Below are 68,683 nucleotides of genomic sequence, written 5' to 3'. Positions count from 1 at the left end.
AACAACTTCCATACTAGTTTCTTTTCTTGTTTCTGTAATAAAATACACAGACAAGAGGCACTTAAGGGACAAAAGGATTTATTCTGGCTCATAGTTCAGGGCCATAGTCCATCACAGAAGGGAGATCAAGGCAGCAGAGACTTGAGGTGAGCAAAGGGTTAATGCATGCCTGCCAGTGCACAGCTCTGGTTGTCCACTTATACAGCCCAGGACTCACCCACAATAAAGATGGGTCTTCCCACATAGATAGTGGGATCTAGTTGGGCTCCCACACACATGCTCTGAGACCCATCCTCCCAGGTGATTCTAGATTGTATCAAGAATCTAGACACAATTGTGACAACATTAGCCTGAGCTTGTAATCATATCTCTGTGGTTCATCCATGTGGTTCTGTGCAACAAACATTTATTTGTTCTCACTGCAGGTCACAAGTCTGTTGCGTGATGGGCTATGATTTATAGATGCACTCTGGTGATGGACAAGACAGTAGATGTGTTTCAAGTGTTTGGCTGCTAGACCAGAGTGGCTGTGAGCATTCTAGTATGTCTTCTCATGGATATAAATATGTTTCTATTGAGTGTGTATCTAGGGGGAGAACTGATGGGTAACACGGTGTGGGTGGGTTTAGCTTCTGAAGTTCAAGGTGTAGTGGTTTCAGGCTCCTGAATTTATACCTCTGTGTCCTTTTTGTAGAGAAAACGTGCCAGCTCCCCTCCTTCCTATCCCTCTCATCTGCCTCTCTCCTCTGATTCTTGCTTGTATTTTATGAGGGTTATTTATAACATCTTGTAAATTCTCTTTGCTTTCTGCCTGTATCCTGGTCCTTAGAACCACAGAACTTGCCAGAAACTTGGACATCTCAGGCTCATCCTCCAACCTGAGTCTTAATCATTTTTTTCAAGCCTGGGACTCACTGGGTACAGCAGGCTGGCCTCACACTCACAGAGGTCTTGCCTGCCTCTGTCCCCTTTCTGCTGAGACTGAAGCTGTGAGCCACCATGCCCAGCTTACGAACCATTGCTTTCAAAGACTCCTTTCTTCCATCATGCAGGCACAAAATGATAGCTCCCATCTTAAAAGGAATAAGAGAGAGTTTGTTCTGGAGCCATTGTGAGTGACATGGTCAGGTGACCCCAAATTCCATGTTCCAGAGTGGAAGCAGTTTCATGAACTTTTTATAGTTTTACAGAACAAAGCAAGTAATAAATTAAGGCAAATTTAATACACATCAGTATGTATATCAGAAAGACAGGTGCAGCAAGATGAGGGAAGCTTCTCTATAGGCCTACAATGCTATCTGATGACATTCTTAGCTTTTGGGTTTATGCAAGCTAGTAGTCTGCTAAGTGAATAGCTTTAAAAGGATTTTTATCTATTAGTCATAAGATGTTAGTTCAGACACTGAGGCGGGCAGAGAATGGCTGTTCCAGATGGCTAGAACTAGCCCAAGAAGGTAACTAGCTTTTTGGATTTCAATATTCCAATCTCTCCCCAGTATTGAGATTCTAATCAGCCAATTGTTCTCTGCAGAAACAGCTTCTTTCCAGGTGTTTTTGTTCACAATCAGCATATATTAATATTAATTGTACAAAGTAATGGGTTTCATTGGGACATTTTCATGCATGTGTGTGACTTGGTTGTACTCACCCCCTCTTGCCCTCCTCACTCATACCATGCACTAGGTTTCTATATTTTCTTTTTTATTAATATTTTATTTACATACTAACCCCAGTTCCCCTCCCTCCCCTTCTTCTGCCCCCATCCTGAAATCACACACAGCCTTGTGGCCAGGGTCAGCAGAGCTCTAAGGAAGGGATAAACCAACAATCCTTCGTTTCTCCTTAGCTCCTGAAAGTATAGCATGCTGAGTGCAGGGCAGTTCTCTGATTGATCTTGGATTGACCTAGTTGTTGCCCCTTTCTAGCCGATAGTCCCCAAAATGTCGAATGTGCTGGCAGCACAGAGTCCTGTGATCTGGAGGGTCTTCTTGGAATTACCCGAGCTCTGTTCCAGTACCCTGGAATCAAGGTGCCCTCTAGTGCTTTGGTCATGCAAGTCATGGCCAAGGCTAAAATGCTGCTCTCTGGCGTCCCTGTTGAACTGGAAGTAAAATGCTGTTCTCCAAAGTCCCTGTTGGACTGTTTTAAGTGGAACATACACAAACAAGATTATGTCTTTCCTGGGCCATTTTCCAGAGCCTTGGGGGAAGGGCTAGCAAATAGACTCTACACTTCTGTTGTCCCTTGGTGCCTGTCTGTAAGCACGGAACCCACTTTATGTATTCTTTGATTGTAGAGTATTCTACCTCACTGGACTCAAGTTAGGAACCAGCACAAAGTATACCTGTTTTATAGAAATTACTCATAATAAAAATACGTGATGAATAATCTATGGGAGTGCACAGTGTTGCACCTCCATTCAGGTAAAGAAATAAAACATTCCCAGTATGGCTCTTTGAGTTCCCCTCTGTTTCTGTGCTGAAACACTCTGACAAAAAGTAACTTAGCCAGGAGGGAGTGGAGTTCATTGGACTTACACTTTCAGGTCACAGCCCCTCATTAAAGGAAGTTAGGGCAGGAACCAGAAGCAGAAACCATGGAAAGATGCTGCTTTCTGCTCTGTCACTGGCCACTCACAGACTTGTGCTTATCTGCATATACAAGCAAGGACCACCTGCCTAGGGATGGTACTGCCCACAGTGCACCAATCATATCAATCAAGTAATTCAATTCTATCAAGACAGTACTCTAAGACATCCCCATGGATTAATCAGTTAGGGTATTCACCTGAGATGCCTGCCATCCTACCCAGGTGATTTTAAGCTGTGTCAAAGTGACAGTTAACAACTGCCAAAGCCCATTTCGTGAACTTCCGTAACAGAACCCCATAGAGTGTATCTTGGTGTACAGCTCTCAAAGCTGGAAAGACAGACCAGGTGCCAGGATCTGTTCAGACTCTGGTGCCGCCTCGTGTCACTTCAATTCACGGTGGAAATTTGAAGGGGGGCATGTGTGTGAGAGAAGAAGCTCATGAGAGGTGGGCTTGCTTTAGAACAGCCACATATCATGGGAGCTGGACTCACATAAGAAATGGTCCATTCATGAGGGCCATTCCCCTAGCTCACTAAGTTCTGAGGCAACCTGCCCTTCCCAAGTATCCTGCTATCCTCCCAATCAATTGTAGCAAATTCAGCCCTAATCACACACAGTCTTGTGGCCAGGGTCAGGGGAGCTCTAAGGAAGGGATAAAGAAGGTAGATGGAGAAGGAGGGGACTTGGTCTACACAGTCATGAGGAAATCATCCAGGCTGGATGCAGACCTTCCAGTGTGGTTTTCAGGTGCACCAGACCATAACCCTCCATCCATTGCTCCGTAAGCCTAATGAACTCTTTGGTTCCCCAGAGTGAGCTTTGACAGGATTGGTTTGTCTTGGGGGCTTTAGAAGGAGGGCATCGTTTACATCTTTCTAGGGGAGGGGTTTTAGCAACAAATCCCAGTACCTAGGTTTTGAGGACACAAGGGTCCAGCTCATGAGTGTTGATAGACTTCTCAAACACAAATGCCCCTATTGTCCCCAAAGGACTGAACCCTAATACTATTGTTTTTTATTTGTTTGCTGGTCTTGGAATTTTCATATTTGGAACAACAGCAGCATGTATTTTTTGAGCGTGGCTTCTCTCTTAAGGATAAATAATGAGAGGATTAGAGTCAGCCATATTGAGTATGACTGTAGTTTGTATATTAAATTGCCTGCATGTATGTGTGTGCACCAAGCCTGCTACCTGCAGGGGCCAGAGAGAATGTCAGATTCCCTGGAACTGGAAGTTACAGATGGTTGTGAGATGTCGTGTGGGTGCTGAGGATAGAAGCTCAGTCCTTTGAAAGAATAGCCAGTGCTCTTAACCACTGAGTCATCATTCCTCCAGCTCCGGTTCATTCATTTTTGCATATACTTGTTTTCTTTAGGTGGTGCTGATATAGAAGAAACACAGAGTAATAGAATTGATGTTATAAAGGACTTACTTTGCTTAGGAAATGTTAAATCATACAAGTGGAATTTAGTTAAAGAATCTTTGCCTGAAGCTGCCAACTTCTGCTGCGTACAGTGGCTGGAACATGGTCTCCTTGTTCAATTACGTCTTAACCAACTTTCTGTTTTTGATGGTTTCCTTCACTGCTTAAGCTTGGCTGTCTTGAAACTGGATCTGTAGACCATGAGGGCTTCAAACTCAGAGATCTGCCAGCCCCTGCCTTCCCAGTGCTAGGATTAAAGTTGTGCATCATCAAACCCTGCCTTAAGTTTTTCTTTAATTCCTTTTCACAAGTTGGAAACTTAGCTGAGTGGGATATTGCCCTGAGGTTACCACCCCCTTTATTCCATTTCTCAATCTGTTTATCTCCTTGAACACAAGACTTGAACAAAAGATATTCCACTTTCTGGTGCTCCTCTGCTCCTCAAATTGTACATTTTCTGTTTTTCCTTGCTCAGATTGCACCTTTCCATTGTAAATCTATAAAAGAGTGACCAGTAATAATCACACAACAGAGTTAATATTAGGCTATTTTGAGATTTTCTCTGCCAATGGAATAAAAAAATCCTCTTCACTTTAGGCTCAGGTAGACTTTTCACAAAAGAGCAAAAAGCAGCCACATTGTTCACCAAACTATCATAAGAATGATCTCTAGAAAGCATACTAACATTTTCTCCTCTGAAACCTCTTGAGCCAGGCCCCTACAGTTCATCAAATCACATTCAGCACCACTGTCTTCCATGCTTCTACTAGTATGGCCCGTTAAGCAGTACTTAAAGTATGCCACTGATTTGCTAACCCAAAATACCAAAGTCCAAATTCCTCCAAACAAAAACATGGTCAGGCCTATCACATCGATACCCTAGTCCCTGGTAATAACTTCTATCTTAGTTAGGGTTTCTATTGCTGTGAAGAGACACCATGACCACAGTAACTCATAAAGGAAAACATTTAATTGGGGCTGCTTATAGTACAGAGGTTCAGCTCATTGTCATCATAGTGGACATAGCAGTATGCAGGCAGACACAGTGCTGGAGAAAGAGCTGAGGATTCTTACATCTTGACCCACAGGCAACAAGAAGTGGTCTGAGACAATAGGTGTGGCTTGAGCATATGAGACCTCAAAATCCACCCCTAAAGTGACACACTTCCTCCGACAAGGCTGTACCTACTCCAACAAAGGCACACCTTATATTGCTACTCCCTATGAGCTTATGGGAGCCTATTACATTTGTTACTACCACTTTTGAATTATGATATGGCTATAAGCCTTTGGGGACCAGAGAGTGGAATATGGTGGTTTGAAAGAAAATGGCCCCCAAAGGGAGTGGAACTATTAGGAGATGTGGCCTTCTTGGAGGATGTGTGTTATTATGGGGCAGGATTTGAGGTCTCTTTTTCTCAAGCTTCACACTTAGTATGACAATCAGTTGACTTTTTGTTGCCTGCAAGATATAGGACACTTGGGTATTTCTCTAGCACCACATCTGCCTGCATGCTGCCAAGTTCCTTGCTATGACAGACTGAACCTCTGAACTGGAGGCATGCCACCACATTGAAATGTTCCCATTATAAGAGTTGCCATGATCATGGTGTCTCTTCACAGCAATAAAAAAAAAACTAAGACAGAGATCGTTAAAATAGGCCCTAATTCAGCAACAGAGATTAGGATGTAGACAAACAGGAAAGATGGCCGAAGACACAGGAGAGTAATGCCCATTTGTAAACCAAGGAGAAAGGTCTTTAGAAGAAAATGAACCATCAATATCTTGAGCTTGTCTTTCTAGTCTGTGAGTTGTAAGGAAATAAATTTCTGTTGCTTACCTTGGCCAGCCTGTCTGTTATTTATTGATTTGCTTGTTTATTTATGGAGGCCCTCACAAATGAACCCGTGTTTGGCTATGCAACTTTAGACAAGTGAATGGAGTGGAAGTGGGCATGTACTAACAGTCCTTGCATGTTCCACTTATGTTTCTGCATTTCTGCAGTCACCATGACAACATTCTTGGGTTAGGCTGGGAGGCATTTGGAACAGAGCCAAGTCACTCTAGTCGTACTGGACACCAGCCAGGCTTGGTTTAGGTCACTGAACAGTTAGCCCTGAGACACATAAACCTAGCCAAGGTCAGAAGAGCCACCTCAATGGGACCAGCTGACTACAGAAGAGTGAGCATTCAGTGTCATTTCTTAATGACTGAGATCTTGTGTTTGGCTGCGACACAGCAAGCATCTTGGTGCTAACAGAAGGTAGTGGCCAGCCTCAGAAGAGGGAGAGGGAGTATGGGGTTGGGGAGGGATGAGGTTTCAGGAGTCTACTTATTTCCTAGGAGGTGGAGTTGAAAGATTAGCTCAAGAGGACACCTGAGAGCCATTGCCATGAAACCAGGCCCTGAATAGTCAATAGAGTGGAGAGAGGCTCAGAGAATCAGAAATGTGGCCCTGTGACTCCTTGTCAGGGTCATAGTCACCCTCTGGGAGTCACCTTGCTGCCTCACAGTTACACACGTGGATGAGTCATGGCTGCTGGACCTGCCTGGTCTCACTTTGTTTAAAAATCTTTGCTTGCTGAAAGCAGGACAGTCAACATCAGAAGTGGGTTCAGATTCTTCAGGCTGTCCCTGGACTTTTCATTAATTACACATGGGGCTCCTGAACCAGGGTAGAGTAAGGCACCAAGATGCTTGCTGTGTCGCAGCCAAACACAAGATCTCAGTCATTAAGAAATGACACTGAATGCTCACTCTTCTGTAGTCAGCTGGTCCAGGGAAGTTGGTGCCTTGTGATATACTAGAGAATTGTTCAGTAAATATTCAGTCATGTGCCTCTTCCCTTGGATCAGAGTGTACTTTCCTGTCCCATCGATTGTTAGGTTGGCCATGTGACTTGTTTTGGCTAAAGGAATGTGCACAGATTTCATGTGACTTAAGGCCTCCTTCCCGAGGCAGGCAGCAGGAGCTAATAATGGGTACCCTTGGTTTTGGCTTCCTGCATAATTACCACTTGCCATGAGAAGTACATGCTCTAGCTGATGGTTCAAGGAGAATATGAAAAAAATGGGAATAGATCTAAACCCATGAAAACCTTGAGCCAAACCTGGGCCTTGAAGACATAGGCAAGATAAGAAATGCATACAGTTGTAATCTGTGTGTGTGGTGGTAGGCTAGTTCACAGCATAGTTATGATAATAGCTGATAGACACAACTTTCTTTGTGAGAGTCATCAGCTCCAGAAGGGAATTTCTGGCCACGGGTAATAGACTGGGAAGTCACTCAGGGTGTTAGTGTGGCCTCACTCCAACAATGGACCTGGAAGGACCAGGCCACAGGTTGGACCCTTAGAAGAGGCATTTCATGGCATAAGGAGTATGTTGCTACGGACTCTGTTTTGCAGCCAATGAACACTCTTAATTCTGTTGTACTCCTACAAGAAAGACCTACTCTCCTCTTGAAGAATGTCCTAAAATTTCATCCAGCCACTCACTCTCCATCAGATGAAACAGTGGGAAAACTACAATTTTACTCTGTTCTTTTAGTCACCAAACCTACAGGCTGACTAGATAACCTGGTGAGCGTGAGGTCCTTGTGGACATAGGAAATCCCTGGAGGGGATCAGGAGAGTGGCAGGTTTTGGTTCATTGCTTGGAGATTTAGAGAGTCACTTGTGGGAGGCAGGATGGTGGTTGACAGTTTGGTGGTCGAGCAGACTCTCGGAGTTAAGGGTGGTGGCCGGTCTGTGGAGTGGAGAGACATCAAGTCCCTGGCCAGTGGTGCCTTTGATGCATAGGGCTAATTCTGGCAAGGGCCTATGACACTTCAAGTTGGCCTTCACAGTATGCTAATGCTTGACTGATAGTCTGTTTTTCACACCTGTTTCGAAATTTTCATCCTCATCTTAATTCCTTGTTAGTCTTTTAAAGGGAAGTGTCTTAGTAAGCACTTCACAGGATGCTACTTTAAGTTGGGAATGTCTTTAATCAAAACCAAATCAACCAAACACAAAGACTTCCCCAAGGGTAGAAGGGCTCCTAGCAGGGCTAATCGGTAGCTGGGGAGGGGTATGTGAGACACCTGGGAAGTGGGCCTCATCTCTGTAACACCTCCAGAGCCACCCTTTCACTCCCTGTGCCTGAACTGCCTGGCAAAGTCATCCTCAATTCTTGACTGTTACAATTGCCACAGTATATGGCATTCTTGGTGACCTTTGGACATGCCAGACATCCTACCAAGTCATGACTTTTGGCACCAGCTGTCTCCTCTGCCTGCAATGCTTCCTTTCAGTGACGTGCTCAGCTCACTTCCTTAATGTCTTCAGGACTTTTCTCACACATCACCATCTGCTGAGAACTTCCCCATGTTCTGGGGTGTAATGGCCCCATCCCTACCACTTCCTCTTTGTGCATTTTTATGTAACCTACCACAGGTTTTGCTTAGTTTATTACATATCCCCTATATATTGTAAAACAAGAATTCCATGGAGGCTGAAGTTTTTGGTTTTCTTCTTGTAAATTGTTTTTATTCTCGCCTACCTGACATATGGTAGGTGCTTAGTAAATATCAAATGTGTGAATTATTCAGTGACCTCACCTAGTTGTTTGCTGTTGGTTAGAGAATACTGGCTGCTTGAAGGGTGTCAGGAGGAAGTATATTCCCCCTGTGTGGGTAGAATTCACAACAAACACAAACTTGTCCACCAGGGTGACCACGAGATGTTCCCTGAGAGTTTAGAAATAAAATCTTGTCTTTTGGGTATTCCACTCTGAAATGGAACCATGATAGGTGACTTTAGAGACCAACACAGTGAACTTAAAGGCATGGAACAAGAGGAAAGAGTTGGGAAGGAAACACAAATCGACTCAGAAAAGACTTAACATCACCTTCAGCTGGAGAGGGGTAGAGGAGGACGCATTATGGAAGACAGACAGGAGTGCATCAAGGAAGATGGGGAGAAATGTAACATGGAAACAGGCAGGATGTACGAGGAGGTAGCTCACTGGTCCAGGTCCAGAACCTCCGTCCCTGCCTTCAAGCTTACCAAGTTGCGTTCAGGCCACATCTAGGCCTCTCATCAAGTTCATTTACAGTCATTAGGACATTGACTTGTGTGATAGTCTTACAAGACTTACTTGTATAAGTCTCCAAAAGGTTGGAGCTTACAAACTTCACTTCCCAATGAGTGTGGTGAACTGTGCCAGCCTAGGTCACCAGACCTGCTTCCTGTAGTTCTAACATTGAGATCTGGCACCTTGGCACAGGTGGCTGCTTAGTTTCCGATTTTCTCAGGTCTCTTTCTAAATTCTGCTTTTAGCCAATCTTAGAAAACATCCTTGAGGCAGATGCATTCCAGAATAACTCCTTTGTCACAGGAACTGGTGATGGGGACTAACTCTTAGTTTATGCAATCTGAAGATGAAATAACCCATCACTATGCACAATGATGTACACCAATAAAAAGGCTAAATAGCTGGATACTAGCTTGAAATGTGTTGTAGACAACCAGGGCTGCCTGCCTGATATTTTCTGAGGCTTCTTGCTTGCCAGAACCCTGTTCTGGTCCAGGTAGTTCTACCAGGAAGCAATCAATGATTCCTTTATGTTATCCTAAGATCGAGGTCAGTAAGCTTTTCCTGTAAGGTCAAAGGAATAAATTTAGGTTTTGTGAACCAAGAGGCAAAATTGAAGATATTAGATGGAATGTTCACACATTACCATAAAACATTATTTTTTGACTTCCATTTTTAGTTTTTGGGTGTGTGGTGGTTTGAATGAAAATGGTCCCCACAGGCTCATATGGAGTAGCACTATTAGGAGGCGTGGCTTCTTTGGAGGAAGTGTGTCACCAGGGATAGGCTTTGATGTTTCAGAAGCTGCAGCCAGACTCAGTGGCTTGCACTCTCTTCCTGCTACCTATGGATTTAGTTGTAGAACTCTCAGCTACCTCTCCAGCTCCATGTCTATCTATGTTCTACCATGGTTCTCGCCATGATGATAATGGACTAAACCTCTGAACTACAAGCCAGCCCCAAAGAAATGGTTTCCTTCATAAGAGTCACTGTACCCCTTGAATGTGGGTGTCAGTGATGAGACCTTGGAAATCTATGGGGCCTCTTGTAGTGGATCTGTACTTATCGATACCATAGGAATGGACTTTAGGAGCCCAGCCCATCCCACATGGAGGGATACTCCCTGAGCCTAGACACAAGGGGGTTGGCCTAGGCCCTTATCCCAAAGACTATGACAGACTTTGAATATCCCCTATGGAAGGCCTCACTCTTCCTGGGGAACAGAAAGGGTATAGGATGGGTAGGGCATTAGTTGGGGGGGGTCAGGGGAGGAGGGGAGGGAGAGGGACCTGGGACTGACATGTAAAATAATTTTCTTTCTAATAAAACAACAACAGCAACAAAAAAAGAGTCATTGCAGTCATGATGTCTCTTCATAGAAGTAAAAACCCTAAGACAGAATAGTACTAAATGAGACGGAAGGTTGAATTTGCCTGGCAGAATTTTGGGGCCCTTTCCAAAACTAATCCCACCCAGCTTCCCAGTCTTTCATGCAAGAGTCCACCTCCGGCCATTGAGGGCATGTTGAGATTGTAGGGCAGGTGTGGTTCTGTGCCAGTTAGTGATGGATGACTGGAGGCAGGTGCTAGCTGCAGCTGCAGTTCAGAGTCTCTCGTTCTCAACCTCGAACAACATGCCATTGGTCACAGAGCACCAAAGAGGAAAAACCCTCAATGAAGAGCGTGAAACAGACAGTACAAGCGTGGGGCTTCTGGCAACTCATTTACCTTGTATCTTGTCAGCTGAGAAAAATAATGCCTTGGATGGTGCAGGTAACCATCAGTGTCTTTAGTGCTCATGGTCTCCTCAGCTGGTCCAATGTGCTAAGGTGTCAGTTATTATCCCCCCCTCCACCCACTTTCTGAGTTCCTCCCTTCTCCCTGCTGGGGCACAGATGGCATTTGTCCTCTGTGACCATTCTACTCCCATCTGCCTCACCTGCTGTTAGATTTGACCCCAAATTAGCCAATCTGTGAGCTGGCCATGATCTCTCTGGCTTGGCTCAAAGGCTGAGTGGGACCAATCTGATTGATTCCCAGGTAAAGGAGCTAACAGATGACATGATGGTTCAGTGGGAAAATGTGCTTGCTGCATGAGCCTCGGGACCCGAGTTCGATTCCTGAAACTCATGAAAGAGATGGAAGGAGACACCAACTCCAAAAAATTATCCTCCGTATACACATATACACACACGTGAACACACACACACACACACACACACACACACACACACACACACACACCAGTAAAAATTCATCTGGTAGAGGTGTGATATGAAAAGAACAGGAAAGGAACTATGACACTTTTTTTGGTTTCTGGTAAGGTGGGAAGGAGTGAACACAAACACCCTGGTGGAGCCAATTAGCGGTGAAAGAAAGCTGTGCAAATAGGGCAGCCCAAGTGTTGGCAATGCTTGTTTACTTCCATCCCCTTTCTTTGAAAGCTCAGCTTGTGTGGCTCCATTTCCTGGACTCCTTCTTGATAAACCCTACCCGCTGATATTGGGGATTGGATCTAGGGTCTTATGCATGAGAGGCAAGTACTCTACTGCTGCCATTCCACTGAGCTGCTGGTCTCATGTCTCCATTGCAAACACATTGTGCAGTTATCCCGTGGGCCCTTTCAGGCCAGAGTCATTTTAGAATGTAGGTCTCTGTCCTGGTCAGCATTCTCCTAGTTTCCTTGTTCTTAAGGTACAGGTCTGGATGGAGGAAGGGAAGACAGGAAGCCCAGACTACTGGAGAACAGCACACAGAGCGCCTTTCTCTAAAGGCCTACCCCCCAGTGCCACCTGCACCCACATGGTTCTCTGTGAGCTATTCTGGGCAGAGCGGCTGAGGACTCATTTAGCCTTTTCAAGCATCTGGATTTGTGCTTCTCTGGAGCCACAAGAAGCAAAGTGGAAGGGGGGGGGGGGCAACTACAAAAAAACATCCTTCCAAGTGGACAGACGGTGACCGTGTAGTCAGTCCCCTGGGGGTATAAAAGGATAGAAATAGAATCAAGGTCAAGAGGGCTCTGAGGAGTTGTAACTGTGATACAAGGAAAGATGATGGAGATTTTAGACTCTCCCCATGACCTGTCAGCAACAGGAACAGGAGGAACCCAAGAGCTGCTTGATGATAGGGGCCTGAAGGGGGAGGAAGGCAGGTGGAGGAGCATTGGCTACAATAGAAGTACAGGGCATATCTTCGTTTGGGGACATGAGGACTCTCATCCCACTGGATGCAGGCTGGATGTGAGTGACCTGAGAGACTACAGGATGCTTGGAGCTTGCTCAGAGCTGGGAATCTGTGAAGGAGATCGTGGAAAGATGCGAAGTCAAGATGTTGGAGAGCGGAGGTGGCAGGGCATTCTCAGGGGCTCTGTGGGAAGTAAATGGCCTTGGGGTGTGTCTGGGAGGTTGACCACACATCTGGAGCTCAAGGCAGTCCCCGGGACTCATTCGTGTGTAAGTGGTCACTGAGACTTGGAGTGGATGAGGTTATGTGGAGAGTTGAGAAGAGGAATACAATCCCTGGGAACGTTTAGGGTAGAGGGGAGCCTTTGGAGGAAGGGGAAAGGGGAAGGGAGGCAGGAATGAACGTGAGTTAGTTTCAGCAGATTGCACATCGGGAAAGGGTGACACCAGAGCAGACGCCATTCGCATGGGGCTGAAGCCGGAGGTCCCTGGTGACTTGCAAAAGCACCTGGGTCAGAGGAAGAGTGTGGGAAGTAAGGAAAGGTGAGTGGTTAGTTGGCAGCTAGGACCCTGGGGGTAGGAGGCAGGAATGAGGCTAAGGTGGGCATGGGTACTTGGACAAACAGTGGTGTCCTTTAAAGCTTGCTTCAGTCATTGTCACATCTCATAGGATCACCCTTCCCCCAACCATAGATGCCTTCAGGCCGTATCCTCTAGTATCCTCTAAGATCACATGAGGGCAGAGGCCTCATGTCTTACAAGCAGTTCACAGTCTCTAGTCAAATTTGTAGGATGGGCTGAGGGGCTGAAGCACCCAAGGACCCAAGGAATGGTACATCCTCCCAGAGTTTGCTCACGTCGCTTGCAATATTCCCCCAGTCCGTCACTATTCCATCCATCCTCTTGGCCGTGATCCTGTCATATCCCAGGAGTGAGATGAGCAGTAGGGCTTTATCAGCTATGAGAACAAGATCACTGGAGGCCTCTACTGGAGATGACCTCTCTAGGCTCTGAAGCCTTCCCCGCCTCACTTAAACTCCATTCCTGGTGTGGGGAGCAGCGGTGTACCCAGGGGATAGGGTCCAGCCCTGAGATGATTATCACACTTGGCACAAACACTGAGTAGGTTGTCAATCCTATCACCTCCACTCCCACTGGGTGGGTCCCCCAAACCTAAGTTAGCTTTTGAAGCAAACCTGGCTCACTCCTACCCAAGAGGCCAAAGCTCAATTACTTGACACTGGGGGAACTACCCACTCACTGACTTCTGACTTGACCCATGGATCTCAACTCTGTGAGAAGATAGCAGAGCCTGTCCCCTAGTTTTAAGGAGGTGGGTAGATACAAATGGGCTCTTCTTTGGTGTATGTAACATATTTCCAGTACCTGCTATAACTTCTCTGTATCTGGGTGCTTAGGAAAGGCCAGTTCTGCAAACCCAGATCTCAGCTCACTTTGAAAAACACACTCTTCTAAGCCCTGCTACCATTTCTCTCTAACCTTGTAAAATTACCAAGGAAGGCTTGGAATTGTGATGATACTCCAGGTAGGCTGTTCCCTTAGTAGAGGATAGACACTTTGGGTTCACACCACCTATCCATGTTGGCGCCAGTTTCAGGGCATTGTCTAGATAGCTGTCCTTCTAAGGGCCCATAGGTTAGTTATCATACCCATGCAGGCTGGATAAATGTGGTTGGTATTTTGCTTTAGAGACGGAATTGCTCACGATCATGGGATGTATGCCTTTACTCAGGGCTAAGGAATATGACTCCCAGGGGTGGGCTTTCTCAACAAACTCGTCAGCTTGGGTGAATATATCCTTTCATGTAATGTTTTCCCAGTTGCATTGGTAGTCAACATGTTCCCTGAGGCCCTCAGAGCATCACAGATGCATCTAGGGAGGCTGACAAAAAAAAAGTTTGTGCTTTTGTGACTTTTAAAAGCCAACAAAGCTCCAAAGTCCTTTAGCCTTGCTAACAGATCCAAAGGACAGTGACATCCATGAAGGAGAGAACCAACTCCCAAATATGTTTCTGACCTGTCCCCCCTCCCCGACCAAAAAAAACCCCAAACCAAACCAAACCAAAACAAAACAAAAAAGCCCCAAAGGGCAGCAACTATCAGTTATGACAAAACTAGCAAGGTGAACATAGCCTATCCTGTCGTCTAAGGAATTCAGAAAAGGGGGGTGGGGCTCTATATGAATTACAGGCCAAAGATGGACAGTTAGCAAGTCTGAACAAAATAGAAGTACTCTTACCAATAAATAGGTTTCAAAATGATAAATAAGGCTGGCTCTCCCCTGTCGGCAGCCTGGAATCCCAGTGAGAAGTGATGGGCACAGACAGGCACAATGAATTATGTACAGAGTGTAAACAGTAAGGCCCCTGGGAGGAATAGTGAGGGCGGGGCCGGGTGAAGGGTGCATACACGTTAGGAATGTGGGGAGGAGGCAGTGGGCCTAGGGTGAAAAACAACAGATTTGTATGGCGGGCATTCAATACGCCACCGACGCTTGCAGTATCGCAGGTCCTATGGTAGGTAGGTCTACCGATTTCTTCAGGTGGCAAGAGGAGTAGAAACTGCCCACTGATCTTTACCCTAGGAGCAGCAAAACAAGAATCTGTACCTCTTCCTCCCCAAGGCGAGTGGCCATACCTAAAATCTTCGGCCCAGACCTCAGGACCAGCTGACTAAGCAGTTTCTCAGACTGGATGAGAACGGTGAATTCTGTAGTCTTTTCCCGTCCACGAAGAGCTCTGGACACCTATGTCCAGCAGGGGGCGCCATAACCCCACCACCTACGAAGCGCTCCGACCCCAGGTCCAGTTGCTGCTGCTCTAGAGTGAGACGGGGCAGCCGCTTGGTTAGAGTCCTGGATCCAAAGGCAGCATCCCAAAATGCACCCCATCCCTGGCCCCAGCACATCCCCCAACCTGGGGCTCGGTCTCTAAATGTCAGTCTCCCGGAGATTGCTGTAGTCGGCTGGCTCATAGGCAGGGCAGATGACAGCCTCTGCCACTTCTTGGGGAACGCTTAGAGACACCGCCTCCACCTCCGAGCGCAGGGCGCAGGCAGCCTCCGCGCGCCGTGCGCCCCCAGAGCGGATCTTGTGGGACAGGCTGGACACCTTCGCTCGCAGCTGGGTTGTGGGTCTCTGCAGCGGCCCGAGCAGCTTCCACTCCCGGAGGGCGGAGGCGGGCTTTCGACGGCCGGAGACCGTTGCCTGTGCCTCGGACGTGCCTGCAGAGCCTGGGCCCGGGTGTGCAGTGAGGGCAAGGGGGGCTCCCGGGGGCGCGACGAGCGGGCTGGGGGCACAGTCGGGGCGCTGATCGCCGGTCGAGGCTCGCCAGTGGTGGCCATAGACGCGCCACAGGCGTCGGCGGCGTCGGCGGCATTGGCAGCGGAGGAGGCGCAGGAAGGCGCGCTTGAACTCGCGGCTGGAGCAGGGGTAGATGAGCGGGTTCACACAGCTGTTGAAGTAGCCCAGCCAGAAGATGACCTTGAAGACGCCCTCTGATGGCTTCAGCTGCGGAAACAGAGAGCCTGCGGGGGACAGAGACCCGGGTAGTTAAGGGTGTGGATAGTAGGGAGATTGACAGCTGCCTACCTTAGAAAGCTTAGCCACTGGTAGGAGCTCTCAAGGGGTCTTTCTGTGAACACAGATGGCAGACAAAAAAAAAAAAAAAAAAAAAAAAAAAAAAAAAAAAAAAAAAAAAAAAAGAATCATCTTCCTGTCTTCTGAGTCAGACCTGATAACTATTTGGGCAAAGGCAACAAATCCTGACCAGAGTGAGAGACCAAACCATGAGCAGCTGCAGTTTCACCAGCCCCAGTCTTCGCTATGGACTGCGCTCCGTGTGGAGGTCTCTTTGTGCTCCCCTCTCTCCTCAGAGGGCACCCTCTAGAAGACACCAGCGTGTCTTGTTCTTTATGGTGTTGATGTGGAAGCACAATTCTGCTACCAGTTCCATGTAAAAATATTTTGACAACTTTTTTTTTAAACAAAATGAGTTCGTTTGCAATTTTTTGTACAGTGTTTTATGGCACTCTCTCTGGCAGTGTACGCTACAGCCTAAGCACAAAGAGAAAGACGCCCAGAATTAAGGGGTGACCAAAGTTTGCCCAGTGCTGGGTATTGTGCAGGAGTCATGAAACGTGGTGCTGGCTCTAGGTGGACAGTGTGACTACCACTGAAGCACAGGGTTGAGCGCAGGCTCAGGGACACCTCCCAACCATCCCAGACTCAGCCAGGACAGGACAGGCATGGAGCCAGTGGCTGTAGAATGAACTCACGACACCTCACCTAGGCTCCATGATGGAGCGCCTTGAATGAAAGCCCAGCTTTCACTTTGGGGGTAGTTAGGAGCCATGGGTATTTTGAAGCTGGTCGAAGATACAGCTCAGAATTAAGCTTCAAGATCGCACTACCCATGACTGTAAAACTGCAGGCCTGTCACAGGGCAAGGGGTGAGGAAATGCTTCTGGCATGGCTTTGGATGAGGGCTAGAACACCAGGCAGGTAGGGATGGGTGCTAAGACCCTGCTTCCCACAAACCTCTTCCCTAGGATCCTAGCATGGACCCTAAGGAAGCCACTCTGAGGGAAAGGGGACTGAGTACAAAGGTACAGTCCAGAGGCCACTTTCTCACCTGCCTGGTCCTCAGAAGAAGCTGGGGCCAGATGCTTCCTTCTAGACACAGAAGGACAATGTGCCCCTCTCCCCAGGGGTAGAGGCATTATGCTCTACTCATCAACCACCTGCCATATCACCTAACTAGCCATGTGGGGAAACAGTTTCTGATGCTGAGAGAAGATGGAAGGAGGGAGGGCAGCACCCACCACACAGCCCAGCTTTTTGCATCTTGCTCATGGGGTCCTCGGCAGGCTACACAGCAGGCCACTGAGAGTCTCACTTCTTTTTCTGTGAATGGAGACGGTAATGCTCCTCTGCATGGGATTTCATGCAGATGCATAGATTTCAGTGCTTAGCAGAATTTTAACCCAAACATGTTGGGCTGGGAGTATATATCAGTGCTAGAGAACTCATGCAACACTTGAGAGACCCTGGGTTCAATCCCCAGGACAGCAAGCAAGTCAACCAACCAACCCACCCACTCACCTGCCCCTGGTATCTACTTATCCCCCTTAACCACCTTTTTCAGTGGCTTTTCAGAGAGGACACCACAGGCCAGGGAAAGGAACCTGCCATCTATATCTAGAGACTGGTCAGAAACAGTAACTAAATGCAGTGGGTTTGTGGGCACTGGGGCTTAGTAAGGCTGATTTCCCCTGAGAGAAGAGTTAGGCAGCCCCTGGAAAATGCCAGAAGGACCTTACCCTGCAGGAAGATAGCCCTCAAGAACAGCACCCCTCAACGACTGCAATGTCAGGCCAAATGCTGGAAATAACACTCTGACTCAGACTACAGTCTTTTCCATTTCACTGTGGATGACACATCAGTGGGCTATGCTTCCCAGCGGTTGTTGCCAGCCTGAGCTTTATTCAGATTTGTGGACAACATGACATGTTTTAGTACTGCCCCAGTCTCACTGCAAACACTGATACTTTAATTTATGCACAACTGACTTGTCCAGAGTCTTCCTGGAACAGGGAATTCCTCACACACGAAGGGGCTGGGATTCAAAGGCTGCCTTCCAGTCCCAGCAGTTGCCCTCTGCCTCCCTTGAGGTCTGACTTTGAGTTCCCTCAGAAACAAGCTCTGGGACAGGGTTCAAGTGCAAGTCTTAAGCCCAGGAGGGAAACACCTTGCGTAGGTGCTGACACAAGGGGAAGGGATGCCAGTAAGTCAGTTGCTAATTCAGGAAACTGAGGCTTAACCCCAAAGGGGCTCTCTGCCCCCCCAACCCCCAGTGGGGAGGGATGTGGGTATCTACCTCTCATTCCCATCACTCTCCAGCTGCTTTCTTTAGCTTTTAATTTTTCCCACTTTCTGCCTACTTTATGGATGGACTACAAGGATGAGTAAGCCTGTGTAAGCAGGCAGGCACTCAGGAGTGGGCCTGTGCAAACTGAAAGTCCAAGGGAGATGGGTGGTCCCCCAGCCTCCACCACAACTGGTTCTCACTCTTTCTGACCACGGTGTGCAGAAATATTGCTTAGAAAATCCAGGCATCCTGCTGCAGGTTGCAAATTCCAGGGGCATCAGGTCTTGGGAGATATTTCCTGTTATGGTCCCAGATGAGGACCACAGCGGCAAGTGAGGACTATGCCACTTCTTCCTGGAATGGTGCGCCAGCACTCCTTCAGTTTTCCTCTTGTTGTAGTCCCCCTCCTCTCCGTACTGTCTCTGCAGCTCACACACCTTGCAAGGATCTCTGGGGTCTGAAGGGGTGTAGGCACACCCCTTCCCTGTTGCACAATATGTGTGGGATGGAATGCCCTGGAAATGGGTACTGGGCAGGGATGACACTACAGAGGTATCAGTGAACAAATCCTTCTCAGACATTGCCAACTCCCTGTAGTCTGCCTGAGACATCAGTTGGGCTCACCAGCTGCTTTGCCTTATCTCTCAGTGCATCAGCTGTCACAGGTGCCCTGGAAGCTTGATCTTCAATGTACATTGAGGTGGGGCAACATGCAACAGGTGGGACCTCAGGGAAGGTTGTGGTCGCTCCACTCTCCTGGATAAACTCTGCTGGGAGTGGCCCAGGTCTTGTGAAGCTAGAACGGTTCTCACGGCAGTGGGGTATAAAGCATCCATGCTGCGATGTTTCCATGTGCCCTTCCCAGATACTGATGCTGATGCTGTTTGGGTTTCCTAGTTACCAGAACTGTGATGCAAATAAACTCTTCTTTATAAGGTAGTTAACCTCAGTTGTTTTGTTATAGTAACACAGTACAGACTAAAACTACATGAGTCTCAAAAGGTATGTGGAAGTCTTGGAGCTAGGACTACTCTCTGCAACTAGGGCACCCTCCCCCTTGGCTCCAGTGGGCTTAATCTCCCATCCTGAACATTGTCCTCCAATTTCCTGCAGACACAAAGTGCAGCTGGGTAAACTGTAAAAGTTCTTTTTACCAAGGAAGCTGCCATGTGCTGCCCTCTACTTCCCTACTGTGTGCTGTAGCCTCTGCCTTTCCCTAAGTCCCCAGTGTTACAGCCCTGCTCTAGCATTTTCTGTCTTATGTATGTCTTTGTACAAGCTATGTGGCCACTCTACCCTCTGGCTGGGCTCAGCTTGTGATGGGATCCTCACTCTTGCTTTTGGGCTGATATGCATGGCTGTACCAGATGCTCTTCCTACACACTGGGCAGTGACAGCTTCCCATGGGGTACCTTCCACCCACTTCTGACCAGCAGAGTGATTTAGGAAGCCCCACCCCCTCCACCAATGCATCACACTCGCTTTGAAATGCAGTAGGTACTGATACCCGTGGACTCTTCTCTGTTTCACCCCACACTATACCGGTTATCAACTGTTGGTCTCTGAGTCCTGAAGCTTTGCCCTGCTTCCCTGTGACTGCTGTGGCCCAGCCTACCACCCTCGTCTAATGGCAAGGCCTGCCTGAGTGGGCGGTGTTTCCACACAGCAGCTGGGGGTCCTTAGCAAGCACAAGCCAGAGCTGTTCTATTCTTTACTTCCAGGGGCTGCACACTGATCACTGCAGCCCCACACCCTCCCTCTCTTTTTTCTTATCTGCACTGTGACCATTTGCCAGCGCCTTGATTGTTTCTAGTGTCTGCCTCCTTCTCTGCTTAGTGGGCACTCAGTTTGCCAGCATCACAGCCATTTCCTTCATCACCTTCCCATATCCACATTCCTCATCCAGCTAGAACCTAACCCACGAGCCACAGAATCACGTCCTGAGCATGCGTGGGCCTCTGATGGTGGTGGTGTAATAGGTCCCGCCGTTTCTCTCCCTGTCCTCAGCTCTGTACTGATGTCCTTCCCTCTCATCTCTGTCTCCCCAGCTGTGGGATTTCATGCTCATGCCCCTATGTCCAGCCCTTTATACAGGTGCTGGAGACCAAATTCGGTCCCTGTGCTTGCACGGTGAGCACTTTACCTGCTGAGAAGTCTCAGAAATGACCATGTTTGTCCCCTGCCTCAAGGTAATGGTGTGTGTGTGTGTGTGTGTGTGTGTGTGTGTGTGTGTCTGTGTCTGTGTCTCTGTGTGTGTGTGTCTGTGTGTGTGTGTGTGTGTGTCTGTGTGTGTCTGTGTGTGTGTGTCTGTGTGTGTCTGTGTGTGTGTGTGTGTGTGTGTGTGTCTGTGTGTGTGTGTGTGTGTGTGTCTGTGTGTGTGTGTCTGTGTGTGTGTGTCTGTGTGTGTCTGTGTGTGTGTGTCTGTGTGTGTCTGTGTGTGTGTGTGTGTGTCTGTGTCTGTGTGTGTGTGTGTGTGTGTGTGTCTGTGTGTGTCTGTGTGTGTGTGTGTGTCTGTGTGTGTGTGTGTGTGTGTGTGTGTTCTTATGCGCACAACCCCACATACCTTCCCATCCCCCACTCTGCTGCAGCCACTGTCTGCCTTGTTGCTTCTCACCCACCGTGGACCTCAGCTTTTCCCCAGAATCTTCTTCCATCACCTCTGCAGTAGGCTGCCCAGACCCTACGCCTGACTGGAGGTCTCCACTGAGCTTACTTCTCACTTAGCTCTACGTGCTCCAGTATTGACCACCTTCTCCAATACTGCCGGAAGCCGCTCCATCTCCTCTGTCCTCCATCCCTTCCACCCTGGGCAGGTGACTCCAGGACGGGACTTCTGTCTACTTTTCTTGCCTGGAGCCTCTTTCATCTCATTTTTCTTAGACGGCTGCAGCATCTCTGACACCCTCCAGCCTCCACCTGTCTCCACCCATCTGCACACAGCTGCAGGGAGACTTCATAAAAATGGTTTCTCTTCTTCACTCTGTCCATTTTCAGTGGCACCCCACAGCACTAAGAACATGCTGAAATTGACAGGAGTCATAGAATGACCGTTGCCTGCTTTCCTCCGATTTCACATTTGGCCCCAAGCAGGTCCTCTTACTTGGGCCTCTCTCTAGCTCCTCACCTCTCACCCCTGCTCAGTTTCTAACCATCTGGCTTGGTTGTCCCCCCTTGCCTTCCCAGGAGTCCCCGTGTGAGTTCCCCAGAAGGCCCATGTGTTGGAGGTGTGCTCCCCAGTCCACACAGCTAACGCGGGGTGGAGGAACATCTAGGAAGTGGGAATAGCTGGAGGATTTTAGGTCACGGGGAGCGTGGTCCATTTTCTGTTTCCCAGCTTCTCATCACTCCCATGACAAGCTACCTCACCACATGCCCCAAACAATGGGCCAACCAATCACAGGCTGCAGCCTTCCAAACAGTGACCCAAAAGAAAGCTTTCTCTTTTTCACTTAGCTATCTCAGGATTTGCCATGGAGACTGCAACACTGACTAATACTGATGTGGTGTAAGAGGTCTAGCTTAGTGTCCTTCAGTGTGGGCACTGCTGGTTAGAAAAGGGCCTCTCTGGTCACCAGGTAACCTTGCTGGCTGGCCCAGCTGGACACACACTGGGGAAAAGAAGGCAGGGGCTTTGTGCCGCCTGGTTTATCCTGGCCCAGTGTTATTCCCCAAGGAGCAGAAAGGCAGGCTGAGGAGGAGCTGCTGGGATTTGGGGTAAGTCAGGAGAGGGACATGAGCAAATAGGCCAAGCCCTGAGGCCGATGGGCAGGCTCTGTGATTAACAACCTCTTCTGGCATCCCCGGAAAGGAGTGTGTCCTTGGCAGGTTGTCAGAATTCACAGCCAGCCCTGAGTATAAGTTGTGGCTGGCCACGAAGTATCAGCCTGTGTCCCCCCTAGGAGTTAAAAATCTGCCATCGTCTGATACTCATGCCTCCTCCCACCAGCAGGGTCAGGAGAGAAGGAATGCCAACCCCAGATAACCCCTATCTCCCAGCTCTCTAGTTGGCCATTTGGTGGCTTATACTGGCACTCACAGTCCCTTCTCCCCAAGGGACCTGGGGCCTCTGTCCCTTGCAGAGTCAGAAAACCTCTCTGATAAAGTACTTGAACTGAGGACCTGTAAGGAGAACCTGTGTGTGGGGAGGGGATGGAGGGCTAGAAATTCATCTTGGGAAAGTGAATTCTGGGTAGAGACAAGACCATGAGCAAAGGCTCTGATGCAGCAAGAACCGCTCACAGGTGGAGAAAAATCCAGGACGTTCAGATGGCTTCAGAGGAGAGTGAGCAAGGGGAGGATGAAAAGAAACAAGGCTACTCTGAATTGGAAATAATCGTGGAGGGCTTTCAGGAAGAGGTGACCTGGGTAAGATCTGGACCCCATATATGGAAGGACACACTGAGGGCACTGCCAGTTTCCTATGGTGAAGGGTCACGGGCAGAGTCTTCTTACTTGAGATAGACCAGGAATGGGTCAGATGTTCTGGGTCCCAGGATTGCCTGCCTTGTGGGCTCCCTGGAGCTGGCAGAGAGCTTTGGCCTCTATTATGGGCAGCTCTCTGAGTTCATTATGGACATGAACTGCAGGCTCTCATTCTCTGGCCTCCTCTAGGCCTGCACCAGGCCCTACCAATTATCACCAACTCTTTTCATCCATTTTTCCTATCTCTTCACTTTCCCACTCTCTTTCCTTCCTTACTGATCTCCCCTGCTCCAGTCTGTGGCCTCAGGCAAGCTAGGGCCTGTGCTGAGGCTGCATGTCTGTCCAGTGCTGGGGGCTGTATGTCTGTCTGTCCAGTGGCTCTTGTGCTTAGTCAAGTTAGTCTTACTCCACGCAGGAGCCCCTCTGGATGACACTGACAATGATCCTGGGTCTGTGCAGGATAGAAGCTTCTGCCCAGGACAGAAGGTCCCTCTGGCAATGGGCACCATGGGTGGGAGCCTCAGCACTGAACAACCTGGACAACTTCCAGTCACAGGGCCAGCATCTGTTCTGGGTCATCACTGTAAAACAAGGAAGGCAAATCTTCCGCTTACCCAGGGCTTAACTCATGGACCCTGGGCTTTCAGATTTTTGTCTGGCGGAGCTCAGGCCATTCAGGAAGAAGCCATGTCCTATGACCCTGCTCAGGTCTTCCTCATGACAAGCAGCCAGCGCAGAAGGACATCTGATAGAGAGGGGGTTTGTGCAGGGGCCGAGGGTCCGGCTGATGGTTTTTGCCAAAAATATGGCTACAGACTGACATCTTACCCTGGCCCAGCCCAGTCTCTCACCCAGGCAAGCAATAACAAGGACGCTGGGGCCAATGTGCCTGGGTTCCAATGTTAGACCTTATACCAAATGAGGTGGGAACTTTGATCATGTTACCCAGCTCCCTTGTTTTCTCTCACAGACAACACAGTAGCTGACAGCACTGATACTGTGGCACTGTTAGGGTCAGCTCCTGGTAGGAAGGTGATGGTAGCCAGCACGGAGGACATGTGACATTCATTAGCTGATTTGCTCTGGCAGGGCAGTGGGAATGGAAAAATGAGACCGGCTGAAGAGAGAGAGAGAGAGAGAGAGAGAGAGAGAGAGAGAGAGAGAGAGAGGTGTCAATGCGCAGAGTGGTTGACTGAGGTGTGGAAGACGGACTGAGGCTGATGCTCAGGCTGTGGGCACCAGAGGGTGCCAAGATGCCATTTGTCACATGGGAAGATGGTAAGTCACAGACTTGGGGGAGTGGAAAGGCAAGCCCAGGAAGGGAAACTAGTTCGTCACTGTCAGGGTGTGTGAGTGAAGCAGATGGAAGGAGGGCCCCCAGGCTGTCTAGATCTTCCACGGCTCATACAGTTAAGCCAGATTGGCACAAAGTGGTCTCACAAGGGTCCTAGCAGAGGGTGACAGTCAGATGGTGAGGTGACAGTGGACACTTCTGCATGGAGGAGGGACCAGAGCTGCAGAAGGCCAGGGAACATCTTTCTCCTGGATCCCCGGGGAGACAGCCCTGCCAGGACTTTGATTGAGGACTTTTGACCTTCATCCCCAGAAGATGATTCATTGTTTTAAGCCACTAAATCAGTGGTCATTTGTTACAGCAAGATAGGAAATTAATACGGCCTGAGGGTCTGGAATGTGGACCTGAAGTTAAATGGGGATCGTAAGGAAAGAAGGGTCCCCTAGGGAGGCTGAGGGCACCACCATAGAAGTGTGTGCAGGGTATGACCTGAGGCATGGCGAGAGTCCAGGAGGGAAGGTTGGCATAACAGGAGAGAATTAAAGGCTTTGAAAGTAGCCTGGAGTGTGACTCTTGGGCTGCCATTGGTGACAGTGCCAAAGGGGAAGAGGGACTAGCAGGGCAAGAGCCACCCTGAGTGGGGCTGAGGTATTGCTGGCTGGAAGAGGAGGACCATCATCAGAACAGTCTTTAAGAAGTGACAAGGGATGTTTTACAAGTAGCTATAAGGTGGGAAAGATACCAGTGAGATGGTAGGGTAAGGATGAGGGCAAAGGAGGCCATCATGCTGAGCCAGAATGCTCTAGATAGGACTATGTGCTGTTCTTATGAAGGGAGACAGAAGATGCAGAAAACTGGCAGTAACTGGTACAAGCAGATCTGTTAGGAAGGAAAGAACTTGCTGAAGGGAACCTACAAGGGTTCTCAAGATCACCCTAAGGCTATGCCTGGGCAGAGGGCTGACCATGTAGAGTTTGATACCTCTTTGGCATGTAGTGGCTTTTGAGAGCTGACCGCTCCATTCTCAGGAATTCTGCAAACTGGGTGGTTGTGTTTTTCATAACTTGACATTGACCGCTATGAGAATATTAACACCACAGGAATGGGCAGATGCTACAAATGGGTCCCATCTCAGAGCCAATGGGAGTGTATTTATCAGCATACCATTGTAGCACATGAGAGAATGGTGGGCTCAGTTCTGGATTTGAGACTCACAGGAGTAAGATATGGGAGGGAGTTCAAAGTGCTCAGAGCAAATGAAGTGCTAAGTCATGGGATTGGCTGCATCTCTGGAATGGGAGCGAAATAAGAGCCCAGGAGGTGAGAGCCATACTGAGGCCGAGCTCACCATGATGGGAGCCAAGGAGGAAGGACAGAGCAGATGGACTCAGACAGAGACCCATTGAGGATGAAGCAGGAGGGTGCAGGCGGGCCCAGAGGCTCAAGCATGGTCCTAGGAGGACAGAGAGGACAAGGTGCCATTACGGACCGGCCTCAGTACAATGGTGTTACACCGATGACGAGGCTAGGGATGAAAGAGGGGGAGACAGCTTGTGACCCTAAACCTCAGGCATCCTAAGTGTTTTTTTAAGTATAGTATTTCTTAACTCTGTCCTGAGCCCGAGCCAGAACTGATGGCAGATAAGATAGCAGTGTCAGTCAGCAACTGGAAGCTCACATTGTGGTATCTTAATTGCCATTTCCCAAAAAGAGAGAAACAGTGAATGCCAGGCCTGAGTCCACAAACTGAGCCTGAAACTCTCAGTAGACTGGAGAACAAGGGTACACTCAGACACTGAAGGCTTGTCAAGGGGTTCTGAAGATAATTTGCGGCCCTGTAATGTACCACACAATAGCACAGATGCCTAGAAACTGTGCTAGAGAGCCAGATGTCTCTTTTGGGTCCTTAGTTTCTGAACAGGAGCTTTTGAAACTTCGTCTGGTAAGATGATCAGGTGCTAGGGACCAGCTGTGCAACATTGTCTCTATAGTTAATAGTATTGTGTGCACACTTAAGATTTCATTATGAAATGCCATAGTACTCAGATAAAATACAGTGAAATGAAGCAAAACACAGGGCTGTTTGGTGCCACCCAGACCCATGGCATGCAGGATATGCAAAGAGATGGGCTTCTTCATTCCCTGGCCCTGTACAAATTCACTGAGTACCTGCTTACAGACACAGCTGGGCTTTTGGATTTGCATACACTAATGTAAGTGTGTATGGCTTAAGTATATGACACGATGACAACACTTAGATTTGTCCCTGAGGAAGATGCAGAACATTTCCAGCATCGTGAAAAGTTCTAGCACTTACTTCCAGCTGGCATTCTTTTACTCACACAAAGGTAACCACTATTTTAATTTCACCATTGATTAGATTTTGCCTGTTTTGAATTTCATATGCATAGAATCCTATGGTAAACACACTTTATGCTCTCAGTCCGGCTTATTCCATCCAGTTAGAAAGTCCATAAGATTCACTTGTTATTTTTCTTTGCTGAATAGTAGTCTAATCTATGAATAAATGTTTTTTTTTTTCTCCATTCTTACGCTTGGGATTCATCTCTGGACCTGTTTTCTCATAGACTACCCATTCCAGGTCTGTCAAGCCTGGGTACCCCACCAACATGGCTACTCTACTGTGCTTGTTCAGTAAGGTTCTTCAGACTCACACTGTGATATACATTGAATATCGATATCACAGTGTATTAGAACAAGGCAATGGACTAAGTCTGAGGGTCAGAGATGTTCTCACTACCACAGAGACAGGCCAGCGCTATGAAAGAGAGGCCCAGTTCTGGCTCCCCGATGGCAGAAATGGAGTCATGGGGTTTGGATGGAGTGTGTGGACTTCAGTCAGAGCCTCTGAAGCTGCCCTGGGTGGTGGCATTCAGAGGCCAATGATGGGACCTGGGGTGTAATTCAGTGGTGGATCACATGTCTTGGCTTCAGTCCTCATCACTGCAAAAATAAAATAAAATAAAATAAAATAAAATAAAATAAAATAGCTGTAGAAGCCAGTGATGCTTGGTGACCTGGTCAAAACACAGAGCTGGCAACGAAAACCCAGTCTGTCAGGGCCATCAGAGTAGCAAGAGGTGAGGTGAGGTCCTGTATGTGCAGGTTTCAACGACAGACCTACTCCTTGGGCTTCACTGAGAGGCTCTTGCCATGCACATCAAAAGCCAAATGCAAGATAATACAGCCTTGAAGACACCGAGAAGAGGTGTGGCCCTTGGAGTTTCCCTGAAGAGAACAGATGCTCTCTGCAACTGGGTGCTAAGGAGAGGCAGGGGTCCATGGCATGCAGGGTATACAGGAAAGGCTACCAAACACTCGGCCTACATCTCTGGGGTTGAGCAGACCCATCCACTTCATGTCCCAGGGACAGAAGCTCTAATCAGGTACACTCCAGCAGTGTATCCCTGTGTTGGCCATCTTCTTGAAGTTTTCAGACAAGACTTAGGTAGTGGTTCTGACTGCTGCCCTTGCCCATACACACCAAAGTTTGGGCTGCTCATGACCAGGGTCCATTTATATAGTTTATGATTTTTTTCATGGCATCTAGCCCTGTGCCAGCTTGCTTGAGACCAGGGGAAATGTGTCTGTCGTGGGTGGGGATGTCAAGGGCTCTTTTCTCCACAGGCCGGTCCTGTAGGTGTGCTGTCATGTAAGAAGGCAGACAGGCCTGTGGCCGTTCACCAGGGCAAGGGCTGCAAGTGTCCACACACAGCCCAGGCACCGGCAGCAGCTCCCTATGCTGCCTGAAGCTGTATGTAGTACCAGACAGACGATGTCTGAGGTTCCCATTAAGTAACCTCTGCCTACCTCTGGGGAATATATGCCCCATGCTTGTTCCTCTTGGGGAAAGTGAGGCAGACATGAATGAATGATCTATAGCTTTTCTGGGCCCTTTATGATTTTGTGTGCCTTGCATCTGTCCTCAGGGGAACCTCATGATTTAGCACACCAGTTGTTAGTCCTTCTTCGTAGTACATCTGGCTTGACCAATAGCATATTGTTCTTTTTGCGGGGATGGTTTCACTAAATAGACTGCTTCAGCCACCCCAGTGCCTAGGTTGCATCTATTATGACCAGACAGCATGTTGGGGCTGATAGGTAGCAGTCTATGGTTCTCTGTGTCAGCATTCCTCTGGGATTCCAGACTTTTCCTTAGCACTCTTGCTACCCCACAGCTGTTGTTTCTGCTCACCAGCTACATCTCCATTGCAGCTGGGAGCACCGAACATGTGAGGTGAGAATGAGGGCACGGTGGGCTGCTTAGTGACCCCGTATAGCTGTTTTCATTTCTATACCCATGGACTTTGTGGACACACATTGCCCCTCACCAGTCCCCAGTCTGGCTCTTGTCACAGCTGGCACACTCATGTGGATCTGAAGATTTCCCACTTGTGTAACTGTCCCTTGACTATTCCTTGGCTGTTTCTTGGTTGTACCTCAGCTGTACCTCAGCTGTGCTGCTCCTTTCCCAGCTGCCCACCCTTCTCCTGCTACTTCCTGGGAGACTATACCCCACACCCCCGAAAGCACCCTCATCTTCAACCTCTGTGCCCAAATCCCCATAGACTTTATCCTAATACCTCCAGCTAAAACATGTTCGCTCCTTGAAGGCCACATTCCCCAAAAAGTGTTGCAGCCCAGAATGTTTGCTCAAGGGCACCTCTTCCCTCACAAGCCCAGTGAGTGTTAGGGCCTCCTGCCCCCTTTCCCTCCTCAACAGCCTCCAGGCCACTCTCTTGCTCCCACAGCAGCCTCTACCCTTGGCTTTGCCCTCCAGTATATACAGAGCAGAGTGGAATATTCTGTTTCTTTGCTTGGAACCTATCCTGTTTGTTCATTATTGCCAGCTCCTTAGGATTGAGCTCTGCCAGGAGTTTGAGCTGGTATATACATCCTAAAACACACAACTTGATAGTTTTGCATATTCATACATCCATGTAATCCCTTCTTGTAGCCAGATATAAACATCTCTAGGGCTCCTATACCATGTGGGAGGAGCAGCAGAGATACAGGGACAGAGAAATAACAGCACATGCCAACAAGGGGCAGAGGTCATGGAGATTTAGAGATGATTTCCTGGAAGATGATGTGATCTGGACCTCAACAAACAATCCTAGTCTTTTTGCTGTGTTGATTTTAACTGTGAAAAAAAAAATGAGAAAAACCTAACATTCAGCGAGAGACTGGATCAACACACCATGCAGTAGTCTCAAAAGCACTAATAAGGGCCCCACACTGCATGAATCTCAAGGACATAATGTTGGATGAAAAACACAGGCCGAAGAGTGATATGCACATTGATACAAATTCTGAAGACACACAAAACAATGCTATACTTTGAAATGAGCTCAGATGTCTGTGGTGGGAGTACCAACAAATACCTGGGAGTGCCAAATGCCAGCATCACCTCTGGGGAGGTGGAGGAGGAAGCAGGGCATTGAGTTCAGCTATGATCTATTCTGTGCAAGCAAGGGGAAGGATATAAGGCAGATAAGATACAGCAAGCTCAGCATATGCCCAGTGAGGGTGATCATAGGCCCAGGGTGCTTATTAGGTTATATTATTATTATAATATTATTAGATTAGTCTCTCCTCATTTGTGCATTATTCTGTAATAAAAAGTTTTAAAAAGAGTAAAGGAAAGTGTAAAAAGGGAGGTGGCATTTTCTACCCAGGCTGAGCATTCCCTGTGGGAACTGGTGTGAGCTAAACACACAGAGGTAGGAGAACGAGGTGCCTTTGAACAGGTTCCATAAGGCAAGGCCAGAGCAGGGATGTGGGGATGGGCCTTGCAGAGGGTGTGTATGTGTGCTGGGGGGGGGCACAAAACATCTTTCTCTTGGCCATCTATCCCCTCCTCCAACTTTGTTGCTTTCACAGTCCCCAACCCAACCCCAAAGCAGACTTTGGCTGGATGATCTTCCAGTGGGGTTTTTATACCTTCCTCTCATCTGCTGGGGTGGGGCATCAGTGTAAGACATTCACATTTGCCTGAATCACAGCATGCACAGCAACTCATTGATGCTCACAATTCTTGTCAAGGTCACAAGTGTTACCATCATCACCATCCTCCCTTAAAGATGAAGAAACAGAGGCCTGAGGCTACATAGCTAGTGAGAAGCAGAGTTGGGATTTGAACTCAAGCTGCCTGACACCAGAGCCTGTGTCCTCAATGAAGAACAATATTGCTCCTCATATGCCAGGCACCATTCTGGGTACTATGGATGCAGTGGAGACACAGTTGAAAAGAAAAGCTAGAGAGCCGGTGAGAGAGTGAAACACCAAGGCAAAGGGGGTATTTAAACAGAAACCCACAGGTTGGGAGTTAGCTAAGAGGTTTGGGTGGGCATCCAGACAGAGAAAAGATCAAGTGAGACCAGAGATAGGTATCACAAGGAAGTAACTCACACAGGGTCAGGGCCAGGGCAGAGGGAGGAAGTCCTTCCCTGAATAGCCCCTTTCAGATGGGAATGGCATCTGTTGGGAACTCCTGCAGTTCGTGCCTATGGTCCTACTGTAAATACTAATAGTGACCTGTTTTGGTTTGGACAATAATAAATCTGAAGGCTACCCTCTGTAGGCTGTGGAAGACAGTTTTGTTCCCAAGTAGTATAAAAACACCAAGGGACTTGTAGGGGAGTGACACAACTGAACTATGGTATATAAAAGTCCCCATGGCTGCTGCTGCTGTGTGGGGGAGACTTGCAGGGGCTCAGGAGGGAGGGCCATTATTTCTTCCCTGAGTGAGTCTCACAAATGCAAGCAGCCAGGGGAACAGCTGGAGAGGTCGGTCCTGCTTGAACACATAGAGGTTGCAGCTATGAGCAAAGTGACCAGAGAAAAGAGCCTTAGAAATGCTGCCCCTTTCTCTTCTGTGCTGGTCTAGGCCCTTGGGCCCTGCTCCAGGGCTTCCAGGCTCAAGGGGTGGGAGGAATCCCCTGAGAACAGTCGTGTTTCCCCCAGGATTGCAGGGCTCTTGTAAGGGAACTAGTTCACTCCATAAATGACTATAAACAATAGCAACTCTCCCCTTGACAGTTTTCTCATCCTGTCCTTCCCACCCGAACAGGTTTCTTCCTTTAATCCCTTCAAGAGGAGATTTCAGAAGGGAAAGCCCACAGGGTTCTCACAGATACCAGTGGGGCCACTGAATGAACGCCTATTGGAGAAATCAGAGCCTCTGATGTCTACTGAGATACAAGGTGACTAGCCTGGGTCTGCTGATGAATGAGTGCACGTGGGCTTGCCCACTGTGTATCTATTTCCAGAGATGGGTATATTCGCTATGGGGCACATCCACTGCTGGCCACATATTACAGGGAGATGTTAGCCCAGGTTTCCAAGGAACTAACGCAAGCCCAAGGTTTGTAATGGCTACAAAAGGTAAGAAAAAGAATGATAAACCAGTAACAGGAAACCCAGAAGTACCAAGAGTCCCTTGCTCTCCCTCTTCAACAGTAAGCGACTAGGAAGTTCATAACCATTCACAGTCAGGCTGTGGGTCATCTAAGCCTTCCAGGAAGGGACTTGTCAGAAGGGTCTAATGTGAGGGGATCACTCACCCAGTGGCAGGACGAAGAAGAAGGGGAACCAGCAAAGGACGAAGACACCCACGACGATGGCCAGCGTCTTGGCAGCCTTCTTCTCGCGGGAAAACTTGAGCAACCTTACTGAGAGTGAGCTGCGCAAGGTGTGGCCCTTGCTACTCTGTGCCCCATGGGTTCCTTTGGCGCTAGTGGCTGCACCGCGACAGTGGATCCTCAGCACCACTTCGGAGGCCTTACCAGGCTCCCGCTTGATGCCTGCCTCGAGGCTGCGCGTGGTGCTGCGTGCGACCACATACACGCGGCAGTACATGACCACGATCACTGTCATGGGCAGGTAGAAGGAGCACACAGAAGAGAAGACAGCATAGCCCACTTCCTCAGTGATGCCACAGAAACGCTCATCCGGGGGCACTGGCTCCTTCCAGCCCAGTAGCGGTCCCACGGACACCACCAGGGCCACCGCCCAGAGCAGAGCCAGGATGGCAGCTGCCTTGCGCTCTGTCATAATGGCTGGGTACTTCAGTGAGTGGCGCACACCCACGTACCGGTCCACAGAGATGGTGCAGAGGCTAAGGATGGAGGCAGTGCAGCACAGGACGTCCACAGCGGCCCATACGTCGCAGAAGGTCCGGCCAAAGGCCCAAAAGCCTAGAACCTCCATAGTGGCCGAGAAGGGCAGCACAGCCGCACTCAACAGCAGGTCAGCCACCGCTAGGTTCACGATGAAATAATTGGTGACCGTTTGCAGGTGGCGGTTGCAGGCCACCGAGAGGATGACGAGCAAGTTGCCCGCTACGGCGGTGAGGATGAAGGCCGCTAGGAAGACTCCCACTCCCACGCCCTGTGCACTCACCACCAGCCCCCCGACGGCCGCCGAGCCATTCACCTCGCCTCCGGCCGCAGCCCCCGGTTCTCCCGTGGAGCTCTGGTTGTCCTCGCCGCTGCCGGTTCCCACCACAGCTCCGCCGCCAGTGGTCCCTGGCACGCCGCTCACCGCCGGGCCCTCAGGTCCAGCCGTGCCAGCTCCACCGCCTGCGCCGGAGCCCCCAGTGCTACTGTTGGAGCGGGGTCCTTCAAAAGTGACGCTCAGGAGGTCGCGGAAAGTCATCTCACGGCGCAGCCGTCGGGGCCCGAGCCCCGGCACAGGGCGAGCGAGTGGCGGCGGCACAGGGCGAGCAAGTGGCGGGAGGGGGGGCCCGCGGGCATCGCCGCAGCGCCGGAGCCAGACCCGCGCGCCGGTCCCGTCGGTCCTGCCGGTCCTGCCCAAGTTCCCGCCACGGAGGGGGCCGCAGGGGAGCTGTAGTGCAAGGGGAGAGGAGCGGAGGCCACCGGCCCGTGAAGGTCCCAGCGGGAACGGTGGCGCGAGGCAACGGATCTAGCGGTGGCCGCGGAGTCGCAGGGAGGGAAGGGCCGGGGCGGTCGCCCTGTGCCCTTCTCTAAGCGTGTCCAGGCGAGCGGCGGCTCCGGGAGCGGCAGTGCTGGCGGCGGCCTCTGCAGCGCTTGGGACTCTGAGCGGGGGCGGGACGGAGGAGGGGCGGCCGGCAGGGAGGAGGGGGCGGCCGACGCGAGCGAGGGCTGCGGGCTGGAGAAGCCGCTCTGCGCGACCAGCGGCTGAGGGGGTCCCTGCCGGTGCCCACGACTGCCTTCTACCCTAGCTGCCCCCTTGTCCTCCTTTCCTTGGCTGTCTGCGACCCCAGTCCTCTCTGCCCCAGTTGCGTCTCGCTGCCTCCCTTCCTCTCTCTAGACTCGCGGTCACTGGTCACTCTCTGCTTGCCCTTGCCCTAGCGGAGCATACAAGGTGCGATCCCCGGGGCTCTGGCTCCTGGCTCCTGCCGCCAGAGAGCAGCAAGAGCCTGGGATCTGTGGGTTCAGGGCTGGATGAGCAAACGCTGCTGCTAGACCGTCTGGATGTGTCTAACGCCCCTCCTCTTTTCTCTGGGGCGACTGGCCAGCCCAGGGTCTCTGGTGCGATGGTGGCATTGAGACAGTCCCGAAGGATGCTTGTGCTTGAGCTGAAGTTGGGCGTGACTGGCGTGGAACCAGATGGTGTGGCTATAGCCCCAGGACCCTGCCCACACTCTGAGTAATACCAACTTTGGCCCTGTTATTTTACTCTGCATCAGAGGTAGGAATAAATTTCCCTGTTGCTACTCAAAGAACTCGGACCTCCCTCTGGGCAGAGAAGGTCAAGTGCTGGAGGGTGGGAAAGGTTACCTAGGGTGGTTAAGTGGGAGGGAGCAGAGTAGTCCGCCTCCACTCTCCAGGCCCGGCCCTTATTGGCCTTTGGATCTGGAGCCTCCCTTCCTCACAAGTGAAAGGGGAGTAAAAATCACTTAGGGGAACCTGTGTTAGGGCTGCCCGCACTTCTCAGGTGAGTGGAGAATAGCAGAGCAAGAACTGATCGTGGAGAACAGAGGGCAGAGGTGACATGGCTCTGCTAGGAAGCAGGGACTAGGGAAGGAAAGGGGTCGGGAGGAGGAGCGCACACACGTGCTCCTGCACATGTGTTTTTGAAGGACCTTGCACAGGCTAGACAATCACTTTACTACCCAGTTACCTCCGCCAAGCATGTTCATGCTGCCTGCAGGAAGCTTCTAATTAGACCGGGACAATCAGAAATCTACCGTGATGCCTCTGAAGTCTGACTTCCTTTACCAGGGAGTTTGGTGAGGGAATGCTCTAGCCACTTTGGAAGAGCAAGTCCCTCTGGACAGTGTCTACATACGTGCAAGACTAAAACATGTATTTTATGTGAGAGTCATTTTGGGTACAAAACCTTCTATCATTTGCTTGCAACCCAGATAAACCTTAGGGCTCATGTGGCCCAGTCTCAGGGAAGCACCCCCTTTAAAACAAAACAAACAAACAAAAGAACCAAAACCAAAACCAAAGCAAATGAACACAAAAAACCAACCAACCAAAAAAGAAAAACAAAAACAAAAAACAAACCAACAACCACGGATTGCTCTTCCAGAGGTTTTGAGTTCAATTCCTAGCGACCACATGGTGGCTTGGAACCATCTATAATGGGATCTGATGCCCTCTTCCGTTGTGCAGACCTACAAGAAGATAGAGCACATAAAAAAATCTTTTAAAAACCCAAACAACAAAACAAAACAAAAAAATCAGATATCTTGTCATGTTTCCTGGAATCACTTCCCACACTAACTACTTAGAGTCCCACTGTTATCACCACTGCAATAAGAGAAGAAACAGAGCCCAGTGCCACAGACTCAAGTGTGACAATCATATTTAGAGAGGCTCACACATTAGACCTGAAGGAGGCATTATTGTGGAAATGAAGATTGGAGTGAGAAGTGATCAGGGCCTGTTCTCAGGTAAAAATTGTGTAGAGAAGGCATAGAGTCATGAACTCAAGTAGGCAAAACCATCTGCAGGGCTGGCTGGACTTGTAGTAGGGAGTAAACTGAGGAAAGCATTTATGTTTCTAGTTATAGGAGCAGCACGGATGATGTTTCTGTATCCATAAGGAACCCAGCAAGTTGATTTTAGGATTGGGGATGGTGAGTTTAGTTTAGAACTCTTAATTTGAAGTGCCCATAAAAACTTAAGCAAAGATGTAGGTGTGAGTGGCATGGCTGGGTTGGTGTTGAGCTTTATTCCAGCCCCTTCACTGCTGTGACTTCCTTTCAGAGACAGAGAGTAGTCCTCTCTCTGCCCCTGTCAACTCCTTCCTGGATTTGAGTATCAGGTAAGCCAGTGCAGGAATTGACAACTATTGCCCTTCTTGTTCCTTTCACCAAAGCTCTAGAACCTCTGAAATTCTTTTTGCAGAACAAGGCTGAAGCTCTCCACTGCTCACCAGACAAAGGGTGGGCTCTGCCTTAGGGTTTCTATTGCTGTGAAGAGACACTATGACTATGGCAACTCTTACAAAAGAAAATGTTTAATTAGGGCTGGCTTAGTTTTAGAGGTTTAGTTTATTGTCTTCATGGTAGCATGCAGGCAGACATGACATAGTGCTGGAGGAGCTACGAGTTCTACATTTTAACCTGCAGGCAGCAGGAGCAACTGTGTGCCACACTGGGAGTAGCTTGAGGATAGGATACCTCAAAGCCACCCCTACAGCGTCACACTTCCTCCATCAAAGCCACATCCACTCTAGCAAAGCCACACCTAATAGTGACACTCCCTATGGGCATCGTTTTCTTTCAAACCACCACAGGCTCTTATTTCCCTGCTATGACTCAAGCCACCCTTATCCTTCACCTAAGAGTGGCATTTGTTCATTGCAGTCTCACCTTCCTGTCACCCCTGATGGGGAAAGTGCTTTTGTGTATGTGTTTGTCTTATTGGATGATAAATAAAGTACTGTTTGGCCAATGAGGCAACAAGTTAGGCGGGACTAGGAGTCAAGGAGGATTCTGGGAAACAAGGTAAAGAAGTCATGATCCGCAGGAAGTGACATAGCAGAGAGACTCATATATAAACAAGGGCAAGAAGGCAGTGGGCCCCTTCCTCCAGAGTCACCATGTGATCCCGGGATGAGGACGCCAATGGAAGGCATCCTAAATAAGATAAGTCTTATAAAATATATAGATTTATGATAATTAAGACTGAGCTAACAGATGAGAATTCTAGTCATTGGCCAAGCAGCATTTGTACCTAATAGAAGTCTCTGTGTATTATTTGGGGCCCTAATGCAGCAAGGGGAACTCAAGCGGGTGGTGGAAAAATTTACTGTAACACACCCCTAGTGCTCAGAGTGATTTCTGCTCTTCCAGAGAACCCAAGTTGGATTCCCAGAACCCACACCAAGTGGTGTGAGCACGTGGTCACCTATCATTTCACTTCCAGGGAATCTGATGTCTTTTCTGGTCTCCTCAGGCAACTGCACACACATGGTACATATAAACTCATGCAGGCATACACGTGGCATGCATACACTAATGCAGGCACCAATCAATCCTCAAAAATCTGACTTTCATTCATCATTTTCCCCTTACCTTGACTTGGCCTGTGGAAGTGAGGCCATAAATATGCTGGAGGATTTTCTGAAAGTGTCACGTGTGTGACCTTAGCACCTTGCTTGATCCTTGTTGCAGATGGTGGAATAAGAATGGGCAGGAGCAATGATAGCCTCCATTGTGGTGTGATGTGAACTTTTCTCTTCTCCCATCCTGCCAACCGTTCATTAAACCCTACCAGTTAGAGTTAAGCCCTTGGGAGGCAAAGTGTGACATACATGCACAGGCTTCCTAGGGCAGTAATTTTGGTAGAAATTTCTGTCTGGGAAGCAAAAAAAAAATACTGTTATTTCCTTACTGTATTATCTCCAGCAGTTCTCTGGGACAGATAGCCTTCTGGGCAAATGAATTAGACTAGAGCAGAGTAAAGCAATGGGATTCTGGCTTCAAGGCAAGCCTTTTCAGAGACTGGCATAAATAAGTTTATTATGGGTGAGTTTTGGCTGGATTAGGGGCAAAATCCTAAGTCTGATCCTCTGGGCCTTCCTTCCAAGCCACCCCACAGGTTTTCAAAGCACTCTCATGAGTTCCAGGAGCCCCATGGGTAAAGTGCTAGTTCTGTGATCCCTGGAGAACCTGCTTTGTGATTCAGCAGAATGGTGCCTACTTTAGGAGGGAAGACTCTAAGTGCATGCAATGTGAGAAACACAGGTTTGTGTCTTTCTATATGTCAGGACTCAGATAACTAGTGAAATCACAAGCTATGTTAGCTTGATTGTGATTTGCCAAGTAATGCTAATTTTGCTTGATAACTGGTCATTGCCAGTCAATGGTGTTCTCTCTCTCTCTCTCTCTCTCTCTCTCTCTCTCTCTCTCTCTCTCTCTCTTTCTGTGTGTGTGTGGTGCGTGCGTGCGTGCGTGCGTGCGTGCGTGCGTGTGTGTGTGTGTGTGTGTGTGTGTGTGTGTGCACATATATATATATGCATAAAGAGGCCAGAGGTTGACATTGGGGTATCTTTATTAATAGCTTCTCAATTTTATTTATTTTAAAATGTTGGATTTATTTTATTTTTACATACATGGGTGTTTTGCTATGCATTTAGTACCCACAGAGGCCAGAAGAGGGCATTGGATCCCATGGAACTGGAGTTAATGATTGTGAGCCACCATGTGGGTACTGGAAATCAAACCAGGTCCTCTGAAGAGCAGCCAGTGCTTTTAACTGTAGCCCATTTCTCCAGTCTCCACCTTACTCTTTGAGACAGGGTCTCTCACTGAACCCAGAGCCTGCTGATTATCTAGACTAGCTGTCAAGCTCTAAAATCCACCTGTCTCTGCTGCTCCATGTGTAGGGTTTCAGAACACACTACAGCACCTGCTTTTACAAAAAGTACTGGAGATCCCAGCTCAGGTCCTCATGTTTGCATGGCAAGCACTTTACCCCTGAACCAGCTCCCAGCTGCTGGTTCTTTCAGTCCAACCGTAATTACTAATATTAATCCTCAGATCACATTTTGCATTTTAGATAATCATGCCACAGGCTGTCTATGAAAGAGTTAAAGAGGACTCTGAGTTCAGAGATGCTGTCCTGATGTTGGAGGCAGTGAGGTGATGCAGTTGTAAGGGAAAGCCTGTAGAAAAGAAAGCCTCCGAAAAGAAACACTACAAGTGCAGTAACAGAGGTGTACAATTCAGGTCCAATGCAGGCCATTTGAGGGTTAGTTTGCTGTGTGAAAGTCATTGGCAGGAGAAATTTCTCTGGAGCTGGAGCCCAAGGTAGGAGTCCTGCACTATACAGTTTTCTTGGATGAGGCTTGTACTGAATGACAGGATGACTGGATGGTATTCTTGCTTTGTTTCAGTCTTAGGGTGTGTCTTCTTTTATAGCCCCAGTAGGAAGTTACATCTGGTGTGATCAATCAGCTTATGTGTCTCAGGTTTCTGATTTGATATATTTTCAGGTATTATTTATTAGTATCAACAATTGTTAGCTTGTGCCTCCAGGTATGTTGGCAGGTGGCTGTTGCTTCCTTGTGTAAAGAAGACCTGGAGTCACTTCTAGTCATGCATACTCAAAATGGGGTAACTCAGGTCAAGGCTGTTGCCTTATTCACTTAAGACTAGGCAGAACTGGAAAGCTGCTGCTCCTTGCAACACACCATAGCCCAGGGCAGACTCAGCCTGCTTGCCTGAATCTGTATTCATCCTTGTCTTCATTGTTAGATACTTTAGAATGATAGAAAACAGAAGGGAATGGCTTGGTTCACTGAGGCATCACCATCCAGGATATCAAGTTCTGGACTCCAGCCCCCAGTGAGCAGAGTTGAAGGAATTCTATAAGAAGCCATGTGGAGTCTGAGGTATTATGGTCCAATTCCTCTCTTGCAGTTAGGATGATAAGTTCTGGAGTCTAGCCCCCAGTGAACCTACTTGAAGATAGGATGGTATTGGTTGGTTCTCAATGTCAGAGTTAGGATGCTAAATGACAACAGTGTAGATAGAGAAGGCATTAGAGACAGATTTATCTCATTTTTTGGCACCATTATTTCTTTTTTAATTTTATTTTTTATATATTTGAATTACAAACAAGATTGAATTACATGACGATACCAGTTCCCTTCTCCCTCCCTTCCTCCTCTACCACCCCCCCAACTAAAATCCTGCCTATCATATGTCCTTTCTTCTAATCTACACCTGATTCAAAATTTCTGTTTCCTCATGACCTCTGCATCCTTCCTTTTCTTCCCTTCTCACTCTCGTAGCTTCCTCCCCCCCTCTTCCCATGTTCTCAATTTGCTCAGGGGATGGTGACCCTTTCCCCTTCTCCAGGGGACAAAGTTTGTCTCTTTTAGGGACTTCCTTGTTTACTAGTATCTCTGGCAGTGTGGATTGTAGGATGGTAATCCCTTACTTTATGTCTAAAATCCACATATGAGTGAGTACATATCATGTTTGTCTTTTTGTGATTGGGTTACCTCATTCAGAATGGTTTCTTCGAGTTCCATCCATTTTCCTGCAAATTTCAAGATTTCATTGTTTTTTTTTTTTTTCTGCTGAGTAGTACTCCATTGTGTAAATGTACCACATTTTCTCCATCCATTCTTCGGTTGAGGGGCATCTAGGCTGCTTCCAGTTTCTGGCTATTACAAATAGTGCTGCTATGAACATCGTTGAACAGATGTCTTTGTTGTATGAATGTGCTTCTTTTGGGTATATGCCTAAGAGTGGAATTGCTGGATCTTGTGGTAGATTCATTCCCATTTTCTTGAGGAGACGCCATACTGTTTTCCAAAGTGGCTGTACAAGTTGGCACTCCCACCAGCAGTGGAAGCATGTCTCCCTTTCTCCACATCTTCTCCAGCATAAGCTATCATTGGTGTTTTTGATTTTAGCCATTCTGACAGGAGTAAGATGCTATCTCAGAGTTGTTTTGATTTGCATTTCTCTGATGGCTAAGGATGTTGAACATTTTCTTATGTGTCTTTCAGCCATTTTAGATTCCTCTATTGAGAATTCTCTATTTAGTTCTGTGCCCCACTTTTTAATTGTTGTTTGGTGTTTTAGAGAATAGCTTCTTGAGTTCTTTATATATTTTGGAGATCAGCCCTCTGTCAGATGTGGGGTTGGTGAATATCTTTTCCCAGTCTGTGGGCTGTCGTTTTGTCTTGCTGAATGTGTCCTTTGCCTTACAGAAGCTTCTCAGTTTCAGGAGGTCCCATTTATTAATTGTTCTCAGTGTCTGTGCTACTGGTGTTATGTTCAGGAAGCGGTCTCCTGTACCGATTAATTCAAGGGTATTTCTCACTTTATGTTCTAATAGGTTCAGTGTGGCTGGGTTTATGTTGATGTCTTTGATCCATTTTGACTTGTTTTGTGCAGGGCGAAAGGCTTGGGTCTATCTGTAGTCTTCTACATGTTTGCATCCATGCCAGCACCATTTGTCGAAGATGTTCTCTTTGTTCCAGCGTATATATTTGGATTGTTTGTCAAAGATCAGGTGTTCGTAGGTGTGTGGGTTAAAATCAGGGTTTTTAACTCTATTCCATCGGTCTACCTGTCTATTTTTGTGCCAATACCAAGCTGTTTTCAGGACTATAGCTCTGTAATAGAGCTTGAAGTCAGGGATGGTGATGCCTCTAGAAGTTCCTCTATTATACGGGGTTGTTTTGGCTATCCTGGGTCTTTTGTTTCTCCATATAAAGTTGAGAATTGTTATTTCAAGGTCAGTGAAGAATTGTGTTGGGATTTTGATGGGGATTGCATTGAATCTGTAGATTGCTTTGGCAAGATTGCCATTTTTACTATATTGATCCTCCCTATCCAAGAGCAAGGCAGATCTTTCCATTTTCTGGTATCTTCTTTAATTTCTTTCTTTAGAGACTCTAAATTCTTATGGTACAGGTCTTTCACTTTTTTGGTTAGTGTTACTCCAAGGTATTTTATGTTGTTTGTGGCAGTTGTAAAGGGTAATGCTTCTCTGATTTCTTTCTCCACCAATGTGTCATCCGTATATAGTAGGGCTACAGATTTTTTGAGTTAATCTTGTATCCTGCCACTTTGTAGAAGGTGTTTATCTGCTGTAGGAGTTCCCTGGTAGAGTTTTTCGGGTCACTAATGCAGACTATCATATCATCTGCAAATAGTCAGAGTTTAACTTCTTCCTTTCTGATTTGTATTCCCTTGATTTCTTTTTGTTGTCTTATTGCTTATTGTATGGAGAGAGTGGACAGCCTTGTCTTGTTCCTGATTTTAGAGGAATTGCATTGAGTTTCTCTCCATTTAATTTGATGTTGGCTGTTGGCTTGCTGTATATTGCTTTTATTATGTTGAGGTATGTTTCTGTTATCCCTGATTTCTCCAGGACCTTTATCATGAAGGGGTGTTGGATTTTGTCAAAGACTTTTTTGGCATCTGGTGAGATGATCATGTGATTTTTTCCCTCAGTCTGTTTATATGGTGAATTACACTGATGGATTTTCATATGTTGAACCATCCTTGCGTCCCTGGGATGAAGCCTACTTGATCGGGATGGATGATTTCTCTGATATGTTCTTGGATTCAATTTGCCAATATTTTATTGAGAATTTTTGCATCAATGTTCATGAGGGATATTGGTCTGTAGTTCTCTTTCTTAGTTATGTCTTTGTGTGGCTTAGGTATCAAGGTTATTGAAGTCTCATAAAAAAGAGTTTGGTAATGACCCTTCTGCTTCTATTGTGTAGAATACTTTGAGGAGAATTGGTATTAGCTATACTTTGAATTTCTGGTAGAATTCTGCACTGAAGCCATCTGGCCCTGGTTTTTTTTTGGTTGGGAGACTTCTAATGACTGCTTCAATTTCATTAGAGGTTATAAGTCTATTTAAGTTGCTTATCTGTTCTTGATTTAATTTTGGCAAGTGAAATCTGTTCAGAAAATTGTCCATTTCCTTTAGATTTTCAAATTTTGAGGAATATAGGTTTTCAAAGTATGACTTGATGATTCTCTGGATTTCCTCTATGTCTGTTGTTATGTCCCCATTTTCATTCCTGATTTTATTAACTTGCATGTTCACTGTTTGTTGTTCGGTAATTTTGGATAAAGGTTTGTCTATCTTGTTGATTTTCTCGAAGAACCAACTTTTTGTTATATTGATTCTTTGTATTGTTCTCCTAGTTTCCATTTTATTGATTTCAGCCCTCAATTTGATTATTTCCTGGCATTTGCTACTCTGGGGTGTATTGCCTTCTTTGTTTTCTAAAGCTTTCAGTTGTGCTGAAATTCTCTAGTGTGATTATTCTCCTGTTTCTTCATGTGGGCATTTAGTGTTATGAACTTTCCTCTTAGCACTGCTTTCAAAGTATCCCATAGGTTTGGATATGTTGTGTCCTCATTCTCATTGAATTCTAGGAAATCTTTAATTTCTTTTTTTATTTCTTCCTGGACCCATGAATTGTGCAATTGGGTGTTAATTAATTTCCATGAGTTTGTAGGTTTTCTGTAGTTCGTGTTGTTGTTGAATTTTAATTATAAAGCATGGTGGTCTGATAAGATGCAGGGGGTATTTCAATTTTTTTTGTACCTGTTGAGGTTTGCTATGTTGCCAAGTATGTGGTCAATTTTAGAGAAGGTTCCATGTGGCACTGAGAAGAAGGTAAATTGTTTTGTATTTGGGTGGAATGTTCTATAGATAGAATATCTGTTAAGTCCAATTGTGCCATAACTTCTATTAGTTCTTTTGTTTCTTTGTTAAGTTTCTGTCTGGTGTTCCTGTCCAGTGGTGAGAGTGGGGTGTTGAAATCTCCCACTATAAGTGTGGGGGTATTATGTGTGATTTGAGTTTTAGTAATGTTTCTTTTACAAACATGGATGCCTTTGTATTTGGGGCATAAATGTTCAGAATTGAGACTTCATCCTGATGGATTTCTCCTGTGATGAGTAGGAAATGACCTTCTTCATCTCTTTGGACTGATTTTAGTTTAAAGTCCAATTTGTTGGATATTAGGATTGCTACCCCAGCTTGTTTCTTGGGTCCATTTGATTGGAAGATCTTTCCCCAACCTTTAATTCTTAGGTACCATCTGTCTTTGAAGTTGAGGTGAGTTTCTTGTATGCAGCAGAAGGAAGGATTCCCTCTTCTTATCCATTCTGCTAATCTGTGTCTTTTTATAGGGGAGTTGAGACCATTAATGTTGATGGATATTAATGACCATTGATTATTGTTCATTCTTGTTTGTTTTTGATTTGGTGATGGTGGTGAGATTATGTGTGGGATTCTGTCCCTTTTTTCTTTTGGCTGTTGGTAAGTGGGGATTATCTATTGCCTATGTTTTTCTGGTTGTGGTTAACTTCCCTGGGTTGGAGTTTTCCTTCCAGTACTTTCTGTAGGGCTGGATTGGTGGATATGTATTGTTTGAATCTGGTTTTGTCATGGAATATCTTGTTTTCTCCATCTATAATGATTGAAAGCTTTGCTGGGTATAGTAGTCTGGGCTGGCACCCATGGTCTCTTAGTGTAGGTAGAATATCTATCCAGGACCTTATGTCTTTCAGAGTTTCCAAGGAAAAGTCAGGTGTGATTCTGATAGGTTTGCTTTTATAGGTTACTTTACCTTTTTCCTTTGCTGCTCTTAATATTTTCTCTTTGTTGTGTATGTTTGGTGTTTTGATTATTATGTGGCGAAGAGACCTTATTTTTTTTGTTCAGTCTATTTGGTGTTCTGTAGGCTTCTTGTATTTTCATTGGCATGTCTTTCTTTAGGTTGGGAAAGTTTTCTTCTATGATTTTGTTGAATATTTTTTCTGCACCTTTGAGTTGGGTTTCTTCACCTTCTTCTATACCTATTATTCTTAGGTTTGGTCTTTTCACAGTATCCCATATTTCCTGGATATTTTGTGATAGGGATTTCTTGGACTTAAGATTTTCTTTGGTTGATGAATCTATTTCCGCTAGTGGGTCTTCAACTCCTGAGATTCTCTCTTCCATCCCTTTTATTCTGTTGGTTATGCTTACATCTGTACTTCCTGATCATTTACCCAGCTTTCCTATTTCCAGCAATTCCTCAGATTGTGCTTTCTTTATTGTCTCTATTTCAGTTTTTAGGTCTTGAACTGTTTCCTTGAGAGATTTGTTGATATCTTGTATTTTTTGGTTTGTTTTTTCTTCCATTTCTTTAAGGGATTTTCTCATGTCCTCTTTGAGGTCCTCTATCATTTTCATGAAGATGCTTTTAAGGTCATTCTCTTCTGGTTCGTGATGTTCATGTCTTACTGGTGTATGGTTCCTAGTCTCCGGTTGTGTCATATTTGGTTTTCTGTTGTTGGATGTACTTTTACCTTGTCCTTTTCTCATCCTTTCTTCTGGTGGGTGTAGCAAGAGTTTCTTGTTCTCCTGGTGGGTGTGGGATCAAGGTTCTCTTCTGGTAGATGCAAACAGATCCAATACTCTGATATTGGTCCCCTTCTCATGGATGGAGTTGTTACTATTACCCGGGCGTAGGCAGTGTTTGGGCGTGCCAGGTCCAGTCGGGCCAGCAGTTGGAGGCAGAACTGTTACCGGACCTTGGTGTGTCGGATCCTGCCGCCGAACTAGGTCTGGCACGCAGGTTGCTTGTGTCAGATGACTCTGAGCAGCGATGTTGATGATGGCACCATTATTTCATTCATTCATTTGTTTAAGACAACTTAACGAAGCAACAGTAACATGTTAAGATTTGTTCTGGGGATTGGGGATGGATATAATGTTGAACAGAGTTATCATGGCTAAATCCTGGTTGTCAGCTGCATCTGGGATCAACTAAAACACAATCCCCTGCACACTCACTCCTTGGTAAGGATTTTCTTGTTAGATTATTTGAATCAGAAAGACCTATTTGAGATATGGGCAGTACCTTCTAGTGGCAGCCCAGACAAAAACACATGAAAAATGGAAATTTTGCATTTTGCCTACTTGCTGTCACCTCTACCAGCAACTTCATCTATCCTGTTGCTGTGGCATTCCTTCACCAATATTAGAACCAATGTCTTTGGGATTCCCACAAAGAATACCAGCAGCTCTCTAGGAACCCTCTAGACCTTAAGCACCAGCTTGGGACTGTTGAGCTGTCCAGCCCTGTGGAGAGTGTAACTACTGAATTCTTGCCTCTCTAGACAACCATTGTTGGACTAGCTGGACCACATCTTGTAAATTTATGTAATAAATCACACAGACACACAGACACACAGACACACAGACACACAGACACACACACACACAGACACACACACACACACACACACACACACACACACACACACACACACACACACACACACGCACAGAATTCTGTTCCTTTAGAGAACCCCGACTAAATCCCTGCTATCCTGGAGCTTGCATGCTAATAACAGAAAGTCTCCCAGGAGATTTAGGAGGGGTTTTGCCTTTGTCACAAACAAAAGTTTTCTCTGGGTTTGATAGCCGAGTTCTGAAGATTTTCAGTGCAATCTTCAAAGACAGTCCAGTTCCAGTGGACTCTTTCTCACCAGCCCACCCCAGGATAGCAATGGGGAGCTGAGCATGGATTCTGAAATGATACAAATGTATGAATGCCACTTTTGAAAGCTGCCACTTATGGAGATTGGGCTCCTGTGGAGAATGTGGGTCTCCATTCTATTTTTCAACTGCACATTAATCTCCATCTCTGGCTCTACCAATGACCTGATCCTAACCTGGCCTGACCCATAACCTTAACAGACACACCCTTTATGATCCTCTTAATTGTTCTATCCTTTCCATGATGGATACTTTGGATAGCTGGGGCCCTGGATGAAGAGGTAAGGATTTACTGTCACCTTCTCCCACTTTAAGGACAGCAGACTGTAGTGGTCTGGGATGGGTCCTGGATGAAGAAGTAAGGGTTTAGTGTCGCCTTCTCCCTCTTCAAGGACAGCACTATAGTGCTCTGGGCTGGCTGCCTCTTGGATGGTGGGTTGGATGAAAAATAATGTTTCTGTAGGAAAGGAGATACTGAGTTGATTCTTCATTTCCAGTTATAGTAACAGGAGCTGGAGGAAACTCGACTCCAGTTGTAACTTGGTTGTTTGTGATATTTGACTAAATTCAATGGAGTTGGAAATAAATGGCTGTATCTCCATTATAGTAGAAATGGCAGAGGGGGCAGTAGATGGATGCTCAAAGTCTGGCCAGCAGTCCACTGTTCTGGAGACCCTTGGGGGTTACTTTGCAGCTGTGTGTGTGTTTTCCTCAGTTCTTAGGAGACATTCTGTTGTTTCCTTTTACTTTCTTCAGGAGAGCAAGTAGGCTGGGAAGCAGGATATGGGATAAAGTTGGAAGATTCAGAGAGTCTCTTGGGACAGGGAATAAAATCTGGTATAGGTAACCCCTCAATCTCAGGGCCTTAGTGCAACAGGACTCTCATTTAGTCAAGGTCTGGCAGGATGGGGCCAGCTGAGCAGTTCTCAGCAAATCTCTTACCCAGTGGAGACCCCAGGATCCACTGCTTCTGTTATTTGCTCTACATGTACTCTATTATTTGCTAGAGATACAGAATTCTCTGGAACCCTGGAGGCTACTGATAGATTGTATACATTGTTGTCCAAAGACAGAGTGTGGAAAATGACATGAAAGTCATCTGGGGCCAAGCATATTAGTTCAAGTCCCCAGTTCCACGAACCTACATACATGCAAGGAAGAAAAGTGGTTTAGCTGAGTTCCCAGGAATAGAAAATAGGGTTAGCAACAATCTAGCCTGTCCATGCTGCAGGAGCTGCAGACAGAATAAATTTGGGCATTAACTGGGCAATGCCAGAGGTCATATTGTGAAAAACGCAGTTACATTGGCTGCTTTGACCACCAGTGTATTCTCTACATAGGCCAAGGGATACTCTTGTGACTTTACATGAGGACATTCCTTCTGGTATAGGCTCCATGTGCATATATGCAGCATGACTTGCTAAGAAAAAGAAAAGATTTAGAATTGGAGATATCATTTGGGAATGTGCTGGTAATGGTGACAGTTCCAGCCCTTTTGTCTTTGCAAATGTGTTAGAGGTTTAGAAGGCATTGAGTGATCAGCTCCCGTATTTTAATCTTCATGGAGAAACTCCTCCTTATGGGGTTTGCCCCATGCCAATGGGAATCCCCACTCTGATTATCTGGGTCTGCTGATTCCATGTTTCAGCATGCTCATAGCTCCTAATAAAAAGGGACATACAGGGTGGCTCTGATGTGACTCCCCACTGTGAGATGGGGTGTTGGGAGAGACGAGAAGCATATTCCTCACTTCACAATACATTTCTGTGGTGAGGGGAAGTTCCAGGTATGAGCTTTGCTAGCCTGACAAGTTCTCTGCCTCCTAAAAGGAGTAGCAGACACTAATGGGGAGATCTCCCAACACAAATGAACTATTGGCTAATCTACTTAGAGGAAGTGACTGAGAATCAACTCGGGAGGCCAGGCAGGCCAGGACAACTCCCTGCCTAATTATGGAGGATGAGACAGCTTCATCTGGGACATAAACACTCCAGTTTAGGGATGAGATGGCCTGAAACCATTTTCCATTTCCTTTTTCTCCCCCGAGCCAAGACTCAGTCTCTGGAGAAGTCGGTGGAGGAAGGAGGACTTCCCTTAGTAATTATTCCTAGGAGAAAAGGAAGGACAAAGGGAGAAAAATAATCTGAACTCCTCCAGGAAAAAGAAAAGAGGGAAAGATACTGGCTGGCGCTCCTTTGGGGTTCTCCATGTGAATTCTCCCTGCCCCCCTTTCTCTGTGGATTAGTCCAGTAATTGCTTTGATGTTCCATTTACTTGTTGTAAAATGGCAAGGAAATCCTGATCAACAGTGGGATTGGGAGTCTGCAAACCCCATTTACCCCTCACCCTCTTGTGTTTCCATTATGTTTATTTACCTGTGGAGTAATGCCTCTTGATTTGTTTGCTTGTTCTGTCCAGAGTTAGTGGACTTTTGTTTTTTTCAGTGATTGTGACCCATTTGTCTTTTAATGCTCTTGAAGGTGCTTTGTAAATGTCAGTTGAATCCATCGATAAAAACCTAAGTCAACAAGTGAATGAACGCTTGAAAGTGGGTAGGACTAAGTAACTGTAAGTGTCACAGAGAGTAACTATATGTCCCTGTCCCAGGAGGTCAGGCTTTCTGCAAGGGATGCCTAAGCAGGACTTGTGCAATCAGGAGCCTGATCTCTGTGACAGGGAAGACATTATTTTCCTAGTAGGAGCTTTGAAGAAGTGTCAACAGGGAGTTAGATAGATTCTAACCTGGGAATGACCTGCTCACGGAGTGGAATTTAGCTCTGTATTCCATGAGCCTTCTCTGAGAAGCCATTCCTTGGGGAAGGCACCACATCTGCGTAGGTTGGTCTGTATAGATATAGTAATGCTACATAGCATTGGAAGAATCCATGGAGCTCAGTTAACAGGCTCACTCAGGTCTCATGATGGTTGCTAAACACATCCCATAGGCTGGGTTCTATGTAGCAAACTGCATGTCTGCTTCAAAGACATGCAGCATATTATCTAAATAATTGTGTCAGGGGAAGATTTGTCTGCATGCCCGTGAAAATTGAAATATTGGTCACCAAATTTCACTGGCCTCCTGGCAGAAAGAGTAAATGCCTCTGCCTCTTGTCATTGTTTTGGCTAGTGGGGTGTTAGCAGAGTGATGAAAGTAGAGGGTGAAATGTGTTTGTGTCATTAGATTTGTGCTTTTGCTTTTGCTGTCACCATGAGAAGCAGCATGAGAAAAGTCACCATGAGAAGTGGCACATTTGAGATGGCCATTGCATCTTCAACCTAGGCACCTGAAGGGGACACCTGGAGTGAAACTATATTGACCAGTCAGTAGACACCAGAGCAAGAAATAAACACTCCTCATTACACACCGTTGAGATTTTTGTGGTAGCTTATTATATAGTGATAACTGGCTGATATGAGGTGAAGCAGGTCATTCTGGTTTCAGGCTCTTGATATTGGCAGTTGGGGAAATTATTCTCTGCAAAGCAACCCATGTTAACACTTAATATATACATAGCCTGTGAGCTAGAAATGCAGGCTTGTTTCTCAACACATATGCATCAAATGTTCATAGCAGCTTCATTTGTAATATCAGAAACTGAAAATAACTTGTAAGGTCTTCACTATGTGCAGGAGGTTGAGAATGTCTTGGGAGTGTAAAAATAGAGGGATTTGTTGGGGATGAGAGATGGGGAAAGAAAAGCAGCTGGAAGCAGCTGTGGGTTGACAGTGGGCCTTTTCTAGCTTGACTATAGTTGAGTGTAGCAGGCTTTGTTGGACCACCAGCCCCCAAATCATGACACAGAGGCTTCTTCTTAATTATGAATGCTCAGCCTTAGCTTAGGCTTGTTTCCAGACAGCTTTGAAAAAAAAAACTTAAATCAACCCATTTCTATTAATCTATGTGCTGTCTGAGGCTTATTTACCTCATCTACATCCTGTCCATTCTGCTGGCCTGCTTCCTCCAAGTTTGGCTGCTGGGTCCTGGGTGGTTGGCTTCCCTTTTCTCTCTGCCCACCAGCCCTCCTCTGCCTAGCTACTAGCCATTCAACTTTTTATTAGACCAATCAGGTACCTTAGGCAGGCAAAGTAAAACAGCAACACATCTTTATAGTTACACAAATGCAGCATAATAAATAAATAAATAAATAAATGCAAAATCTTTACATAGTTAAACAATTATTCTGCAACACAAATTCCACAACATTTCTCTATTTTTGTCTAAATAAAAAGGAAAGGTTTTAATCCTAGCATATTAAAACTATATACAATAAGAACAATTATCAAGTAGGAATTACATTTATACTATCCAGTCCATTTCTATTTGTCAACTTCAGAGAAAATGCTCCATTACTTATCCTATCATGTTGAGTTCAAAGTTTTGTGCCCAATTTACCTTTTATCAGAAAAACTGTAACTAATCTAGTCTTCAATTCCATCAAAGATCCCAGAAAAAATATTACCCGAGTAAACAGGAAATGCAGTGCAAGCCACTCTGAAACTATAGTAGTGACAGAGACATCTGGCCACCTGGACAGTCACCCAAGCTTCCTCTGCAACATTGGGGCATCCATCTTCAGCCTACAAGCCTAGAACATCTGGCAGACTTTCCTGTGAAGTGGTAGTTTTGAAGGACTGTCCTACCTTGTCTTAGCAAAGTTCAGGAGTCTCTTTCCTTTGTGTCCCACATGTCTAGTTTGAATGCTATACTTTCAGTAGTCAAGGCAATAACAGTTTCTTTCCCAAATGGCTAGCTTTGCCACATAGAAATCAAACTCATCAATGCCCATTATCCTTTTATGAAGTAGATTGGTGCTGTCAGCAGCAGATGTGTCTCAATGTCATGAAAAGCCTTAGGTTATTAAACATGTTAAATGCTATATTCAGCAGCATTTGAAGATCACCTATCTATCTAAAGTATATGTTTAATCATGAAAACATGGCTAATTTTACTACAAGTTTGATTATTATAGATGAGTAATTACTAACCTGCATTTCTTAATTATATATTGCATTTTAAAATGAGCTGCATAAGCACAATACCCAAAACAAGAGTAAAAACATAATCAGTATAACAGAATTAACATTAAATTTGTATCAATATGCCAAAATCCATACCAATGTAAAAATTTGAAGTTAATAGTTGTCTTTTTATCCTATATTCCCATATCCCTCCTAAATGATGGGAAACATTCATAACCCACTGAATGACCAAAAACCACCCACCTCTACCTCTTGAGAATGTGGATGTTATGTTTTCTAGACTGTTTCATGTTGTGTTGGGTGATGGCATCTCCAGGAGACCCTGAGAAAATTGAGGCAATGATCAAATCCTGGGAAAATTAGTTGTAACATTTGTTGTCCAGTCTCAGAACTCTTCCCATGTAGAGGGATCAGCATACACGTCATCTGTACTGTAGTTTTTCCTGGTTTATTTCTTTATGTCTATAGCCAAGATTTTCAGAAGGTTTCCCCTGATTGAAGCTGATCTCTATCAACCTTAAAGGAATTCACAGCCTTTGGCTTCCTGTGGAAACAAAAGGATAACCTCTTCCCCAATGCAATGCATTTTCTGAATTCCATTTTAAAGTTAAGCCATCCCTAAAGTATCTAGGCTGGTTTAATTCAGTAGTTCTTTTTCCAATCCAATGTCTCTCTGCAGCTGTTGTTCACTCACCAGCATTCAAAAAATTCAAAGTCAACACAACACCGTAAGGTTCCAGCCCCCCTGTGCAACATTTCCCATCTTTATGTGTTTTTTCACTTTACATTACTCTTTTTTAAATCTTCATTATTTTTAAACTATTTTTCCCATGACTGTCTATACCCACTTTTTTCTTTCTTAAGAACATATGCACATTTTAAAATATACTGCAACCCATTTAGAGGTTTGTTTTCTGTCTGGACCTGCTTTATTGTTTACCTGCTGCATTCTCTGACCATGTGAGCCAAACCTTAAACTCATTGAGTCACTTTGCACTGGCAGCTGGCTCTGTCCTACTTGGGTGGTGAGAGCTGAGCTTTATACCCTGTGGTTAAGGTTGCATTTAACCGCCCCAGCTTTAGGAAGTCCACACTGTGGCAGGCATTTTACTTAGCTTGTTGTTTCCACTTTACATGATGGCTGCTCAAGTGCTCGCTGTACAGAAGAGCTGTATCTCTGTATGCTATGAGCACTGGGCTACTAGGAACCTATGTTGGTTTTTTTCTTTTCTTCCCCCAGCTCTCTCAGGCCCTATGTAGAAATATGTGTTATATATTAGGCACCAAATGTGGCAGGCTTCCTTGGACCACCAGCCCCCAAATCAAGATACAGAACTTATTATTAATTATGAATACCCAGCCTTAGCTTAGGCTTATCTTTAGCTAGCTTAAAAAACTTAAATTAACCCATTTCTATTAATCCATGTGCTGCCCTGAGGCTCATTTACCTCATCTACATACTGTCCACCCTGCTTTCCTGCTTCCTCTGTGTCTGTCTGTCTGGGTCCCAGCTGGCTGGCAGGCTAGCTTCCTCTTTTCTCTCTGCCCACCAGCCCCACCTATATCCCCTCTGCTTAGCTATTGACCATTCAGTTTTTTATTAGACCAATCAGGTAACCAGGCAACGTAAAACAGCAGCACATCTTTACATAATTAAACAAATGCAGCAAACAAATGCAACACATCTACATAGTTAAACAAATATTCTATTCCACACTGTTGCATGTTATAAGCTTGAGGAAAGAGCAGCAGGATAGAGAAGCTGGAAGCTAAGGAGTAGCATTCCGGTGAATGGAGCCAGGTTCTCAATAATTAGCAGGAATGGGAATTCAAAGTTGTGAGAATTTTCTCCCTGGGGAAGTGTGGTGGGAACTAAGTAATGCCTATTCCCTTCTCATAAGCTTCCAATGACAACCCAAAATTCCTTTCCATCAAAGTCTACCTTGGGGTATTGATGAGTTTATTAGGCTTACTTGCAGATCATGGATTATGGGTTACGGACAGATATGTACATGATTCTAAAGCAGCCACTGTAGGTCTGGAACCAGTGTGAATGGTGGATTTTCCCACGACTGTGCAGATGGAGGCCTGTTACCCTAGTCTGCTCTGGCCCATATGCTATTAGAGCAGAATTGCATACAACTGGCTGGAAGGAAAGTGATAGGTATTCAAATGAGGGTCTATGCCTCTTCCTGCCTCCTCCTTCTTGAGGCAGTGTCAACATTTGGTAAGTCCAGTGTGATGATCTTTTTTATTTTTTGTGAGAAGACACAGCTGTTTTCATGAAGATGGTGGTCATTCTGCTGGGAGGATAGCACTGAACACCAAAAGTCCAGACGTAATGAACAGGGAGGAAGATGGTGGGCTGTGGTGGAGGGAATCTGGAGAACACTGCTCGAGAGAGGTGATGAGGCTGGGAGATTTGAAAATAGTAATGAAAATTTGTAATAACTGTTGAAAGAACTGGGAAAGGTCCAAGGACAAAGATGATTGCTGAGTCATCTGAGGGTTCAGCAGAGAAGAGAAACTGGGTATACTGTATTGCTTTCTAAGATCTGGAAGCTTCTATATGGGATTCAAGAAATGTGAAGACTGGCCTGTTGTGTATCTGGGGATTCTTTCTGGTGGAGGGAAGATCAAGAGTGGGAATTCTGTGGGAGAGATGTAAACCGGGTCTATGAGTCTTCCTTTCTGTGTCATAGCAGAGGAAAGAAGACTGCGTGCTAAACATTCAGTAATATGTGCACCTAACGTAGTCTGCCTGCTGCCGTGAGGTTAGGTAACCTACACACCTTAATAGTTTCTTCCTGAGAGCTATAGGGTTCAGCAGAGACAGAATGAGTCAACTTTTACTGAGTTCTGCTCTTTGTGCTCCTGCCTGTTCAGGTTGAATCCCCTTTCTCTTACCTTGGGGGAAGCAAATGCTTGTAAACCTATCTTGAGAAATGGTTGACACAGCTGTCCAGTGCGACAACAAAACCCTGTTTCCTAAATCAAGAACATCCTAAGGGCTCCCAGCAATGCCCGTGTCTGCAAAGACGCTCACACTTACAGCAGACACTTCCTGCTGGTGGTCACAGGACCCAAAGAGCATACTCAGATGGTCAGAGAGTTCAACACTGTTGCTTAGACCATAGAAGCTGTACAAAACTGCAGGGACTTCAGAGCATCAACTAAGTCCATTTCCTGCTAATGATGCATGAATAATGCTGAGTTCTCCAACTCTTGGAGAACTTCATGGTTACTCAAAAGCCAGATTTCCACAACACCATAAGCATATGGCTACCTTAGAATCTTGTGGGTTGCAGTTGTCCACGCATGACTTATGGCCCAGGTGCAGCAAAGGATAATAAATGAATGTGATCTAACATACAATCATGAACTCACTTAAAACACATGAATTTTTTTCTGTGATTCTTTTTTGTAACTCAGTCACATGGTTCTTGGATGTGAACTTGTCAGATGACAAAACTATATTGCAGAGAATGTTGAACACATTTTGGAGGGTTCAGGAAGCCATCTAAGGAGTGTTGGTGAGGTCATGAAGCCTCCCCTGCTTTGCCTCAGCACAGTGGCTCAGCTATTATCTTTATGGTAAAATGGATTTTTCCTCCCCCAAATCAGTTTATTGAAAAAATAATTCTCACACAATTAAGTTGCTAATTTAAAGTGAGCAATTTTAATAGTTCCAATTAATCAAGCACAAGTTTTTATGTATACCTGTGAAGCCATCACCACACCTAGGATAACCAACATACACATTATTCTCAAAATCTCTCCCATTCTCCTTGTAATCTTTCATATATCTGCTTTTTGCTACTATGACCAAATTTATATTTTTAAAAGAAATTTTGTGCAAATGAGATTATGTAGTATGTATTCTTTTAATTTATAGCTCTATTCAGCATCAGTGATGTTTCATGCATTGACAATTAATCTTTTGCTATGGAGTGTATTGTGTGCGTGCGTGCGTGCGTGTGTGTGTGTGTGTGTGTGTGTGTGTGTGTGTGTGTGTGTGTGTGTGTGTTTGTGTGCAGACTACAATATGTATACACATTTCTATTCTTTGGTTATTACAAAGAATTACATAAATATGGATATATACTCTCATGTGTATCTTTTTCATCAGGTAAATATCTAAGACCAGAATGGTTGGGTTTTAGTGGTGTTTGCTTAACATCTGAAGGACCTGTCATACTGTTTTCCAAATGTTTTTCATCATTTAAAAATTTTAATTAAGATATGCTCAAGGGAATTCATACCTGGTATGGTAAACCTAGCCAAATACCGATGGCTGGTGAGGTCATGGACCCTGTTGGAGAGCCTAGTACTCCACTTTCCTAAACCAGTATAATTTCTTACTGCATTTTAAATACTTATCCCTATCCCAACAAATAAGGTCAGTTTTCATTCTGCACAAAGTAAATTTTGCAGCAGACAGAGACCATCATAGAAAACTGCAACTAGTCAAAATACAGAGAACTGACTACTGGGTGTTCAGCCCCAACTGATATATCTACTACAGAATCCTATACTCAAGGCTCAGGGGGCAAAGAGACTGTAGGAGCCACTATCTGCTTCAAGTCTGTGTCTTATATATATGCTGGGGATGCTGCGCCTGTGGAATATCATGATATGGCCACCTACACAAGATGTGCACAATGATAACACTGGCTAACAAACCGCCATGGATGGGAAATACCTCAAGGCCCCATCACTAGATGAAGAGCTATAGGCAACCAAGGGCTGCTGAGAAAGGGAGACTCAGTCTTCTCTAGGGAAGAGCTCCCTGATAGGTTATTCAGTCTTAAGTGGTCGGCCCTACACATATACATGATCAAAGCGATACTAAATAGACCAGGCAGGATATATGTCTATATATAAATAACAATTAAAGAAGAGGTCAAGAATTTGAGAGGGAGTGGAAGGAGCAAGGGAGGAGTAGGAAGGGACTGGGCAGGGGGGGAAATGATGCAAATACAGTACTCACGTATGAAATTCTAAAAAAAGAGTACCACCAGCAGTGCCTGAGAGAGAGATGCAGCTGCTTCCCGTCTTCACTGTCATTCATCTGTAAGTCAGGATTTCTAGTAGATTTATATCTCAGTGTGCTTTGAGCTCGCATTTTTTCATGAGGAGCTGTTTTTAGGGAGCTTATTTGCCATTCATATACCAACTCAGATCTTTCCTTTTTATTTATTTATTTTAGATCTTTCTCTTTTTTAATGGTGTTTTTATTCCAGGAAGTTAGATCTATCTATCTATCTATCTATCTATCTATCTATCTATCTATCTATCTATTTTCAAGACAGGATTTCTCTGTGTAATGGCCCCGGCTGTCCTGGAACTCGCTTTGTAGACCAGGCTGGCCTCAAACTTACAGAGATCCTTCTGCCTCTACCTCCCAAGTGTTGGGATTAAAGGTGTGTGCCATCATGCCCAGTGAACTATTTATTCTTAATCAGAATTTGTTTTTATTTTATCAGACAATAGGATTTACAAATATTTCTCCCACTTGTTTTAAAATTGATTTTGTATGTGACTATGAACATGTATGTGTGAGGATGCACTCACTTGTCCATACACGGAGGCCAGAATATGAAGCTGGATCACTTGGCACTGGAGTTAGCAGGTGTTTGTGAACAGGCCAGACTTGCACATGAGGAAGAAATGTAATAATGTCATTAATAAAAATTATGGGTGAAAATTTTATGAATCAAGGTAACTTTGCTATACTTGATCACAAAAAGATGTTAAGACACATGCTTTTGTCCTGAGCATAGCTCCTTAGCCATCTTAATAGACTTATTTGTGATATTTTTGGGAAAAGAATACACTTTCTTTGTGTAGTTCCAGTGTAGGGCAGTGTCTGGTCAGTTACATTGAAACTCTGGGACTCAGCCTTTGGGATTCACCTCCATGGGAACTGGTAGCCGTCACCTGCGTCGCAGACCCAGGTTAAGCTACCTGAGTTCTACCTCTTCTCCTTCTCTAGTCACCTGTGTTACGTCAAACTTCAAGGCCTGTCCTGGGTCCCACATCCCATACCCAAGTCCAGTCTGATGAATTTCCTGAACCCTCATTTGTTTGCATCTCTCCAGTTTCCAGACATAGCCTGGAAACTGTGAGCAATCTTACCTGTGCTTTCCTAGTTCCCAGGTTTGAACACAGTAGACCCCACATCCTGTGTGCCAACCAAGCTTGATCAGTTTCCCTGACCCTAGATACCTATGTGGCATCTAACCTCCAGGGCTGGCCTGGGTGGTATAGCCTGTGCCTAGGTCTAGTCTGGTGGGTTCTATGAACCCTAGCCTTCTTCATCCTCCACAATGCCCAAACCCTAGCCCTAGCTGAACAACCTCTGTTATGGCCCAATATGGTAAGACCCCCCCTTCCACATTAGCCTACCTGTTCCATATCCAACCTTTGGCCTAGAGTAGGGTGTACATCTATGTGCAGATACAGCCTGGTGAGTCCCTAGAACTTGGCCAACTTGCACTATCCAACACTTAGGCCTTGCCACATAGCTTGTATGCTGGCTTCTTCTGAAGTGGCCTAGAATTTTATAAAACAAACACAACTAATGAAAGAAGTTCACATGCCCAGGTCTCATTACAAAATGCAAACAAGGCCAAAACCATATAGTGCCCCTGAAATCTAATGTCCTATAGTCAAGTTCTCCAATGAGAATTACCTAGATGAACCCCAGGACACAGAACTTAAAAGAACAATCGTAAATTTCATTAAAGAATTAAATGAGTTTAAATATTGTGGGATATTAGTTGAAGATGTGTTACATTTGTTTATGCTGTGGAACATTTGTTTAATGATGCAAAGATCCGTTGCATTCTTTTATGTTGCATTTGTTTAACTCTGTAAAGCTGTGTTACTTTGCCTATCTAAAACACCCGATAGTCTAGTAAAGAGGTGAACACCAATAGCTAGGCAGAAGAAAGGATAAATGGGGCTGACAGACAGAGAGAATAAATAGGAGGAGAAGGAGAAGAGAGGGAGGAGTGAGAAAATGAGTATAGGAGGACACCAGGGGCCAGCCAGCCAGACACACAGCCAGTTATGGAATAAGAAGAAAAGAAAGGAATATAGAATGGAGAAAGGTAAAATCCTAGAGGCAAAAGGTAGATGGAATAATTTAAGAAAATCTGGCTAGAAACAAGCCAAGCTAAGGCTGGGAATTCATAAGTAAGAATAGGTCTCCATGTATTTATTTGGGAGCTGAGTGGTGGGCCCCCAAAAAGCAAAGAGTAAAACAAAAACAAAAACAAAAAAAACACCTACATTTAAGGGCACAAGCAAACTGCTCAATGAGAACATTAGTAAATGAGAATAGCAATAAATGTCCAAGTGATGTTCAAAAACCTCAAACATAGAATTGAATGAAATGAGGAAGACAAGGCAAGACCAGGCTGGAGAAACCCACAGAAACAGCTGACCCAAACAAGGGAGAACCTTGTCTGATACCTGGGAAACCAGCGTGGGACTGATCCAGACCCCATGAATGTGGGTGTCAGTGAGGAGACCTCGGAAATATATGGGGCCTTTTGTAGTAGATCAGTACTTATCCCTAGCATAGGAATAGACTTTGGGAGCCCATTCCACATAGAGGGATACTCCCGTAGCCTAGACACAAGGGGGTTGGCCTAATCCCTATCCCAAAGGCTATGACAGACTCTGAAGACCCCGCTATGGAAGGCCTCACCCTCCCTGGGGAGCAGAAAGGGTATGGATGGGATAGGTCGGGTGTTGGTTGTTGGGGGGGGCAGGGAAGGAGGGGAGGCAGAGAGAACTGGGATTAACATGTAAAATAATCTTGTTTCTAATTTAAATAAAAATGGAGAGAAATAAAAACTGAACTCAGTAAAGTGACAAAAATACTGAAAAGAGCTTAAACTGAAATGAAAATGGAATTGAAAATTTAAATAACTAAACTGGAAAGTTTATAAGTATAATGAACTAAGTAGAAGAAGAACTTTAAGATAAAGTAGAATTAGAAGACACATGCAAATATGAACAATTAGCACCCCCCACACACATGCACGCACACACACACACACACACACACACACACACACACACACGTGAAAGGGACATGCAGGAACTGTTCGGCGCCATGACAAAACTGAATATTTGAATTATAGGCATAGATGAAACAAAAGAATCCCAGGTAAAGTGCATAGACCAAATCTTCAACAAAATCATAGAAGAAAAACCCAAACATAAGGGGCACACAGAGCACCAAATAGACAGGTTCAGAAAGGAAGTTACCCCCATGGCGTATCATAGTTAAAACAACAAATATACAGAACAAAGAGTTGGCCCTGAGGTCATAAGAGCAGGAGGGCTGTCCCTGCCCCACCAGCTGTAACACTCAGGAGAGTGGCCCCTGCGCCTCATCTGGGCAACAGAGTAGACCTGGCCCTGATGGTGTAGATGTGGAGGCTGACCCTGACGGTGTGAAAGCAGGAGAACTGGCCCCGCCCTGCACCTTGCTCATGGCTATAAGTGGTGAACTAGCCAGGGCAATGCTGGAGAGCTCGCCCTGGTGGCGAGGACAGGTGAAAGCTGGTGGGCTGACCAACTCTGCAACTACCCAGGCCTAGAGCAAGGGATATGAGTTGGCCCATCCTAACATCAACCCCATCTATGATTTGCTGGAGCATGTGAAGGGGCCAGTCCTGCAGATCCAAAGCTTCAGCATCTCCACGACACACGGTAATGACAGGATATTACAAGAGGAGTTCCAGTGAGGGCCCGGTATCGATAGTATAGCAGAAACCAGAGGCCTTGGACCAGACCAATGACTCTTTGCAACGAACACTTGCAAGAAAAGATATATGGACAAAAAGATATATGGTGTCATTCTATAGCTTCCAAGATGGGATTTTTCTTCTCTTAAATTTTATTTCATTTTGTTTCAGAAGGGGTGCAAGGGCAGAGGGCGCTATGAATGGACAGGGAGATGAAAGGAATCGAGATGCATGATGTGAAATATACAAAAAAATAGAAAGAAACTTAAAAAACGACCAAGCACAAGTAAATGACTTACTGGTGCAATTCAAGAATTTGGAAAAACAAGAACAAACCAAAACCAACAAATAGGAGGGAATAACAAAAATCAGAGCAGAAACTAATGAAATAGAAAACAATAAAAAAAATCATTGAATCTAAGAACCGATTCTTTGAAAAAAAATAAACAAGGTCAACAGAATTTTGGCTCAATTAACTGAAAGAGACAACCCAAATTATCAGTGTTAGAGATGAACAGGGAAGCATTACAGCAGATGCTAACTAAATTCAGAATATTGTAACAGAATACTTTAAAGACCTGTGCTCTATTAAAACATTTCTATTAGAAAATCTAAAATAAATGGACACATTTATACAAAACACCAAAGTTAAACCAAGAAAAGATCAACAAATTAAACAAACCCATAACAAGTAAGGAGATCAAAACAGTAATAATAACAGTAATAAATCCTTCTGACTAAAATTTCCTAGGCCCAGATGGATTCAGAGCACAGTTCTACCAGACCTTCAAAGAATAAATCCAACTAATATTTTTTAAATAATTTAGAAATATATAGAAACAGAAAGAACACTTCCAAACTCTTTCCATGAAAGCACTATTGCTTTAATACACAGGCAGAATCCTATAAGATATAGATCTGAATAGGACTCTGTTTGCCCAGGAATTAAGGCCAACGACCGATAAGTAGGACTCAAAAAACAAAACAAAAAACCTAAAAACTTCTGTACAGCAAAAGAAATAATCAATTGTGTGGAGTGGAAGCCCACAGAGTGGAGAGAGTCTGAGCCAGCTATACATGTGATAGACGATTAATATCCAGAACTCAAAAAGGAGAATTACAGAAACAAATGACCTAATTAAGGAATGGTCTATGGATCTGAACAGTTGTCAAAAGAAGAAGTAAAAATAGCTAGGAAATATCTCAGAAAGTATTCAACATCCTTAGCAGTTAGGGAAATGTAAATTAAACTACTTTGAGATTTCATCTTACTCCAGCTAGATTGGCTAAGATGAAGAAAACAACTGACCACAAATTCTGATGAATATATTAGGAAAGGAGACATTCTCATTTGCTGGTGGGATTGCCAACAGCCTCCCTGGAAATCAGAGTAGAGAATTCTCAAAAATCTAAAAATTAGACTCCCATATGACCCAGTTATGCAACTTCCTGGTATATGCCCAAAGGACACAGGGTAGCAGTTCACAGGTGGAGGGGAAATTGGAAAAATGGTGGTGGGGAGGATTTAACTAGGGAGGTGGGAGGATGCTTGAAAAACCATAGGGCAACATAAATGACCTTATGCTTACCTAAAAGTACATTATCTATGCATATACTATGTATGTGTGTATGTTTGCATGCATGAGTGCATACATACATACAATTTCAATGAAGTCACACCAGTAGGGGTGATAATCCTCACTTCAAAAGCTATAGACCACATAGCAGAACCCCAGTCCTGGTTGTTGGTCAGGGGAATCCAAGGGTCAGCGCAACAGCTGTTGATGTTGACCTTGGTTGCCTCCCAGAATTTCAAGGTAAGGCTCTATTGATGAAGACAACACACACACTTTGGATCCAGTACTTAAAGGAATTGAGATAGAACTGACCTGAAAGCCTCCTCCATGAAGAGCAATTTTCATAGTCTGGAAGGTGCTATGCAAACTGCCAAGGGAGAAAAGCAATCGGTGGTCCTACCCAGCTGTAACGCCCATGAACCACAATGGCCAGCCAGGCAAGATGCCACCACGAGTGCAATAGTGGCACTTATAGCTTGGGGGTAACCAACAGTGGTCTAATTAAACTAACTGCTCAACAGAAGGGAATTCATGCCTGATACTGGAAACCCAGCCAACTACCCACATCTGTTGAGGCTATGTGACCCACAAGAGAACTTTTTTTTCTAATCCAGCATAATTTCTCACTGTATTCTAAATACTTACCCTTAGAGCCACAGAGAAGTGTAGCTCCTGTCTTCCCTAACCCCACATTAAAGTATCTTCTTTTTGAAGAAGAAGGAGACCATTACAAAAAGCTGGTAAAAATTACTGGTCAAAATGCAAAGAGCAACTGATTGTAGAGTCTCCAGGCTCAATTGATATAACTACAACATAATTCTTACACCTAGGGCTTGGGGAGTATCCTGGGGATGAAAAGATTGCAAGGGTCAGAGAGGACCAAGATGTCTTCTGAGAGACTGTGTCTTCTATATAGTGGCAGACTTGAAATGTCAACAGTGTGGTTGTCTAAACAAAACCTGCACAATGACAACTCTAATTGACATGCCAGTGTGGGTGGGAGAAGAAATCTCACAAGGACTCATGCTAGATGAAGAACTACAGGCAAGTAATGACTGCTGAGAGGGAAAATCAGTTTTTTCCAGGGACGAGTCCCCTTATTAGTTATCCAATACCAGTTCTGGCCTGTCAGAGGAGGTGGTTAGCCCTAAAAACATATACAGATGAATAACACTAGATGGACTCAGCTAGTTGTATTTGTATGTTTGTATAAATGCCACAGTAGAATTAAAGTAAAAAGAAAACAATAGAGATAATACATGAAAGTAGAATGAGGGCTTGGAGGTGGAAGAAGGTGAGTAGAGGAAGGGAGAGCAGTATATACTAATGGGGGGGTTAAAGATGATCAGATATACAATAGACATGTGTCTTAGGGTTTCTATTGCTGTGAAGAGACACCATGACCACAGCAACCCTTATAAAGGAAAACATTTACTTGGTGTAGCTTGCTTATAGTTCAAAGGTTCAGTCCATTATCATCATGTTGGGACATGGCAGCTTGCAGGCAGACATGGTGCTGAGAGTCCTACATCTTTAAGGCAACAGGAAGTGGTCTGAGTATCACATGGAGTGAAGCTTGAGCATAAATGAGACCTCCACAGTGACACGCTTCCTCCAACAAGGCCATACCCACTCCAATAAGGTCACACGTCCTAATAGTGCCACTCACTATGAGCTTACAGAAGGCTACTACATACAAACTACCATAACATGTGTATGTATACAAGTATGAGATGTCACCTTGAAACTCACTATTTTGTACAATTAATAGATGGCAATAAAAAATTAGGAAAAAAGAAACCCTGGACTCAACCGGAAATGTAAGTCCTAGGTTGAATGATTCTTTGGACCTTTCCCATGTCCCCTAGCCTTTCCCTATGTCTGTCTGACCTCATGATGAGATATTGATGTCCTTCTCTAGAAAGTTCTCACTCTACGCAAGGAAATGAGAAGTACATACAAGGACAAAACTGCTGGGGAGAGTGAGGTTGAGGCTGTACTTAGGTAAAAGGTTGGGCCACAGGCAGGTGAGTGGGGAGAGCAGGACAAGGGGATTGGCCAGAAACCTCTTTCTGAATGTGGGCTGCAATGTAGGGCTGACTCTTTGATACTGCCTCAATCAGCCCCACTTCCAACCAGCTCTGATTTCAGGTCTCAATCTTCCTATTTTTCAAACTCCCCCTGGGTATTGAATATCTCTCTAGCTTTGCCTGGTCCCTTGTTGGAGTCCTTTCAGGCCTGTTCTAAGATATAGGGAGGCTGTAGCATGGCTTTGACAACCGGGATCCAGTGTGAAGTTACACCCTGCAGACTCCCTGCTGTGTGATAAGAGAGTCACCCCACCTGCACAGGAAGACACTTTGAGCTTCACTTCCTCTGACAGGCCAGAACTGCCTCTTGGCATTGTATTAAGAAACAAGTCATTACAGTGCTACAGACCTCCCAGGTAGGTAGAGGTGTGAGAAGGTGGCAATAATGACAAGGTCTTTGTTTCTTTTATTGTGTTGTTTAGTGTATTTCCTTCCCCATCAAAGGTTGACAGTAGGAGTAACTTAGTCCATAATTCCTAGTCATTGTCCATCTACCCTGTTTGCTTAAGGGGAGGAGGTGAACACAGCAGAGGAGTTGCCTCCTTTATGGAAAGATACCAGAAACAAATGGATGTGATGAATGTGAGGGAAAAAAGCACACTGTGGAAGCAGCTTCTTGAGATGCACAGTTAGGTGAATGAGTTGAGAGGATGCACAATTGGGCCAACCAATCGTCAATGAACGGCTGTATTATTTATTGATTTACTCTTTGGGAGTTGGCATGACCTTCTGTTTTTTTTTTTTCCTTTATGCACGCCACAGCAATGATTATAGGTATAAACCACATCTTGGGTGCCATTGTAGTCGATGTGGATGAAATAATGAGTAAGAAGCAGCCTTGATTTCCATGGATCTTCTTGCCTGGAGATGGATGGTTAGTGTTAGACCCCCGAAAACTCAAGTATCCGGGGTCTCAGGCCAGGTTCGCGGTCACCCCAATCACCAGGCGGATTCGAGAGCTTGCTGCAAACTGCACGAGGCTTTATTGTAATTTAACGAACTAACCCCATGTTAGCTCGGGTCTTTCACCCACCCGCCATGGCAGACGGCTAGAAAAAGACGGCTCCTAAGGTCTCCCCAAAGATCTTATAGGGCAGCGTAAGGGGAGTGTCTAGGGGTACGCACAGGCTTACGCACAGGCTCATGATTGGTGTGCCTCCAGGCTTGGAGGGCTTGCCCTGTGTTGATTGGTCAACTGGTTGTTATGGCTCATAGGCCCTCCCAGGGTGGTTGCTATGCTCTCTACGTCATTGCTGTGCGCTTGTCCGTAAAGCACACCCAGAGCCATAAAGCATAGCGCCACCAGCTAACTTCCGATTGGTTCCTTGTCACAAGACAGGCATCTGACCTCTACGTGACCAAGGCAGGTTTATGGCAAGCACGTGTTCGGCTGTTATGGCTGCCAAAAGGGAAGCCGGTTCCTTCAGTTAGAACAAGAGTGTGATAAACCTAGTGCTCCGAGGCGCACACGCAGGCACCATGACAGCATAGCAGAGGCCACTGGCCAATTTAGACGCGGTAATGAGGGAACACCTTCTTGCAACAACGGTCTGTCAACTGTGTAAGAGTCTGGGAAAATGTGTGCGAAGAGTTGACAAGCATACATTAAGCAGAACAAAAGGGCATAGGAAAGTCTTGGCATTCCTGGTGGCGATCAACGGGGAGGCTGCCAGCAGGGAGCAGGAGGGTTGAGGGCTTGAGGTGCAGCTGGGAAGGAGTCAGAGTCATGCAGAATGTGTCTGTTGAATTCCAACCATAGTAAGAAGCCATGGAGGAAGTTTTGGTGAGAATATTATACAATCACGATATTTAAGTTCAAAGCTGATAGAGATTTAAATTAGATATTTATGCTTTAAATATTTTCATTTTCTAAAAAGGTTATTACTTTTGTCTTGATAAAAACCATCCCTGTAAAGGCTAGGGAGACAGCTCCATTTGTAAGGTGCTTGCTGTGCACTGGGTTTGAGCCCCAGAACCCAGGTAAAAAAGTCAGAGTGCTGGTGCAGTCTTGTAATCCCAGCATTGGGGAGATGGAGACAGGTGGAGCCCTGGGCTTGCTAGCCAGTTGGCCAGCACAGCCTGTCTAGGTAGCTCTAGACTAGTGACAGACCTTGTCTCAAAAAACAAGGTGCACAGCTCTTGAGGAAGACTGTCAAGGTTGACTTCTATCCTCTACATACAAGCACATGTGTACACCTGCATGCACACACATGTATCATGTGAACGCATAGAAACACAAAATAATCATGATGATGATAATCACAAATTATCCTTGTTCAGTCTACATATTTCATACATTAGGAAACAACATCTATAGAGGAGCAGCTTCCCATGTTGATTCCTCATTTTTTAAAAAAAAGATTTTGTATATTTATTATGCATGCTGTGTTCTGCCTTCATATAGCCCAGCAGGCCAGAAGAGGACTCCAGATCTCATTCCAGATGATTGTTAGGCACCATGCAGTTGCTGGGAATTGGACTCGGGACCTTTGGAAGAGCAGCCCGTGCTCTTAACCTCTGAGCCGTTGATTCCTAATTTTAATCCATTCCTTTGGGTCAGGCTGAGAATGGCAAGGTCAGAGGTAGTTTTATTAGTCATTAAACAAAATATCTGTAAGCACCTACTGTGCCACACTCTTCTCACCTGTGTAAGGATGTGGCAGCAGGTTAGGGCCAAAAAAAGAGATGTATAAAGATTAACATATGAAAGAAACAGTAAAAAAAAAATCTGAATCTAACCCTAACCCACAGGTAAGTAGCATTGCAGCTGGAGACAAGTCCCACCTACAAACATGGAAGAAGACGGTTGCTATATAAGTGACCCACAGAGGGCCACCACTCCTGTGGTCCAGGGCCTTCAAGGTTCTAGCCTGCAGAAAGCTGGCTACGTCTGTCCTCAGAAGTGAGCCCTTAATAGACTATCTTCATTTTTACTACTGTCCATGTATCCCTGGTCCAATTTTTTGTTATGGGACATGAGAACCTGGGAATCCAAGCAGGAGTACCCTAGATTCTGATCCAGGTAGGCCGTGTTCTGTTGTTGTAGGCAATAAGAGAGTGAACACAGGTGAAGGCCCAGTGTTTATGGACAGCTGAGTCAATAAATAAGCAAGATGGTTTAACTAACGATGAGTCAGAAGTAAAACCCAACAGGTCAAGGTAATGCAGAGGCAATTTCTTGAGGTTCCATAGGTAGAGAGTGGGGACAATGAGTCAAGAAAAGCAAAGGCCTTGAGGTCAGAGATGCTGGTGGGGGACAAAAATGTGGTCAAGAGTCTGGACTTTATTTCAGAGGTGATGGGATGATAAGGCAGAGCTTTGCACAAACCCAGGCAGGAGCTGGTAGCAGTTTTCACAAGTACACAGGTTGAAAGGCATTTTGGAGGCAACTTGAGGAGGCTCCTCGTGAGTCCGATATGAAGGGGGATTCAGATGTCACGGATGGATCACACATTTCTGAGTTCTGTCTGAGATGCAGCAGGTTTGAGATGCTCAGGAGGGGTTAGGAGGCACTTTGACATTCAGGTGAGAGTCTTGAGGAGGGGAGTGAGGACATTAGTCTGGGTAAGGATAGCACCCAGAGGTTGGAGAAGAGAAATGCTACTGAGGCAGGGGACTAAGGAGAGTCTGGCAAGGGCATGGGGGAGGGACTGCTGGGGAGGGGTGGGGACTGGGGAGTGCTCTGACTGAGGAGTTGTTTTAATGTTTCCTGTGTTGAGCTATTGAAGGATCTTCTCTGGAGTTACCTGGATAGAGAACTGGAGTTCCTTAGGCCTGAGGATTAGGCATGCTCAGCCTTGTTCCTTTCCTTGTGGGGGCTTCAGCTCCTTTAGACCAGTGGTTCTCAACCTTCCTAACTCTGAGACCCTTTAATACCTTCATCGTGTTGTGTGACCCCCAACCATAAAATTATTTTGTTGCCACTTTATAATTTTGATTTGCTGTCATGAATCAAAACATCAATAGCTGTGTTTTCTGTGAAAGGGTCGTGTGATCCCTAAAGGGGTTGAGAGCCACAGGCTGAGAACCACTGCTTTAGAATGTAGCCACAAAGACTGATGAGGCTTGGAGAGGGTAGATGAGAGGAGGGTGGAGAAAATGCCCCAGAACTCAATGTTCTTGATGAAATTCACTCCTGTTTTTGAACAAATGCTATATGATTAATATAAACTGTGGTTAAATTTCAGAGTCCTGAAAGAGTTGCCAATGTTTTGGCCAATTTCCTCATTATTGTTTTGTGAGAGAATTTTCAGAGCTCTGTCTGTACTCTGTGGCTTTGCTAATGTCACCTCATTCTGTTATTTTTAGTTTTAATTGCGTTTTGTGTGTGGTGCCGGGATTGAATCTACGGCCTCACACATCAGTCAGTCTCGCCTGGCAGCTGCAGCTATGGGGAGTGGGATAAAATCTGGGGTGAGTGAATGCGCATTGTTGACAAGGGCACAGCTATGCCAAGGACCCCAATGCTTCACACTCACAGGAATGGCAAAGCCTTACCTGGGTCAGGCTCAGGGAACTGGCAAAGCTTGATTCTGGTCCATGTGTAGATTTGAACAGTGTGTAGAAAAAACAGCTAGCAGCCACAGATTCCCCTCCAGGATGACTACAATCTGAGACTGCTCGCTACTGAGACCTCATACCAAAACTAGCTAAGCCGCCTCCTTGTGCTGTACATAATAAACTCCGTTTCAGGGTTGCCAAGTACCCTCCACCAGAGCAAGCACAGCCCACTGGATCCTAGCTTTTCTGGATATGTACCTGTCACTTCTTCAGCATCTCTTGCTTCTTTATTCCAGCGCCACCTCAGGCAGGTTTCCAGGACCAAGCTGTGCTAACATATCCCTACAGGGGCATTTTCTTAATTGAGGTTCCCTCATTTCAGATGACTCTAGCTTGTGTCAAGGTGCCATAAAACTAGTCAGCACATACATGTAAAGGAATAGATATGTGGATGTGTGTGTGTGTGTGTGTGTGTGTGTGTGTGAGAGAGAGAGAGAGAGAGAGAGAGAGAGAGAGAGAGAGAGAGAGAGACAGACAGACAGACAGACAGACAGACACAGACACAGACACAGACACAGACACAGACACAGACACAGACACAGACACAGACACAGACACAGACACAGAGACACAGAGAGAGACACAGAGAGACACAGAGAGAGAGTGTGTGTAGATACTATGCACACTGAACTTCTAGAAGGGGCCTGAGAAACCAGTCACACTGCTCTGCTCTGTAGAGAGAAATGGCTCAGGGGCAGGGCTGTTTGGATTATTTTTCTTGTTTAAATTTTTCCCTCTTGAACTTTTATTTTGCATATACATTATGATTTATTTAAATATAAACTGAATAGCAGATTTAAATATATGTTGGAAGTGATAAAGGACTTGCATGAATTACAGAAAAAAATATTAATAGCGAAGCAAAGATAAGGATGCTTCCTAGGTACCAAGCTGCAGGTTACAGTGGAGAACAAGGACTCATGCAGAGAGGATACTTCATCGCAAGAAAAGGACAGAAGCAAGAACTAAAGGCACATAATACTTTTCTAAGATGGGAAATCGTAGAAAATCTCAGAGGGGAGCAGTATTTGAACGAAACAGCTGTGGACAACCCAGCACCTTGGTGAAGCTGTCACAGCTGGGTACAAGGAAAGAAAGCAGCCTATGACCCTGGCACTTGGAAGGCTAAGACAGCATGATCTCAAGTTCAAGGCCAGTCTGGGGTACATCCTGAGCTCCTGTCTGTAAGATAAAATGGTCAGTGTTGCCTTGGATCACCCTCTGATTAGAAAATTGGGGTCAACGCTGCCACAGCATCTTTAAGCAGACAAGCATGCACCATTGGTTTGGGAGAATGTAAAAGACAGACTCCAAAACTGAATCCAA

The 68,683-nt window shown here is 45.7% G+C and overlaps 1 protein-coding gene across 1 annotated transcript; it reads right to left on the bottom strand.

The window, feature by feature from the left end:
* Positions 1-13,990: 13,990 nt before the first annotated feature.
* On the bottom strand, positions 13,991-32,644 carry Adra1d (adrenoceptor alpha 1D). The gene is made up of 2 exons (XM_027421732.2): positions 31,463-32,644; positions 13,991-15,818 (listed from the first exon to the last, which is right to left on the bottom strand). The coding sequence occupies exons 1-2, from the start codon at positions 32,553-32,555 to the stop codon at positions 15,223-15,225; spliced, it is 1,689 nt and encodes a 562-aa protein (XP_027277533.1). The 5' UTR covers positions 32,556-32,644; the 3' UTR covers positions 13,991-15,222.
* Positions 32,645-68,683: the final 36,039 nt, after the last annotated feature.

The sequence above is a fragment of the Cricetulus griseus genome, chromosome 6, assembly GCF_003668045.3.
Source record: "Cricetulus griseus strain 17A/GY chromosome 6, alternate assembly CriGri-PICRH-1.0, whole genome shotgun sequence".
Taxonomy (NCBI): domain Eukaryota; kingdom Metazoa; phylum Chordata; class Mammalia; order Rodentia; family Cricetidae; genus Cricetulus; species Cricetulus griseus.
Note: the sequence above shows the minus strand (reverse complement) of the source record. Positions and strands in the feature narration are given on the sequence as shown.

Coding starts and splice junctions, on each gene's coding strand:
- Adra1d (XM_027421732.2), bottom strand. CDS start 32,555: ATGACTTTCCGCGACCTCCTGAGCGTCACTTTTGAAGGACCCCGCTCC. Junction 15,819..31,462: donor CTTCTTCGTCCTGCCACTGG/GTGAGTGATCCC, acceptor TGTCCCCCGCAG/GCTCTCTGTTTCCGCAGCTG.